The sequence below is a fragment of the Danio rerio genome, chromosome 1 (genome assembly GCF_052040795.2).
Source record: "Danio rerio strain M-AB ecotype USA chromosome 1, GRCz13ab, whole genome shotgun sequence".
NCBI classification, from domain to species: domain Eukaryota; kingdom Metazoa; phylum Chordata; class Actinopteri; order Cypriniformes; family Danionidae; genus Danio; species Danio rerio.
The window spans coordinates 58659331-58720388 of NC_141021.1; the positions used below are offsets into that span (position 1 = coordinate 58659331).

At 37.0% G+C, this 61058-nt stretch overlaps 7 protein-coding genes across 12 annotated transcripts; all 7 read right to left on the reverse strand.

Moving 5' to 3' along the window:
- Nucleotides 1-5117: 5117 nt before the first annotated feature.
- On the reverse strand, nucleotides 5118-8069 carry LOC147847053 (C-type lectin domain family 4 member E-like). Its single transcript, XM_087238325.1, has 5 exons — nucleotides 7874-8069; nucleotides 7413-7652; nucleotides 7231-7334; nucleotides 7055-7158; nucleotides 5118-5612 (listed from the first exon to the last, which is right to left on the reverse strand). Exons 1-5 carry the CDS (start codon nucleotides 7965-7967, stop codon nucleotides 5474-5476), a joined length of 681 nt encoding a protein of 226 aa, XP_087094451.1. The 5' UTR covers nucleotides 7968-8069; the 3' UTR covers nucleotides 5118-5473.
- A 4008-nt stretch (nucleotides 8070-12077) lies between these two features.
- Nucleotides 12078-15555, reverse strand: dcsignlg (dcsign-like g). Its single transcript, XM_087238274.1, has 5 exons — nucleotides 15398-15555; nucleotides 14787-15125; nucleotides 14605-14708; nucleotides 14426-14532; nucleotides 12078-12517 (listed from the first exon to the last, which is right to left on the reverse strand). The coding sequence occupies exons 1-5, from the start codon at nucleotides 15498-15500 to the stop codon at nucleotides 12379-12381; spliced, it is 792 nt and encodes a 263-aa protein (XP_087094400.1). The 5' UTR covers nucleotides 15501-15555; the 3' UTR covers nucleotides 12078-12378.
- Nucleotides 15556-18477: 2922 nt separating this feature from the next.
- Nucleotides 18478-24322, reverse strand: LOC147847054 (uncharacterized). Its single transcript, XM_087238287.1, has 5 exons — nucleotides 23082-24322; nucleotides 21372-21668; nucleotides 21190-21293; nucleotides 21011-21117; nucleotides 18478-18867 (listed from the first exon to the last, which is right to left on the reverse strand). Exons 1-5 carry the CDS (start codon nucleotides 23503-23505, stop codon nucleotides 18732-18734), a joined length of 1068 nt encoding a protein of 355 aa, XP_087094413.1. The 5' UTR covers nucleotides 23506-24322; the 3' UTR covers nucleotides 18478-18731.
- A 1336-nt stretch (nucleotides 24323-25658) lies between these two features.
- LOC147847055 (uncharacterized) lies at nucleotides 25659-29476 on the reverse strand. Its single transcript, XM_087238243.1, has 5 exons — nucleotides 28620-29476; nucleotides 28107-28451; nucleotides 27579-27703; nucleotides 27403-27506; nucleotides 25659-25979 (listed from the first exon to the last, which is right to left on the reverse strand). Exons 1-5 carry the CDS (start codon nucleotides 28720-28722, stop codon nucleotides 25838-25840), a joined length of 819 nt encoding a protein of 272 aa, XP_087094369.1. The 5' UTR covers nucleotides 28723-29476; the 3' UTR covers nucleotides 25659-25837.
- Nucleotides 29438-42813, reverse strand: LOC147847056 (uncharacterized). 5 transcript variants are annotated; one of them, XM_087238061.1, is made up of 6 exons: nucleotides 42471-42813; nucleotides 35238-35331; nucleotides 33164-34345; nucleotides 32985-33082; nucleotides 32803-32906; nucleotides 29438-29964 (listed from the first exon to the last, which is right to left on the reverse strand). In XM_087238061.1, the coding sequence occupies exons 3-6, from the start codon at nucleotides 34329-34331 to the stop codon at nucleotides 29829-29831; spliced, it is 1506 nt and encodes a 501-aa protein (XP_087094187.1). In that variant the 5' UTR covers nucleotides 34332-34345; nucleotides 35238-35331; nucleotides 42471-42813; the 3' UTR covers nucleotides 29438-29828. The 5 variants fall into 5 exon arrangements, with proteins under 5 accessions (XP_087094187.1, XP_087094186.1, XP_087094184.1 ...); XM_087238060.1 differs by lacking the exon at nucleotides 42471-42813 and adding an exon at nucleotides 35945-35992 and having other exon boundaries at nucleotides 35238-35819; XM_087238058.1 differs by lacking the exon at nucleotides 35238-35331.
- A 2217-nt stretch (nucleotides 42814-45030) lies between these two features.
- LOC147847057 (uncharacterized) lies at nucleotides 45031-51162 on the reverse strand. Of its 2 annotated transcripts, none has more exons than XM_087238279.1 (5): nucleotides 50832-51162; nucleotides 47113-47451; nucleotides 46938-47035; nucleotides 46762-46865; nucleotides 45031-45492 (listed from the first exon to the last, which is right to left on the reverse strand). In XM_087238279.1, the coding sequence occupies exons 1-5, from the start codon at nucleotides 50932-50934 to the stop codon at nucleotides 45357-45359; spliced, it is 780 nt and encodes a 259-aa protein (XP_087094405.1). In that variant the 5' UTR covers nucleotides 50935-51162; the 3' UTR covers nucleotides 45031-45356. The 2 variants fall into 2 exon arrangements, with proteins under 2 accessions (XP_087094405.1, XP_087094406.1); XM_087238280.1 differs by lacking the exon at nucleotides 50832-51162 and adding an exon at nucleotides 48627-48695.
- Nucleotides 51163-53824: 2662 nt separating this feature from the next.
- On the reverse strand, nucleotides 53825-60260 carry LOC147847058 (CD209 antigen-like protein D). Its single transcript, XM_087238322.1, has 4 exons — nucleotides 59889-60260; nucleotides 59684-59805; nucleotides 56208-56311; nucleotides 53825-54646 (listed from the first exon to the last, which is right to left on the reverse strand). The coding sequence occupies exons 1-4, from the start codon at nucleotides 60235-60237 to the stop codon at nucleotides 54511-54513; spliced, it is 711 nt and encodes a 236-aa protein (XP_087094448.1). The 5' UTR covers nucleotides 60238-60260; the 3' UTR covers nucleotides 53825-54510.
- Nucleotides 60261-61058: the final 798 nt, after the last annotated feature.

The following is a 61058-nucleotide window of genomic DNA, read 5'->3' on the forward strand; positions in this document are numbered from 1 at the left end:
CTTTTCTTTTGAATGATGTGCAGGGCCGGAGCAAGCTGAACTGCCACTCTAGGCAGAGAACGATCACGTCGTACTCAACCCCAATGTGCAAACGAAAGTAACTGGTTATGAAAATGAAGTGAGGTGTCACGGACTTCTATTCTGCCGCCCTATGAGCGGATAACTGAGGACACGCGGGTGCTGAGGGAGGTGTTGTGGACACCGCCTTCTTTATTCTTTATCCCTATGCATGGATATAACTGAGGACGAGTGGGTGGGGTGAGTGAGGTGACCTCTATTCTGCCGCCCTATGCGCGGATATAACTAAGGATGTGCAGGTGCTGAGCAGGGCTGCAGTGGGACTCCTTTTCAGCCCTGGAGTTTCAAGCCTTAGACCGGCCCACCTCAGTTCACCACTGACTATATTAAAATAAGGTCATTTCCAATTCAGTTTCTAATGACACTATCACGTCTTTTTCAAGTAAAACAGCTGCTTTAGAACTTCAAATCTTCAACAACCCTTACAGTATTATATGACTTAACAATATGAAAAAATGAAAAATCAAAATGAAAAATCAAAATAAAAAAAAATAAAAAAGAATTACTCAGGTGAGGTTAGAACACGGATCAACAGTGTCATAACTCAATATGCTGACCGCTGGACCACAATGGCGCTGTTACATTTATGTGGCCGGAATAATAGTTACATCATCATTACCCTGCGAGCTGCATTTTGCTCATGGGGTCTTGAGACAATAAATAAGAAGAGCGAAGCTGCAACAAAATAATGAAAAAAAAATTAGGCTATGGACAACTAAATAAATAAATGGAAAAAAAAAAGCGCAACTGCTGAGAGTGCAAGCAGGTAGGAACACCGGCCCTCGCGGCCCAAAAAACAGACCGGCCCACTGGGAATTATCCCGGTTCTCCCGACCTCCAGGCCAATCCGGGCCTGGCACTGAGGGAGGTGTCGTGGGCGCCGCCCTCTATATTCTGTCTCCTATGTGCAAATATAACTGAGGACGCAGGTGGTGAGGGAGGTGTCGCTGACATAACTGAGAACACGGGTGGTAAGGGAGGTGTCGCGGACGCCGCCCTCTCTATTCTGCCACCCTAGGCAGCCGCCTAGGTCGCCTCTATGGACGCGCCGGCCCTGATGATGTGAGCTGAGAGTGAGAACAGTCTCTCACAAGCAGGATCACTAAATCAGCATATGCATTTCAGTGCCTAATTTTGGTGGCACTGGTGCTGCGACAAGGACGTAAGAAGCATCAAGGGGTATATCAAAGGCAGATTCTGACTCAACAACATGATGCAGACGCTTTACAAAAGTTGCGTTTAAGGGGGAAACATGTCAAACTTAATAAAACATTGGAGGGCACATGCTGAAAGGCAGAGGAATGGTCTTTGACAGCTCGCGAATTCATATGACACTTTCACAGAGTAAATTTACATGGACACCAATACTCTGATTTTATTATGATGAAGATAATACTCTTATTAAGAGTCTCACATGTAAACAGCGATTTTTGATTACCTTAAGGACCACTGAGTCACGAAATGCAGAGGTTTTTCTTTCCCTTCTGCATGTGGTATTAAATGCATTAAAACAAAAGTTGAAAGATTAAAAATGCATCACAAAATTAGATGAAACTCTGGAGGAAACTCTGGAGAGCCTGGTGATGCGACATTACACTTTTTCTCAGTGGCTTTGGTGCATTTCTCACAACACTATTTACACATTTGCACAACAGTTAATGCATTTCTCAAAATAATTAGTCATTTGTGCACATCCTAGCAGCAGTTTCTCATTCCTTCCAACAAATTGCAAATGCTTTTGGAGATGCATCAATTGCTTTCATACAACTCTCTGCTGTTTACAACATTATCATTCGCTTACAGTATGTCATGTCAGTCAAAATTAACTACTCTTGTGAATGCTGAATAGTCATTCCATATAAAACTAATAGTCATTTCGTTACTTGAGTGATTACATGCAAAAATGTTGTCAAAATCTGTCAAGGAAATTTTATAAAACAAATTTATCTTTATTAAATTAATCTTTATTTTTCTGAAAATGTCTTCTAAATTCATCAATTTCATGAATGATTTACAGACCTGTGTTGTAGGTTCAGTTCTAATGTTCTGCAATATAGTTTACAGTTGTGCACAGCCCTATCCAAAGGAAGCTTATGCTTGTTGTAAGCATTTTCAGGAAGTGTCACCAAAATTTGCATTGAAAAAAAATGTCCAGAGTAAACTGACATAATGAAAACATGACAAAGCCATTTGACTATCTTGTTCATAAACAATGGTGTCAGGACTTTTCATTTTGATGATACTGACATTTGATTGACATGAATACTTGCTTTTGAGGAATGAACTATCCATTTTGAGCATGTGACGCGCTTTTGCAGGTTATCAGCTAGGTTTTGCAGTTTGTACTAATTGTTTTGAGAAATGCATTAACTGTTGTGCAGAAATGCACTGGTGTTGTGCGAAACGCACCAAAGCGACTGAGAAAAAAACTGTAATTGTTTTATAGTGAAACTTTTCTTCTAAAAGTGCTTCCTTGGTCTTACCCATATTTTTTGCATGTTGAACACACGTCGGCCACAACAGGATAAAACTACAACTAAATTTTTTTTTTAACTCGTTAAATATTTCAAATTAATTGCATACGTTAACACACTAATTTTGACAGCTCTAATATTTACCAACAATATTTCTATATGGAAATCCAAACAAGAGTTTGTATAAAGACAACACAAATACAACAGGATAATACAATAATACATTTAACATTAGTGTAGTTCTAAATTTCTCATTTCATCATCTGCAACATCGTTTCTGTTCTCAGTTAATTTCTGCTTACTGTGTTTTCTATTGTTTTCTTCATCCTGGTTGTGATTCTGTGTTTGAGGTCCAGTCGAGTCCTGAAAATCTCTGCACTGAATATTTTCATAAATGTCCTCTGAATCCATAATTTTCTTGAATGTCGTGGTCTTGGATGACAGATGCCGTCAATGTAGTTGTGGTCTTACATGGCAGATGCTGTTCTTAAATACTGTTAACTCGAACAAGGAAGTTTAATTTCACACTCGCCAACCAATAACATCGACACGAAACCTTCTACAGACTCATGTGAGACTCATGTTTGTGTACTGTACAATCAACTTATTATCACCTTCAAAAGCCAAGAAGAATCATTGAAACTTAAATAGGCTCTGTCACAAGTCCTTTCGGGTTATTTGAAAACTACAGTAAAGTGTGCAGCAGCAGGCCTGGAAATAAACTCTGTGTTCCAGAGCTAAGTCTGGCTGGTACAGCATGAATGAGGAAGTCATCATAGTGTGAATTTTCTCATGGTATTTTCATAGCCAATATAAGTTGAGATATCTGATCTAAAATGTTGCTGCACACACAAATGTCTGAACAAAATGCACATTTTCCATGTTGATCATTCAGAGAATTAAAGGCTGGAGGAGCTTAAATTTGAGCAGTTTTCATTTCCTGATGATGCCTCATATTCAGCTTTTTGCTTCTTCATCATCTCTGATGTCCAGTTGTGTCCTTAAAATACATGCATTTAGACATGTCATATAAGTCCCCTAAATGCTTCATTTTATTCTTCATTTTATTTGTAATAATTTTAGCATTAATAAGTTAAAGCAGGAAGTGAAGCGGGCCTTCAGGCTCATTACAGACTTTACCCTACTTACCCTACTATGGTAATGGTACCCTTACCATATTCTCACCACAAACAAACCGCTCCAGGGTTCGTTTGAAAGCGTAACGAGACCACCTTTTCAAGTAGGTTTCGGTATGCTTTTTTGGTCCACTTTTAGTGCACACTCGAATGCAATTGCTACATTCACATGCCGTCAAACGAATCAGGAAAACCAACTGTAGTGCGACTCAACCGGACTAAATAAGGCAGGTGAGAAAACACCCTTAAACAAGCTTAATCAGGCCCTGCCTCAATCCTTTAGGCAGTTTTGAAAACTACAGTGAAGTGTGCTGCTGCAGTACTGGAAATAAACTTTGTGGCTCAAGAGTGGAGTTTGACCGCTGGTAGGTACACAGTGACTGAGAAAGTGATCATAGTGGGAAGTTTCTCATGGTATTTTCAGAGTAGAAAAATAATTTTAAAATAAGTCTGATCTAAAATGTTCCACGTCTGAATAAAATGCATATTTTTCATAAAGAGCATTTAGAAAATTAATGGCTGGAGGAGCTTGAACTGGAGCAGTTTTCATTTCCTAATGCAGCTCTGCTTCATAATAAGATTTCTGCACTTTCTGCCTCTTCCTTCATTCATCATCTCTAAGGTTCAGTTCATTCATTCATTTATTTTCTTTTCAGCGTAGTCCCTTTATTAATCTGGGGTCACCACAGCAGAATGAACCGCCAACTTATCCAGCATATGTTTTAGACAGCGGATGCCCTTCCAGCCACAACCCATCACTGGGAAACACCCATACACTTCCATTTGCACACATACACTACCGACAATTTAGCCTACCCAATTCACCTATACCACATGTCTTTTGGAAACCGGAGCACCCGGAGGAAACCCACTCCACCACGGTGAGAACATGCAAACTCCACACAGAAATGCCAACTGACCCAGCCGAGGCTCAAACCAGCAACCTTCTTGCTTTGAGGCAAAAGCGCTACCCACTGTGCCACTGTGTTGCCTTTAGGTCCAGTTGTGTCCTTAAAATCTATGCATGGACATTTCATGCAAGTCCTCTAAATACTTTAGCAGCAGTACATTAAAGCAGGAAGTGACTATTTGACGCGGTCTTCAGGCTCCTCACCCTCCTCAGACTGGTGTGTTTAACTGCACCTCCATGACACTAAGATTATGATGATATACATTTCTATACAATAAAAATGGTAATTAGAAAAACAAATATCTGATACACTGCTTTAATTCTCCACAAACTACATTTAACACCAATCTGAGAGATGAACAGGTTTATTAAGCTTTATTTCTGCAGTTTCTGCTGGTGTATTTACCCGTTCTTTGATGAACAGTCCAATTTGATAATAGTTTGGCCTTTTTAAAGAGTGTGTTTATACATAATGCAATGAAACAGAAATGCCTGAATGAAATGTTATACAAAAATACTCCAATTCACCAGTTTATTAAAACAGAAAGCAATTCAAATCAGACACAGTTTCACAGGATTTCAACATCAGCATTAAAGGTTCAATTAACACAATCTGAGAGACGTCAGACTTCTGCAGTTTACTGACCTCAACGCTTCAGACAGATAAGGCAAATAATAACACATTTACATCCTATTGATATGAATCTGCTTGTGCTGGAGAAAAACAAGTTTCCAGATCACTCCTTTATATGGAAATATTGTATGTTTAATGAAACAAGCAGTTTAAAAGACTGGAACCTTCAAAATTAATTACACAATCATGTTATGATTTGATAGGGTAATACAAATAAAAGCTTGACAAGACTGGATGAAGCTTATTTCTCACAAATCCCTTTTCTTCTATTTGAGCATGGGAGGTCATTCCAGTTATTCGGGATGCCTTGTGAAATTCTCACTTCAACACAGTCCTCGTTCAGACTAAGGTAGTTATTCGGCTCACCTCTAGCCCAAAACCTAAATAAAATGTGACAAGACTTAAAATGTTTCAATGTCAAAATCAAAGTTTTAATTAAAAAGCATTTCATAAGTTTTCACAATATGGCAGTCTTTGAAAACAGTGACAACATGTGTAGTAAACATGCCCAGTATGTGTCGATTTTAAAGGCAAGCGGTAAAAAATGTTTCGCTAAACAGATCCACAACTTTTGACGCTAATAAATTTTCATGAAATTCATCGTGCTGCACGTATTAAGAGCATTTATTATTACAGGTCATATTAATTGAAAAGTAAGAATGATTGCTGAATCTATATGAAACAGTCCCTTAACAGTGATGTCAAGTCTTCAGTTACTGCCAAAACCCAACCGAACTGTACTCTGGAACAACTCTTTCAACTGGGTCAGGGCCAAACAACCAAACTATGCCTCGGCGCAGCATGGAGCTCACACTTGTCAAACGAACAGGGAAATGGGGGGTCAAATGTGCCCAGGCATGGTCCGGATAGCCTAGTGTGAGTACATACACCCTCAGAGATAAGGTAAGGAGCACTGTCAAGAGGAGGCCCCGGGGAAGACCCAGGACAGTGGCGGATTTAGGCATGGACAATGTGGGCAATTTCCCAGGACGGCTTCTTGCTAGGGACAACATGGAGACCCATCCACCCGTTCTTCATGTTCATCCGCATATCTTCACTTTCGTCAGCAAAAGAGCGGCAGAAACAAAATAAATAATCAAAATTTTTGTAAACTGTGGTACCATCATTCAGGGCCGGAGTGGGACTCCTTTTCAGCCCTGGAGTTTCAAGCCTTAGACCGGCCCACCTCATTTCACCACTGACTATATTAAAATAAGGTCATTTCCAATTCAGTTTCTAATGACACTATCACGTCTTTTTTGAGAAAACAGCTGCTTTAGAACTTCAAATGTTCAACAACCCTTACAGTATTATATGACTTAACAGTAAAAATGAAAAAAACATATGTTACTCAGTCAAGGACCGAACCCAGGTTGGCTGCATCATAATCTAACGTACTAACCACTGTACCACAACAGCTGTACATTGAATGGTGACTAGTTATATCATCATTAACCTGCAGGCTGCATCTTGCTCACGAGGCTACGAGAAAATAGATAAAAAGAGCAGAGCTGTGGTAAAATAATGAATAAGAAGGCTGTGGTCAAGTAAATAAATAAATTATTTTTTAAAAGTGTGACTGCTGAGAGCAACAGATTCTGGAGCTAGCGGCCAAAAAACGGACCGGCCCACCGGGAATTCTCCCGGTCCTCCCGATTAGCCAATCTGGGCCTGCCATTATTGACTATGGAAGCCTAATTGTAATTGTGGTGCATGTGGAATTCAGGTGTTGACGTGTTTCCAGCAAATTATTAATTTAAGCTTAAAACAACTGGAAAACAAATCAGCATTAAAGCAATTTTCTGTGTTTTACACAACTTACCCTTGATCCAGTGTTGAATTATCCACCCACTGCATGGTGCCCTCGATCTTTGTGTCAGATAAACCAATCCATGTGTCCTCCTTGACTAATGAAGATATGAACCTCTGTGTGTAATTAAAAGCAGAATAAGTGTGATTCTTCTCATTCAATAACAAACTCTCAATAAACAAACTCACCTGCTTCTCTTCACTCCTAATAATGACCAGATCAGCTCCACGATCCCTGCAGAACTGCCTGCTCTCAGACCAGCTCATCGCCTCAGTGGACATGAACAACCAACCTAAAAAACACACACTTATATTGTTTATAATACTGTATGCTAATGATAAAGTAATTATTATATCAGATTAGCACTGACCTTGTTTTAAATAAGCCTGCTTGAGTTTATCGCTCAGTGACGTGACTGTGCTCTCCAGATCAGTGTTGTCGTGCTGTAAGCTGCTGATGGTGTGATTGAGCTCTTCAACTGTGTTCTTGTAAGTCTTGAACAGATCTCTCTCTGCTGTGATGCTGATGTGCTGCAGTGTGATGACGAGCAGCAGTAGAGCACAGATGAACCCCAGGAACACCAACAACACCAACATACATCTGCTGCCTTCTGAAAAACACACGACAGACACAAAAACACAAAAAATCAAATCAACCTTGTTTTGGTAACTGTCTTCACGGTCACACAATAGACACAATAGATTTTATAATTGAATAACACAAACATCACTATATGGTTGCAATGTTGCTATACAGTAAAGATCCAAACCAGAACATGCAGAGAAAAGCATCTGCGACACCAGTTCTGGATTAGTGTTCATTTCTACTTACTGCATTTTTTATATTTTCCTTTATCCTGGTTGTGATTCTGTGTTTGAGGTCCAGTGGAGTCCATAACATTTTCATAAATGTCCTCTGAATCCATCGTTTTCTTGTATGTCGAACAGTGCGTCTTCACAAATGAATGACAGGTGCTTTTCTAAATGTGAGCCAACTCTAAACAGGAAGTTTAATTTTACGCTGATCTTTTAACGAGAATAAAAACACAACAGGAAAACCCTCTGCAGATGGGCACGGCTTGTGTTTTTACACAGCCCATTCAATTTATTATCAGCTTCAAAAGCCAGTGAGAGGACTGTGTGACACTCAAATGGGCTCAAGCATGCTTAAACAGGCCAAACTGAACCTTGATGAAGCAGAATAACAGCAGTGGTGTACTGTAGTCTGACTGACGAAGTGGACATAATGAGATGCTTGCAGCAATATGTTCAGTTTTTCAATTTGAACTAAAATTTAAGTCAATAACTCTGAACTAAAATGCTGCGTTCATGTCTGAATAAAAAACAATTCCATGTTGATCATTCAGAGAATTAAAGTCTGACGGACTCGAGCAGTGTTCACTTCCTGATGCAGCTCTAAATACAAGTCCTCTAAATACATTGTTTGTGTCACTTAAGCAGTGCTAAAGTTAACAGGACGTGACTATTTGACACAAGCCCTCAGGCTGAATATAGTCTTTTCGTTTTAACATTCCTCAGACTGCTGTTTTTAACTGCACCACCAAATGATATCGTCATTTACAAGAAAACGGCCCTTAGAAACAAAAGCCTGATACACTGCTGTTGTACAAGACCTTTTCTTAATGAGCCCTGCTGAAAAATCCAGCTTAAACCAGCCTAGGATGGTTGGCTGGTTTTAGCTGGTTGACCAGTGGATTTAAAGGGGTTTAGAGGGGTTTTGGCCATTTCCAGGCTGGTTTCCAGCCATTTGCAGCCTGGTCTTAGCTGGTCAGTTTTTTCATACATAAAACACAAAACACTAGCGAAGAAACTCGACACAGAGGAACATTTACACCTCAATGCCAACTAGCGTTTCGGAAGTGTTAATGCAGACCAACAGAGACAGCGCACAGAAGTATATATGCACAGCTACGCACATTGCATGCGTCGTGGGTTACGCCGATCACTTGACGAAGAAGTATAAACCAGGCTTAAGGCTTAAATCTGAAAGCGGACAGTGTTTAAAACTATTGATTCATTTATAAAAGAGTCGACTCATGCTTTAAATTAATCAATTTGATAGTCTTTAGCAGTTTTGGCGTGACGTCTATATGAAACTTAAGCCCTGACCACATGTTGCGTGTGTAAACCCGGGAAAATTCAAACCTGCGGCCCCGCCCACAAACCCTGTAGCAGATCCCGGTTTAGCCAAGTCATGAAGACGCGGTGCTCAGCTGGATGTTATTGGAAGTGTGAGGGGAAAGTTAGTCTTACTTTCTCTACCCAAAGATGAAACTGAAGAGTCAGCGGTGGAGTTTTATTTTTGCAAAAATACCTCAGCATTATCAACCCAGCCTTGTGCTGTGTTCCCTTCAATCTACACTCTTACAATAGTGGATTCATCAGCCATTTGTTAAAGGAAGGATCAGAAAAGACTATTGTTGTGTGAGACTTTGTCAGAGCTTGACAGGAACTTTACAGTACACCAGGGGTGTCCAAACTCGGTCCTGGAGGGCCGGTGTCCTGCAGGTTTTAGTTCTAACTTGCCTCAACACACCTGCAAGGATGTTTCTAGAAAGCCTGGCAAGAGCTTAATTAGCTAACCCAGGTGTGTCTGATTGGGGTTGGAACTAAACTTTGGCTGCATCCGAAACCGCCTACTACTCAGTAGGTACTGCATTTGAAGTTAAACGTACTACTCGGCCGTTAGAAAAGTGCGTTCTATACAGTAAGAATGTGAAAAGTATGAATGGAATTCGGACGTACTACATCCGCCATTTTGTCATGGTCATGTGACCTACCTGTGTCAGTTGCGTCGCCTCACTTCCATTCATGAATTCTCTCACAGGGCATTATGGGATAGCGCAGCATGCATGGGATGGGCACTCCAGAATCTCGCCGGAAGTAGTTAGTCATCCGGGTACTTCTCGCCTACTGATTTTCAAATTCTATGAATTCAGACATACTACTCGGCTCGCATACTGATTTAAGTGTACTATATAGTATCGAAGTATGCGGTTTCGGACGCAGTCTTTGCAGAACACCCACCCTCCAGGATTGAGTTTGGACATGCCTGCATGGACCAGTTTCTTCCTCCATATCACAAGTGTAAGTGCGATTAAAATGGCCGCTCACTTGTTTTCTCTAGCTTGCAAATTCTGTATTTAATTGTGTTTTGTTAATTGTAACGGCTTGTACTGTATCAGGTTAACTCTTTATGTTCTCATATCGCGTCTAATGCCACATTGTAAACGCGATGTGTGCTGCTTTGTTTACGGATTTAAATGCATTTGTGAGCTTGCAATCCTCTACCGATTGTCGCTGCTATGACCACCGTCAGCTGTTCCTACACACGTGCAGCGGTCAAGGTTCAGAATAGGTCAGCTTTTGCCACTCTGTGGATTAATACTGAATGTATGTCATGGTTAGAAATAAAGTATATGCTGGTGTTTAGCTGCTTTAATGCACTCCTGCATTGGGCTCTAACACATAACTGCCAACATTTGTCCCTAAAAATCCAGGACACTGGGTGGGTTAGGTTCAGGGGTGAGGTGTCTGAATAACACTGTTTAGAACCAGGTACTCTGTGCTGTGGTGTTAATAACTACTATGAAGCATGTTTCCGGCTGCCGCTGCGATCAGATCCTATACCAATGTTGGCAACGCAGGGGTTTCACAGACCGTACCAAAACGCTGACGACCGGGGATGGGAGGTTGAAATTATGGAAGTTTTCAGGGATAAATTACAAAACGGGAGGGTGGCTGGAGATGGGTCTGAAATACGGGAGACTCCCAGGAAAAACAGGAGTGTTGGCAGGTATACTCACACATACACTCTGCACTTGGACTACTTCAATATTGTTGATAAGCCATGCTGGGCATTTCACTCTGTCTCGCACTAAACGCTGTTGCAACAGACTATCATCAGTCCAATCAGTGCAGATTAGTTTTGCGCTAAGGAGGGGTTGGGGAACAAATGAATCGGTGAACGGTTCATACAGGAGTCGCTGGGATAATTAGGTAAAAAAAAGTATATTATAAGACAATGAAAGTGTTTTTTGACCTAGCATGCAGATCAACCTGTTGTTGGAGACCCATAAAAACCAAAGTATGGCCCTTTTTAATGTATAATAGGGGCTCTTTAAACTTCAACACTGTTTGATTCTCTTAGATTTAACACTGATCTGAAATATGAACATATTAACCTCACCTAATAAGATGAGTGGCCACAGTGCCCATTTATACATTCATTCATTTTCTTTTTCGGCTTAGTCCCTTTATTAATCCGGGGTCATCACAGCGGAATGAACCGCCAACTTATCCAGCACGTTTTTACGCAGTGGATGCCCTTCCAGCCATAACTCCCTCTAGTATATGAATATGCTATTACTTTCTAACACACGAGGAGTTTCTCATTTCCTAAACTGAGTTTCCTCATTTCGTTTCCTGCTTCTGAGTACGTAAACATCAGGAAATAAAGCCTCTGAAGCTCTGAACTCTACACATTCTAGCAGGAAAGATTTTAATATTAAACAAGAGCGCCATCTGCTGGTGTGTTGTTTTCACACACATGCTGTCTGCAAGAATCGTGTTTTATTGTATTCCAACTCAAAATGTCCTTAAATAGCCGGACATTTTTGAGTAAGATTATTTTTTAAAGTAAGTAATTTTTGTTAAACCAAATAAAATAAAACTACAATTAATTATATTCTAGACTAGACTTTGGTCAGGCTTTTTAAAAAGAGTATGTGGTTTTATAATGACAAAAATCTGCGTATTGCTAATTGTTATATAATTATATAACATATATAAACAAGCAGATCTCATGTATGTGTAAAAGCAGAAAGTGCACCTTTTGAGCTGTTTCTTCATCCTGTAAGTGACGAAGCATTAAAGTTGAGCATTTTCATAAACCGTGGCTTATTAGTTTATCAATGACTTAAATTGATTGTTAATTAAGTCTAGCTTTTATGTCAAACCCAATCACACCACATTTCAGAAATGCATGAATGAAATATAAAAAACAATACAAAAATACTTTAATTCACCAATTTATTAAAAGAAAGCAATTCCATTCGAAGCTTTCTTACTTCTGCATTTTACCATAATCATTTCATACTTCTCAAACCATAACAGCTAGATTAATAAAATATATTATTACACATATTAAAATAAGTCTGCTTATGCAGGAGAAAAACAAGTTTTCAGATCAAATCAGAAAATATTGTATATTTAATGAACAGTTAAAGAACAGGAATCTTCAAAATGAATTACACACAATCATGTTAGGATTTGATAGAATATTACAGGAAAAATCTTGACAAGACTGGATGAAGCTTATTTCTCACAAACTGCTTTTCTTGAATCTGAGCATCGGCGATCATTCCAGTTATTTGGAGTGCCTTGTGAAATTCTCACTTCAACACAGTCCTCCTTCGCACCTTGATAGTTATTCGGCTCACCTTTAGCCCAAAACCTAAATAAAATGTCAGATTTTCAATTATTCAAGTCACAAAATCAAAGTTTAAACACACCAGTGCTGACAGCATGTCTAATCCTCACTGCTAAATAGGGGCCTGGCAAAGTAAAACAGCATTTTGGCTTTATTCATCCACGCATACTCATACCTGTCAACCCTTCCGTTTTTCACGGGATTCTCCCATATTTTATAGTTGTATCCCGCTATCATCCTGTAAAGGTATTTTCCCGTATTTCTCCCGTATTTTCAGTCTTTCTCTGAAGGGTGGAAAATAAACATTAAAGAGCCGAGCCCTTTCTATACGCAATCCATACCGCCGAACCACCAGGGGTCGCCCCTTGCTCTTAAATATGAGTTCGTTCTGTGCTTTCGATTTGTTTAGGCATGAAAACTCTTTAAAATAAATAAAAATAAAAAGAACGGCGGGAATCCCTTTTTTCATTACAGGTGGCGTCTCCCCTTCATATGCAATCCTCAAAACAGTCATATAGCAGTGCGTGACTGTCAGCTGACGAGTTCCATAGAGATCAATAGACGCTGTTTCCCAAACAGGTTGTGTACACGCGATTTGAAGCGGAGTGAAAGTCACGGTTTTGAGTGGCTGTTTGAACAGTCAAACACATTATTAATAATAATAATATCTAAAGATGTCGATCTTGGTGTTTTTTTTAAATACAAATAATTTCGTTATAAATGAGCATTAAAAGTTAGGAAAGCATTCAAATGCTTTCATAATAATGTTAGATTTGTGCATTTTTAAAGTGACACCTCTGTTATTTAATGTGATCAAATAAAAAAAAAATTAAATAAATAAGAGATTCATTCATTGGTCTTTAATCAGAATGTGTGGGTTATACAGTGAAGAAACGGCTAATGAGATTAGATAGCTTGATTCTATTTTATTATAATAGCTATTAATTTTAATAAGCTGAACTGTTTGCTAATTGGCGAGGCAGTGGCACAGTAGATAGTGCTGTCGCCTCACAGCAAGAAGGTCGCTGGTTCGAACCTCGGCTCAGTTGGTGTTTCTGTGTGGAGTTTGCATGTTCTCCCTGCCTTCGCGTGGGTTTCCTCCGGGTGCTCCGGTTTCCCCCACAGTCCAAAGACATGCGGTACAGGTGAATTGGGTAGGCTAAATTGTCCGTAGTGTATGAGTGTGTGTGTGAATGTGTGTGTGTGGATGTTTCCCAGAGATGGGTTGCGGCTGGCATCTGCTGCAGAAAAACTTGCTGGATAAGTTGGCGGTTCATTCCGCTGTGACGACCCCGGATTAATAAAGGCAAGACAAGAAAATGAATGAATGTTTGCTAAATTTTTTGCTGCTATTGTGTACTATTTATTTTTTCTTTTGTAAATAATAATAATAAAACCTATCACTGACCATTTAACTGTTTATTTACAATGAAACGGCTCCAGAAGAACAGATTTTGTTTAAAGGGGGGGTCGAGGGAATCCCTTATAGTGGGCATATGCTTTATTTTCACATCCCGATGTTGACAGGTATACATTCTGTATGTGTCAACACAAATCAATTTGAAAACATTGTTTATACAAAAAAGCCTTTTTTGGAGCATTGACTTTCATTGGTATAATCCCAGTTTTACTACAAAAACTATGGTTAAATTGTAGCTACCACTGTGTAAATGTAAGTTATGCATGCAGTATATATTATATGCTTGTTTTACCACTGTTTTTGTAGGAATCCGATGCATCAAAAATACTGGTTACAGTAGATTCACCAACAAAACATTGTGGTCATAAAGAAAAACATCACTGTTAAGCATGTGCTAATTGTGGCTAATTGTGATTGTGGGGCTTTTGGAAAACAAGTGTTGTCATCTGTTTTCAGAACATTTTAAAATGGGCATACAATCTTAAGCAGTTTCTGTGTGCTTTATGACTTACCCTTGATTCAGTGGTGAATTATCCACCCACTTCCACTCATTGCCTCCAGTCTCTGTGACGGATAAACCAATCCATGTGTCCTCCTTGACTAATGAAGATATGAACCTCTGTGTGTGAATTAAAGCAGAATAAGTGTGATTCCTCTCATTCATCAACAAACGCTCAATAAACAAACTCACCTGCTTCTCTTCACTCTTAATAATGACCAGATCAGCTCCACGATCCCTGCAGAACTGCCTGCTCTCAGACCAGCTCTTCGCCTCAGTGGACATGAAAAACCAACCTAAACAACACACATTTTCATACACTTAAAACTGTTTGCAAAGTATAAAGAAACTACTATAATCAGATCAGCACTGACCTGATTTAGAACGAGCCTCCTTCAGTTCAGCACTCAATGACGTGACTCTGTTCTCCAGCTGCTGTTTCCCCAGACTCAGAGAGTTGTATTTGGTCTCCAGTTGCTGTTTCTTCAGACTCAGAGAGTTGTATTTGTCCTCCAGCTGCTGTTTGTCAGTCTCCAGATCAGTGTTGTCGTGCTGTAAGCTAATGATGGTGTGATTGAGCTCTTCAACTGTGTTCTTGTAAGTCTTGAACAGGTCTCTCTCTGCTGTGATGCTGATGTGCTGCAGTGTGATGAAGAGCAGCAGAAGAGCACAGATGAGCCCCATGATCACCAACACCACACACCTCCATCTTCCTGACAAATACACACAGATACCAATGAAAAACACTTCAACTCAGCTTCAAATCTTGTATTCTTTCTTAGATTCTGTAGATAAAGATTATATGGTAGCAATGTTGCTGTATTGTTGAAAATCCAAACAAGGATGTAAAAATGCAAACGAATAAAAAAGCTAATAAAATAATAACACATTTAACATAAAAGCAGTTCTTAGGAAAATAGTTGAACTATTTCTGACATTCCTCTTTTTTTCTACCATTTCTGCTTTACAGTTCGCTTCTACTTACTGCGTTTTCGATCGTTTTCCTCATCCCGATTGTGATTCTGTGATTGAGGTCCAGTCGAGTTCTTAATATCTCTACACTCAACATTTTCATAAACAGCCTCCATTATTGTGTCGTTGAACAGTACGTCTCCACAAATGCTATGCTCTTGAATAAGATGTGCAATTTTTGGGATTGTTTTAACTCTAAAAAGGAAGTTTCATTACACAATGCTCTAACCACAAACATGAAGACATCGAGTCCAACACAAAATCCCCCTTTAGACCCATGTTAGGCTCATATCTGCATATCTTACATAAATCAGCTTCAAAAGCTAACAAGAGAGATCTGTGACACTCAAATAGGCTCAAACAGGCTTCAACAGGTCATACTAAACCTTTACATTGAGGATAGAGGAACAGCAGTGGTGAAGAGAAGCGTAACTTAGGAAGTCGACATACTGTACAGTCAGTGTAAAGCGAGATGAAAGACTGTTGTAACCACTGACGCCGCCAGTAGCAACAGGCTAGCGCAGAAATTCTATTGAAAATACTGGGGTAAAATAACTTTTTTAAACATAAACTTTAAGAATTCACACTTAGATATTGTTTGACAACTGTTAGCAGGTTTGGCATGCTGTCCCGGGAGAGAACCCTGAGCTCAGAGATAGTTGAGCCCAGGGCTCTTGCCTGGTCAATAGAGCATGTAAGGGAAGTATGAGATCAGATGGTTCTCGAGAGCTCCCCGTGGTAAAGAAGGAGAAGGGGGTGGATGGGGGGTTTCTTCGGAAAATGAAAGTAATGGAGTAGTTCTAGCTTGGCTACTTATAGTGAGTTTGGATTAATCTGATTGGCTAACTAATGATTGTAGATGGGTGGCCAGCTGCAGTCAATCATATCACATGCTCCTCTGCAAATTAGTTTGTGAAACTTCATATAAAACTTGCATTCAAACAATTAGACATTGTTTGTCTAATTGTAAAAAAAATATATAATAACAAAAAAAACAACAGCAACAACAAACGACAGTCATAAAAATAATAATTAAACAAAAATAATCATGCATTCCTCCAACTACCCACCCACCAGTGCTCTCCAACAATAAACGCAGGTACTAAAGGCATAGTAAACATATTAATCACAACTCACATAGCAAAATATCTCTGGGCCAGCTCAGGCCCACAATCAGCTTTTGCTTGGCCCACATGCCGCAGTCAATTACGGTACATGACTGGACCAAGGGCTAAACCTTGACCAAATCTAGGCCAAATCTCAGCCAAGCTATAACCCATTACTGAGCCTGAACTTGGCAAGATATGTTAGTGTGTTTTAACTACAATGAAACTGATAAACCCATGAACCATTGCACTTTAGGTGTGCTTTTTCTCAAAGTGACCCCAAGTGAGCATGGGCCCCTGGGCCATCAAACACACACCACCACCAGTGTGCAGCATCCACTTGGATGATGCGACGGCAGCCACAGGACAACGGCGCCAGTGCGCTCAGCACACACCAGCAATTGGTGGAGTGGAGAGACAGTGATAGAGCCAATTCGGTGGATAGGGATGATTGGGAGGCCATGATCGCAAGGGCCGATTGAGGGACTTTGGCCAGGACACCGGGGTTACACCCCTGCTCTTTACAAGAAGTGCCATGGGATTTTTAACGACCACTGAGAGTCAGGACTTGGTTTAACAACTCACCCGAAAGACGGTGCCCACTGACAGTGTAGTGTCCCCTCCACTATACTGGGGCATTAGGACTCACACAGACCACAGGTTGAGCGCCCCCTGCTGGCCTCACTAACACCACTTCCAACAGCAACCTAGTGTTCCCTAGTGGTCTCCCATCCAGGTACTGACCAGGCTCAGCCCTGCTTAGCTTCAGTTAGTAACCGGTCTTGGGCTGCAGGGTGATATGGCTGTACATACTAAGTATGAATACTCTTGTAAAGCATTTATTAATCCTAGTTCAACATTAACTAATGCATTATTAAAATCCAAAGTTTATGCTTTTTATTCAAAAAATTAGTTAATGCACCATGAGGTAACATGTACTAACGTTATTTAACGTACATAACATATCGAATATTAAATCGTGGGCCCTTATTAATATCTCTGGGGGGCCCCAAAATGTGTGGGCCCTTAGAATTGTCCTAATCATCATAGTAAATTCATTAACTACCATTAACTCATGGACCATTACTTTAAAGTGTGACCCATTTTTTAAGCACATTTTCAAAGTTTATGAGCATCTTGGCGTTTCATCAACCATTTTTATGCGCATATCCAAACTGAGCTATATAAATAGGTGAACGGAAACTTGTTGCATCCAAATGTTTTACACTAATGTTCTGCGTCTTACACTTTACACACGTGAAACTTGCCTACAGCACTTATTATTTGTTGCTCTTAGTTGTGTAAATTGCTTCCTTGTCCTCATTTGTAAGTCGCTTTGGATAAAAGTGTCTGCTAAATGACTAAACTTACAGTTGAAGTCAGAATTATTAGCCCCGCTGAATTATTAGACCGCTTGTTTATTTTTTCCCCAATTTCTGTTTAACGGAGAGCAAATTTTTAAAACACATTTCTAATCCTAATAGTTTTAATAAGTCTTATAATTATTTTTAATAACTGATTTATTTTTATCTTTGTCATGATGACAGTAAATATTATTTTACTAGATATTTTTCAAGACACTTCTATACAGCTTAAAGTGACATTTAAAGGTTTAACTAGGTTAATTAGGCAAGTTATTGTATAATGATGGTTTGTTCTGTAGACTATTAAGAAAAAAATATAGCTTAAAGGGGCTAATAATTTTGTCCCTAAAATTGTGTTTAAAAAATTAAAAACTGCTTTTTTTTCTTGCAAAAATACAACAAATACGACTTTCTCCAGAAGAAAAAACATTATCAGACATACAGTGAAAATGTTCTTGCTCTGTTAAACATCATTTGGGAAATATTTAAAAAAGAAGAAAAAAATTTGAAGTGGGGGCTAATAATTCTGACTTCAACTGTAAATGTAAATGTAAACAGTCAGTCAGATAAAGCTGCTCTGTACTGCATCCTGCTGGCTGGAGGAAAACTCATATAGACATCCATCAAGTGTATTAAATCAAAACTTTATTAAGATGATGATAAGCAGTTAATTTCAAATGCAGTCTCACACACTCGATATCAGAATACGATAGACTAGAAAACAGAGCAATAAATCTGGCTGTTAAAGAAAAGATGTTGGGTTCATTACAGCAAAGAGAAGATAATGAGTGCTCAATCATGTTTTTGATTTATTTATGTGAATTCACTCTTGATGTAGAAAATTTCGGAAAATGGTAAAACAGCACGATAAGCTGAACTATTTCTCACAAATCGCTTTTCTTTTTTCGAAGCATGGCCGGTCATTCCAGTTGTTCAGGACAGGTCGTGTAGACAACAGTTCAACACAGTCTTCTATTCCACCTGCATCGTTCGGCTCACCGTTTAGCCAAAACCTGAATAACGTATCAGATATTAAATCAGTCATAACACAGTTTAAACACAAGCAGCTCAACAGTGCAAAAATAATGATTTATTCTCAAATAATGAAATTTTTCACAGACCAATGATTAAAAGGCTTAAATGCTATAGATTTAGTACAGTGGGTCTAAACCTATAGGGGTTGCAAAGACGTAGGGGGGTCATGGGGAAACTTTTATTTTAAATGTATAACATGTGGGAGGCACGCTGGCTCAGCTTTAGCTCTGTGGCTTCACAGCAAGAAGGTTGCTGGTTCAAGTCCCTGGTCAGTTGCCATTTTTGTGTGGAGTTTGCATGTTCTCCCCGTGTTGCAGTGGGTTTCCTCCAGGTGCTCCGGTTTCCCCCACAGTCCAAACACATGCGCTGTAGGGGAATTGATAAACTAAATTGACCATAGTGTATGAGAGTGTATGTGAATCTGAGAGCATGTGGGTGTTTCCCAATACTGGGTTGCAGCTGGAAGGGAATCCGCTGCGTAAAAACATATGCTGGAATAGTTGGCAGTTCATTCCACTGTGGCGACCCCTGATAAGTCAGGGACTAAGCTGAAAAAAAAGAATGAACGAATGTATAATGTGTGCCTCATGCCACCAACTACCAGTGACAAAAAATTAGGTCTAGCGGCCGATTGGACCTCACATGGGCTTAATCAAGAATCAGTGCTACCTAATTTTTTTGATGAACATTATAGTTGGTTTTGACAAAAAAAAAAAGAAAAAGTGTTTAATATAAAAACAAAGCGAAAGAAGGAAAACAGAAAAAATAACAGTACTTGGAATAAGGCTTCACTCAGACCAATAACCATATGGTGTTAACAAAGGAGAGTCTTAAACTCTTAACACTCCAAAATGATTTAACATTTGACAACTAAACATGCGTCACTGCAGTCAAAACTTTTTCCAACCTTTTTTTTCTCTTAAAAAAAATAAAGATATATACAAAAGCTGCATGGCCAAAAATCTGAGCTTCATTATCTCTCATTGGAAACCAAAAAAACCCAAAAACAACTGGGACTTTTTTTTTTTTTTTACCATTCTCAGATGAGTTAGCATTATAAGCATTAATTCCAATGTCAGATGTCACAGTGGCTAATTGTATTGTGCAAATGGCAATGGATGTAGAGCAAAAGATTACGTAAAATAACATCGAGTTTATTTCTTCCTCTTTAACTTGACGGGAGCACTGATATTGCTGGAGAAGCTCAGTTTGCTGGTTTACAGCAGATTAGTTGGTGATGGACACGTTTCTTTTCTGTCGCCCTTTTCCTGAATATGCAACCTGTGAGTAGCATTCGAAATATTGGATTCATTCAGTGGTCAATGGCAGGTAGAAACAGTGGAATGGTGTAAAGTACAGGCTTTTGCTCCATACACTCTGACATTCGCTCCTTAATTGGAAGCTGATGTGAAGTAAGTGATGGAAGAAGCCATTTACATAGTAATAAACGGAAAAACAGTGAGTGCAACAAGCACAGGACTTTTCAAAGTTTTCTGTCAAGAGATGAACAGATGCAGTTGCAGTTTCATAGAGAAGTGGGTGGTCTTTCCAGAGAAAAAAGTCCTCAGTTGACTGTATGAGCTCAGAGAATTGGTTAGAATTTGTGTTGTGCTCTAGCTCTGAAGTTTACTTTGAGTTTACTTTACTACAAGAGTGAAATGGCTTTGAAAAAAATTCTCCGTTTAGCATCAAACTATGATCTCTGTGAGGATGTTTTTTAGAGCTGGTGTACAACTAGAGCCAGACTCATGGTTGACGAAAGTTAGTGTTAGTGTCAGGGCAACTATTGTGCAACAACACTAAAGGTTTTTAATGTTAATATTATGAGAAAATGTGAAAGAGAGATAACAGACTCGCTACTTTTATACATTTTCAAACACATAAACGATGTGAGCAGTCTTCTGCATTGATTAATGTCAGCTTTTAAAGAAGTGTGAAACAAATGCACAGCTACACCAAACAGATCTTCACGATTTAAGTGCCGTAAATTCACCAATATACCACCAAGACAGTTTAAATTTGTTCCTTGCATATAATCGCATATGAAAAATTTACAATCTAGTAAATGAACAATGGCAACAATAGAAAATAAGTGCAGATTCTGAGTGTTTTCTGACTTACCCTTGATTATTCAGTGGTGAATTATCCACCCACTTCATGGTGCCTTCAGTCTCGATGTCAGACAAACCAATCCACGTGTCCACCTTGATGAATGAAGATAGGAACCTCTGTGTGTAATTAAAAGCAGAATAAGTGTGATTTCTCTAATTCAGTAACAAACGCTCAATAAACAAACTCACCTGCTTCTCTTCACTCTTAATAATGACCAGATCAGCTCCACGATGCCTGCAGAACTGCCTGCTGTCAGACCAGCTCATCACCTCAGTGGACAAGAAAAACCAACCTAAACAACACACATTCATATTCTTTTCAAATCTGTATGCAAATGATAAAGTAGATATTATTTTAGATCAGCACTGACCTGGTTTAGAATGAGCCTTCGTCAGTTCATCACTCAGTGATGTGATATTGTTTTCTAACTCCAGTATCTTCTGATTCAGAGAGTTGTATTCGTCCTCCAGCTGGTGTTTGTCAGTCTTCAGATCAGTGTTGTCGTGCTGTAAGCTGCTGATGGTGTGATTGAGCTCTTCAACTGTGTTCTTGTAAGTCTTGAACAGGTCTCTCTCTGCTGTGATGCTGATGTGCTGCAGTGTGATGAAGAGCAGCAGAAGAGCACAGATGAGCCCCAGGATCACCAACACCACACACCTGCATCTTCCTGACAAACATAAACAGATATTAATGAAAAACAGTTTGGGCTCCATTTTTAAGATGTAAGTGCAAAGTCTAAAGCTCATGGTGCAAAAAACAATAAGGACGTATCCGAATCCAATTTTGCTATTTTAAGGACGGATAAATAAGCTTTGCACCGCGGTGCATGGTCTAATGTTGTGTTCACACCAGATGAGGAAAAAGCTTCAAGCATGAGTGATTTACATGTTAAGTTAATGCAAATGCGCGAATAGACATCCAGCGCGAATGTCGCAATTTGCGCAGCCCGAATTGCTTGAATTCGAAAATCAGAACTTCAGCAGACATTTGCTCTGCGTTAACCTATTAGGAGCCTGTTGTTGGTGTCAAAAGGGAAAATTTGCAAGTGTAAAAACTGTACCCTTCACTAAGGAGAAAACAGTTAAACAGAGCATCTGAAGACCGATGATAAAGAACGAGCCTCCTTCATTCAGCCTCTTTACTTTCTCTTTTTCGTGGACAAGGACACAGTGTTGTTGGCTATGCACAGACATCCATTGGCCTACATAATTAATTTCATTTGTTAAGCGCAAAGATTTGTTTCAAAACTATTTTTTAAATTCAGTTCTAATTTCCAGCAAACGAATAAATGAACAATAATAACAAAGTGTGCTCAAAAACCTGAGTTATATCCTAAAACACATGCTGTGCCCCATATGGTCTAAAACCCAACAGGTGGGCAAATCTAAGCTGGTTTTAAATCAAAAAACATAAATATGGATATAATAAACAATACTGCAAATGATGATAACATTATACAAAAGCAAATTGTCACGAATAAACTCAAAAGCCCTCGAGATGAAGAAGGCATAAAGGCAATGTGTAAGTGTTTTAACCAATATATAAGGGAGGCGCACAACTGACGCGCTCTGCCCTTTTCTCTCAGTTGGTCTATTGCGCAGTCAATTTTAGTTTCTCAAAATAGCAACGCACCAACAATGTGCCTTAAAACACCTCTTTTCTAGACTGTAACACCCATGAGTCCACAAAGTGGCGCAAATGGATTTGCTATTTAAACAACATGGAGGAAAACAGGGAAAAAAGGTTGCTGTGGTCTGAAAAAAGCAACATGTCGTGGAAACTAATCTTGTGTCTTATTGCACCTGGTGTATGATAGGGTCCTTAAATTCAGTTTCAAATCTGGTATTCCTTCTTAGGTTCTATCTTTTTATATATGGTAGCAATGTTGCTTTACTGTTAAAAATCCAAACAAGAATGTAAAAATGCAAGCTAATAAAAGGATAATAAAACAAAAACTCTATGGTAACACATTTAACATAAAAGCAGTTCATACTGTAGGAAAATATTTGAAACTCATTCTGACATTCCTCTTTTTATGATCTGCGGCATCATTTCGGCTTTACAGTTCGCTTCTACTTACTGCGTTTTCGATCGATTTCTTCATCCCGATTGTGATTCTGTGTTTGAGGTCCAGTCGAGTCCTTAATATCTTTGCACTGATCATTTATATAAACAGCCTCCATAATTGTGTTGTATGTTGAACAGTACGTCTCCACAAATGCTAAGATCTTGAATGAGATGTGCAATTTTTGGGATTGTTCTAACCCTAAAAAGGAAGTTTCATTTCGCACTAACCACAAAAATGAAGACATTGAGTCCAACACAAAATCCCCCTTCAGACCCACGTTAGCCTCATATGCGTATTGTACTTTAACATAAATTTCAGTTTCAAAAGCCAACAAGAGAGATCTGTGACACTCAAATGGGCTCAAAGAGGCTGAACTGGACCTTTGCATTGATAATGCAGGAAAACAGCAGTGTTGCTCGACTGAGGAAGTGGACATAATGTACGGTTAGGCACATTATCTTCAGTTTAGTGAGACCACTTCTTTTAAGCTTAAATTAGAAATTAAGCTTAAAAATTGTTCATTGTTCATAATGTTTCACACAAGTCCAATAAATGCATTGTTCATAATTTTTAGTTAAGCTTGAAGTGACTGTTTTGATACAGGCTTTCAGTCTGAGTATAGACTTCAGGCCTTAAAGTGCTGTATGTAAGTTTTTAATTCTTCTAAAGTATAAAAACACCATAACATGTTTACAGATATTAAAGAAACATGCTCAGTGAACATTCTTGCTTATCTGAAAAACAATGCTGAAGTCACATATTCTAAACGCTGTCTTTGTTTTGGTCCCTTTAATCCGCCCAATGCCAGTTTAGCCAATTAATTAAACGTTTTGTGGCGTTTGTAGTCGTGAGGCACTGACACTCTTGTCTATTCTGGAGGTCATTAATAATATAACAACACAGAAATGATGAAGGCATTTTAGAATGACCATAACAACAATTCAGATGTTTTAAGTGTGCTCAGCCTGCTGGTTTGTCCATTCACACACATTTTCATCATCAAATGATATAACAAAATCCCATGACTTTTTAATGCACATACGTGAAAGTGTTTCCATCATAGTTTATGCGTTATATAGTTTATCCTTTCTTATCCAATAAAACGTTTATCCTACTCGGCTATCCTTTTTTCTTAATGCGCATTTTCAACATTTATGTGGATCTTCCACCAACCATTTTATACGCAGATCCAAAATGTTCATAAAAATAGGTGGATGAAACACAGGCTGTTTCTCAATATGCGTTCTTCAGCGGTCTTGCATCCTCGTGTTCTCATGTAACGTCATCATCAGCTGCTAAATTTCAGTTCCAATACTCAAGATTGCAAGAACAGAGGATGGGTGAAACTTCCCGGATGTGTTCTTGAAATCGAGGACGCACCGATGCAGACTTGAGCACCGAACTCGCTCTAGAAGTCCCAGAAGTCATTGCGACTTCAATTGAACACTGAAACCTACAGGTAAATAACAAACTGGCCAGCACATAAAGCTTTCCTCATTTACTAACAGTTAATAAATGAAAAACAGCTGCAACTTTAGAATAACGTCCCAATAACATATATACACTATTAACTGATATTTAACTAGTCTTTATTAAGTAATTTACTAACAGCTTGTTCATGATTTCTTTATAATTTATTAGGTATAGTTATAAATAATTAAAATACAGTTAAGAAGTCATTTACAACTTGTCAACTAAAAGCTTGTAAGTTATCCATCTATAAGGCACAAGTATAAATAATTAACAAACTATTAACTTTTGTTTAACAAGTCATTTATAACTTGTTAACTAATAGTTTATTAATGGTCTATTAACTAGTTATAACGGATAGTTATTCTAAAATGTTACCTTTAAGTCTTTTGTGTCTCCAGAATGTTTCTGTAAAGTTTACATTTACATTTTACATTTAGTCATTTAGCAGACGCTTTTATCCAAAGCGACTTACAAATGAGGACAAGGAAGCAATTTACACAACTAAGAGCAACAATGAATAAGTACTAAAGGCAAGTTTCAGGTCTGTAAAGTCTAAGAAGGGAAGTATTAGTAGTTTTTTTTTTTTTTTTGTACAGTTAGTGTGATATTAAGTTTCAGCTCAAAACTCACATCACAACTTTCAGAATGTTGGATTTTTCTGCTCTGAACACACTGTGACTGTTTTTGTGGCCTGTGCCTTTAATGCTGGTTCTCCCCACCCACCGTTCCCATGTACCTGTCAGAGTGTGTCTCATTCTCCGCCTCGGCTGCTTTAGATAAACAGCAGGGTGACGGACATGACAGACATAATGTTTGTGGGAAATATTACAGACTAAGAACTTTACCAATGATTATTTGATGTATTTGTTGTGGAGTTGCAATGAGTCACACACAATGTTGTTCACACACACACACACACATGGTGCGAGGTATTTAGCTTTGTACTGATTTTGCACAGCAAATGTGATAGGAGACAGGTTAATGTCCACTGTTGTTTGCATATTCATTATGTTAATCTAGTTTTAGATTAAAGACACATATTCATTTAGACGAAAGGAGTTTGGGGCCCCAGATCTAGAGTAAAACATAATAAAAATCATGAGAAACTGAATATTTTAGTTGACAAATTTGTTTTATTGGTAAAACTATTAGCACATTTAAAAAATATACATTAATATACATTGAACACTCCTAATTTTATACAATATGACAAAAGTTACAGTATAAAATGAGAATTAAAGACAGAAACATTTACAAAGTTGATTCTGTAAAATTATTAAGGTCAGAGGTGAACGTTATTTCTCACAAATCGCCTTTCGCTTTTGTGAGCATGGCAGATCGTTCCAGTTGCTCAGGGCGGAAAATCCACGAGAAGCCATTATTTCTACACAGTCTTCATTTCCATGTTTATCATTTGGCTCACCCTCACTCCAGAACCTAAAATAACACACTTCAGATTTTCAGTCTAATCCAAATGTTCTCATTCACAGACAACAAAACACACAGACTCTTTCATTCAAGTGAGAATCGTCAGTTTATTCTCACAAAAAAAAAAATTGCTGGTCAACCGCTGGAATCCTCCTCATACCATGGACAGACTAACCTGGACTGTGTATTTGTTGGACATTCTCTCGATGGAGCGCTCAACTTCCTGTAAAACTGTCAGTATATGGCATTTAGCTATTATTGTTGTGTCATGTTTTTTAAAGCAACCCAAGCTCATTCTGAAAACGTAGCCCCGCGGATGTTTCTGGAGAGCGCGATTTACGTGGCTGGAGGTACGTATGGCCGCATTTCGGTTTTTCAAGCGAACGCTACAGGGCGGTGTGACACCGCTCCTCTTTGCGCTTCACCAGCTGGGCTGACGGCTCACCTCCTCCGTGTGGAGGGCTTTCTCGCCGCAACCAGTTTATCCGGTTAGCTCGTCGTGTTACTTTGGCGAAGTGGAGGCCCGGAGGAGGAGCCGGCAGGGTTTGAGAAACGGGTTTGAGTCCGGGGGAAGAGCGGTTCCAGAAATCAGGTAAGACAAAAAACAGAATCCAGAAAAATTCGTAACGGAGCAAGAATACAGTGAAATCCGAAAACGCAGTCAAAATCAGACAAGGGCTTTTCTTTTTCTGCACTGCTTTCGTAAATCATCGCTTGGGTTTAGGGAAGAAGGAGGAGGAGGGTAGCCGGGTTGGCCAATTAGTCGGCCGCCCAGTCAATGGTTCAGTCATTCAGTCAGTTGGTCAGTCGGACAGACAGTCGCTCGACAGCGGCTTTTTACGCGAGAACAGTGCGCTCACGAGAGGCGTTCGAGACACGGATTCGCGAAAATAAATACTGCACAGATACGTATCTCCCAGGACGTATTTCGCTGTCTCCAGAAATGTCCGCAGGGCTACATTTCCAAAATGGGCCTGGGTTGTTTTAAAGTCTTTGTAGAATTTCTTTGTAAAATTATTTGCTTGATTGATTTATTTATTTATTTAAAATGTTTTTTTTATTCGTCTTTTGAAGTCTATCAGGGGTGGGATGGACAGACGTGGGTTTGAAATTTGCACTTGTTTTTTATTGTTTTTTTGTTTTTATATTGTTTCCTGAACAACTCAATAAACTGTTGTTAACAACAACAAAAAAGAGAGAGAATCATCAGTTTATGATCCACTGCAACTCAATTCACCGCATCACAACAGCAATTTTTAAGAAGTTTTACAGAAGTGAAAATGCAGAAAAATAAAAGAGAGAAGTATTTCAAAGAATGTATTTAGTTCCAATTTTTAGTTCCTAAAATTGTGACTGTTGTGTGTTTTCTGAAAGTCCCAAGGGTCTCATTTATATATTGACAAAAGGCTTAATATATCCAGTTATGTCTTACCCTTGATTCAGAGGTGAATTATCCACCCATGTCAAATTTCCCTCGCTCTCTATGTCAGACAAACCGATCCACACTCTCTCATTGGCTAATGATGATACAAGTTTCTGTGTGTGAATAAGAGCAGAATAAGTGCGATTCCTCACAATAATTAGCAAACACTCAATAAACAAACTCACCTGTTTTTTTTCACTTCTAATAATGACCAGATCAGCTCCACGATCCCTGCAGAACTGCCTGCTCTTAGACCAGCTCTTCGCCTCATTAGAGAAAAACAATCGATCCAGACCACACAGTTGAGTTTCTGAAAGAAAGACAGACTTTTTTTTATTTGTTTATTAAAGTTTTAAAGATATAACAAAGTATTTTTACAGAGAAATTTCAACAAATATTATTCCCACCCGTACCCTCTACACAAGTTGAAATTATATTTATCCAACAGAGAAAAGAAAAAAAAATACTAATGATAATAACAAAAAATAAATAAATAAATTAAATTAAATTAAGTAAACAAAATGAATAAATTATAAAAAAGGAATAAAATAAGAAAATAATAATAATAAAAAATTATAAAAAATAAATAATAAAATAAAATAAAATAGAAAAATAAAACATCCGTACAGAATTTTTATACTTTGTAGAAAGACAGACTTTTTAAATATATACATATACTATCAAGAAAATCAAAAATAAAGATTGGACCTGACCGTTTTTAGAAGCCTCCATCAGTTCATCATTCAGTGACGTGACTCTGTTTTCTAACTCCAGTTTCTTCTGATTCAGAGAGTTGACGTTGTTCTGTAACTGGTTTTTCTGAGCACTAAGATCATTGACTCTGGTCTCCAGCTGGTGTTTGTCAGTCTTCAGATCAGTGTTGTTGTGCTGTAAGCTGCTGATGGTGTGATTGAGCTCTTCAACTGTGTTCTTGTAAGTCTTGAACAGGTCTCTCTCTGCTGTGATGCTGATGTGCTGCAGTGTGATGAAGAGCAGCAGTAGAGCACAGACGAACCCCAGGATTACCAACAACACGAGCAACACACATCTGTGTCTTCCTGACAAACACACACAACACACAGATATCAGTTTCATATAAAAGACTTTTGGTAATCATTGAGACAGACAAACATAAAAATTACATATTTTTCTTAATAAGGTATGATTTTTATAACATTTATGTAAATTATGTAACATTATCAACTCCATTTCTGCTTTTTACTTACTGAGCTTCTCAAGTTTTCCTTCGCCTCTGCAGTGACTTTGTGTTTGAGGTCCAGACACTTCAGAATCATACTCATCACTTTCGTAAATGGCCTCTAATTCCATTATGTGTTCTTGCGTCTTGCAGGACGTCTTGAATCAGATGAAACGAATGAGATGTGGTCTCCAGAAAGAGGACAGCTTTTAATAATTCATTCATTAGTCATGCCAAAACTTCACAGGAAATTATTGCATTTGCCAGTGGTGTTTAAGAGAAATAGACTTCCAGATTGAAACTTCCCTGATGATAAAAATATCCTCATGTGAAGAAGTACAAAACCAACTTCGAAAACCAACAAGAAGAATCTCCACATTTGTGATCTCTGACTAAAACAATTAATTCATTATGCTACTATATAGGTCTGTATAATAAGCAGGGCTCGACTTTAACTTTTTTGATCACCAGCCACTGTGGCTAGTAGTTTTCCAACATTACTAGCCACTTTGCATTTTTACTAGCCATAATTTTGTTGTTGGGAAAATATATTTATTATGCATAAATATGACTCTGATATGCTAAAGTACTTAGATTTTGTGTTATGTGCTCATGCCGCCTCATTCATTTAACTTTTTGTGTGTCGCGTAGGAGCTTGCTCATAGCGTTAGCATGTCATGAATGAGAGTGTATGCATGTTTATGTCAACTGTCATTAAGTGTCATGACAGAAATGAGTGCACTTGATGGCGCTTTAAATTCTTCTCCCTCTCTGTTTCCTTCAGTCAGCTAAAGCTGCTCTCTACTGCGTCCTGCTGGCTGGAGGAAAACTCTCATAGACATCCATCATGTGCAACAAATCAAAACTTTATTGTGATGATGATGATAATAAGCAGTTAAAACTCCAAAGCATCTTACATACTCAATATCTGAATACAACAATAGTAGAAAACTGAAAAATATATCAGGTTGTAAGAGAAAGGATTTTGGGTTATTACAGCAGAGAATATATTCAATTCAATTCAATATAATGAATTAATGATAGCTCAGTATATATATCTGATAAACCTGATGAGGCATATTACAGAAAAAAATAGAAATGAAAGAATGAAAGCATGTGAAATTAAAGTTGCAAACTGTTTTAATGGGTCACCAATCTTGTCCACATGTCACTCTTACTTTCAGAATGATTAGAGAAAAATACATTGGCAGTAAAACCACAACCAGACGGGATGAATCTATTTCTCACAGATCCCTTTTCTATACTCTGTGCATAACAGATCATTCCAGTTGTTCAGGACAGGCTGTGTAGGCATCAGTTCAATACAGTCTTCATTTCCACCTTGATTATTCGGCTCACCATTCAGCCAAAACCTGAAAGACATATATCAGATTTATGTATCAGTCAAACCACAGTGTAAAAACAACATCAGCAACAGCACAACCATGTTTAATGAGGATTCAGTGAGTGATGAAACAAAGTTTTGCTAAGTTATTCACAGACCACTCATCAAAAGGCTCGTTGTGGGGAAATTTGTATTTTGAAATCTACACTTCACTGATAAAGGTCCAGAATGTGTCCCAAACATGAGCTCATTTGTCCTATTTTGACTGCTATGCTATCATAAATGATGAAAATAATCCATCAAAAAATACTTTAAGATCAAACGGATCCTCTGTCGGCTGTTGCTTCGGTGGGACTATAATCTGATGTAAGAGAAGTCTTCTGTCACTACTGTATTGTTTTTAAACAGAGAAAACATTTTACAGGTAACCTTTATTCTAAATCTTGGACCTTATTTCTGAAATAACAACGACCAATAAAAAGGTGTGAAGCACCAGAAGTGGACCATGTTGAATTAATTTGAATATATTTTGGCTATTGTTTATATCCAGAAAATTTCTAATGTTTTTTTTTTTACCGAAGAGGCTAGAAAAAAATCTGAATAATTAATTATTATTGTATTATTATTGTTATTATTATGTTTTAATTATTATTTTTTAGTGAAATGGTTAAATAGTGACTGAGGACAGTTTGTTTCTGTCTAATAAATGACAGTAGGCTACAGTTTTTTTTAACTTTAAAACTTTAACAGATTGCTGTTTTTTAATGATATATGATGCAATAAATTTGTATTTTAAAAATTAGTCTTGTTTTAATTTTTGTTATTGCAATTTTTAAGAAAAACTTTTAGTACATCAAGAAAGTGTGGTTATGATGACATTTGACTAGCTAATCCAGCAAAAAAAAAAAAAGAAGTCACTAAAATGCAGTATTTCAATCTCATAGTTAAATAGAAGCTGAGGCGTATAACTGCAAAAAAGGTTTACTTTTTCAGAACCACCACTTTCACCAGGCTGGCTATGGGCCTGAATAAAGTCATCGTGGGCCAGTTTGCATTGGCAATAGAGCAAGGTACAGTAGGGCCCCTAAATTGTTTTGCTTTTGGCCTCCAATTGTACAGGGGCGTCCCTGCACTCAATGCATCATTTCGGTATGATGCAATAAAGTACTCCATGCATGTGAATGGGCTTGACAAGCCACCAGTGGGACACACTCCTCCTGTTTCAATACACCAGGCACTTTAATAGAAATACATGCTTTATATGTTTGTTTCTATGTTTGTGTATGTAACTGCTACTTTCATTTATAGCACTTCATTTACACATTGACATTTAATATCTTCAAAAACATTATAAACAGCAGCTACGCTAATTGTTTTCTTTGCTCTCTATTTCCACCTAGGGATGCACATGACAAGGCCTCTAGAGATTGTGCAGCACCATTGATAAGATCAAGGACCTGTAAAGAGATGAAGCCAGCCTTCAAGGACAATACATACATTTAATAACACATTTACACAGGGGCGGAATTAACCAGCAAGCAAGGCTTGAATTTGTCGTAAATTCGACGTCTTATCAATTAGAAATTATCAGACCAGAGGTTTTGAATATCAGAAAATAGACTTTATTCTCCATAATAAAGCCGAGAAAGAGCAGAGCAGACCCCAGAGCATTCTGAAGTCTCTCCTGGACACCTTCCTAAAGTCTCTCCTGCACCTTCTCCTTTATTTATGTTTTTGACACACCCCTATGTGTCTCTTTTTAACTTTTGACCATTTTTGAATAGGTTTTCTAGTCTAAGGGGTCCTGCTATTCTTGGCTCTCAGCCCACTAGCTCATGTCAACAGAGATGTTACAGGTCTATGTCAGCAAAGTATATAGATGCAACTTATGCAAAGGAACTAAGTGTTTACATACATTGTTATGATAGGATAATAACTTGATAATATGTTACTCATTCTAACTTCTGACACATATAGCTTCATAGAAGTATTTAACATATATAATCAGTGCTTTACATATTCAGTTATTCTACACAATCAGTCATTCAGCCTTCTCCTAGTGTTGCTCCTGTGCAGGCATACTCATCTTACACAGACATATCACTGCATTTTTAACACACGCTGGCATGTTTGCTGCAAACACTACATACATTTTGAGAAGAGAAAATTAACTGCTTTACACTTAGAAAATACTTCATACAGAGAGAATAGAAATCTTCTTCAAATTCAGCTAATCAGTTTTGGCTAAAGCAAACTATTATTTTTCACAAGTCTAACTTCCAGCTGTGCGAGAAAACACACACTCTGAAATAAGTGAAGTCATCTTTCACTACTATATGGTTGTTAAATAGAGAAAAAAAATTACAAGTAACGTTTATTCTAAGACTTGAACCTCATTGTTGATAGAATAAAACACCAATTAAAAGGTGTGAAGCCAATATTAAAGTTAATTTTCAATACTAATTAGGCTATTGTTATCCATGAATTTTTAAACTGACTTTTTTTACAAGAGAGGCTAGAAAAATCTTAACACATCATTAATTTTTATACGCAGTGAAGCTTTATCCACCAGTGGACACCTTCATTGGACCAACTGAGTGGACTTTACAATTCGGCAATCAGTCGATTACAGACAAGATTCACAAATTCAGATTCAACTATATAATCCAGATTTGAGGCATCCCTAATATATAAATATATAAATCTCAGATTGGATTTGACTGAAAAAGGAAATCATAGGGTGAGTAAATCATGACCTATTTTTCATTTCTGGTTAAACTAACCCTTAAGGCTTGAAGTCAAAAGTTCTAGTAAACATAATGACTACAATAGTAAATAATTGCAGTTTCTGTCTTTTAAGACTTACGCTTGATTGAGTGCTGAATTATCCACCCACTTCATGGAGCCCTCAGTGATGATATCATTCAGACCAATCCACGTTCTGTCCTTGACTAATGAAGATATGAACCTCTGTGTTTGAATAAAAAGAGGAAAATGTGGGATTCCTCATTCAGTAACAAACTCTTAAACAAACAAAAACAATCTCACCTGCTTCACTTCACTTTTAATAATAACCAGATCAGCTCCACGATCCCTGCAGTACTGCCTGCTGTCAGACCAGCTCATCGGCTCAGTGAAAAACAAAACTAAACACACATATTTTCATACACTTTTAAAAATTGTAGGAAAATGACAAATTAAACTACTATAATCAGATTAGCACTGACCTTGTTTAGAATAAGTCTTGGTCAGTTCATCACTCAATGATCTGATTTTGATTTCTAACTCCAGATTCTTCTGATTCAGAGAGTCGAAGTTGTTCTGTAACTGGTTTTTCGCAGCATTGAGATTATTGACTTTGGTCTCCAGCTGCAGTTTTTCCTGATTCAGAGAGTTGGAGTTGTTCTGTAACTGGATGTTCTGAGCATTGAGATTATTGACTTTGGTTTCCAGCTGCAATTTCGTCTGATTCAGAGAGTTGGAGTTGTTCTGTAACTGGTTAATCTGAGCATTCAGAACATTGACTTTAGTCTCCAGCTGCAGTCTTGTCTGATTCAAGGAGTTGGAGTTGTTCTGTAACTGGTTGTTCTGAGCATTGAGAACATTGACTTTGGTCTCCAACTGCAGTTTCGTCTGATTCAGAGAGTTAGAGATGTTCTGTAACTGGTTGTTCTGAGCATTGAGATCATTGACTCTGGCATCCAGCTCCTGATTCTTTTGATTCAGAGAGTTGGAGTTGTTCTGTAACTGGATGTTCTGAGCATTGAGATTGCTGACTTTGGTCTCCAGCTGCAGTTTCGTCTGATTCAGAGAGTTGGAGTTGTTCTGTAACTGGTTGATCTGAGCATTCAGAACATTGACTCTAGTCTCCAGCTGCAGTCTTGTCTGATTCAGAGAGTTGGAGTTGTTCTGTAACTGGTTGTTCTGAGCATTGAGCTCATTGACTCTGGTCTCCAGCTCCTGATTCTTCTGATTCAGAAAGTTGAAGTTGTTTGTTAACTGGTTGTTTTGAGCATTGAGATCACTGACTCTGGTCTCCAGCTCCAGATTTTTCTGATTCAGAGAGTTGGAGTTGTTTTTTAGCTGGTTGTTCTCAGCATTGAGATCATTGACTCTGGTCTCCAGCTGCAGTTTTGTCTGATTCAAAAAGTTAAAGTCGTTCTGTAACTGGTCGTTCTGACTATTGAGATCATTGACTCTGGGTCGCATCTGCAGTTTCGTCTGATTCAGTGAGTTGGAGTTGTTCTGCAGCTGGTTTTTCTCAGCATTGAAATTACTCACTTTGGTCTCCAGACTCAGGGAGTTTCTCTCTGCTGTGATGCTGATGTGCTGCAGTATGATGAAGAGCAGCAGAAGAGCACAAATGAACCCCAGGATAATCAACACCAACAACATACATCTGCCGCCTCCTGACAAACAGGAAGAAACACATGAATATCAGTCAAGCACAATTCAATCAAATGTGAAATTAATTACATACAAAGTCTATGCAAATGAGGCAATAGTGGCAAAATACAGTCACATGGCGTGAATGACAAGTTATGCGTGATGCTTTTGCAGCAATTATGCGGATGTTGGCTCAATTTTGTCTTCCAAGCAAGTCCAAATACTGAACCTGAGTGTAAATTTCTGTCAGATGAAAAAATCCTGCAGGTACACTAGAGTGAGTGATGCGGTGCTCTGCCGTTGGTGTGAACATCTACAGCAGGGGTGCTCAAACCCTGTCCTGGAGGGCCGGTGTCCTGCATATTTTAGTTCCAACCCCAATTAAACACACCTGAACCAGCTAATCAAGCTCTTTTTAGGTAAACAAAAACTTCCAGGCAGGTGTGTTGAAGGACGTTGGAGCTAAACTATGCCGGACACCGACCGGCCCTCCGCATAGGCGAGCAAACCCAATTCTTGGAGGGCCTTTGCAAAGTTTTGCTCCCACCCTAATCAAACACAGCTGATCCAACTAATTAAAATTCTTTTGATGACTTCTTAAGATGACTAATCACACACTAAAGCAAAATTCATGCATGAAATCAGTTCAATTTGGTTTGTTTAGTATTGTGGAATGTTGAGATCTCAGGACCATGTGGTCATTTTGATTGGATCCACCTGTGGACAGCGTATGATGAGACTCTGAAAGAGGTATGTGGGATAGAGACGCGAGCTCTGAGGTGGTGGGTTGTGGGTTACATTGGCTGTTTCTCAGGGGCAATATGCCCTCCGGAGGTAAAGATAGACAGTCAGACAGGGCTTTATATGTGGGATAGTTGAGTTAGGGGGGATAATTAATGCTTAGTTGATCACTACCTGGGCAGTGGTGGTGCAGTTGGTAGCGCTGACTCTTCAAAGCAAGAAGGTCGTTGGTTCGAGCCTAGGCTGGGTCAGCAAACTTGATTGAGGCCTGTGCATATATATTAAACCATATATATTAAATTTGACAATGGGTAATTTTCTAATTTATTCCGGTGGCAGGATTGCCACACAGCAAGGAGGTCGCTGGTTCGTGCCCCGGCTAGGTCAGTTGACATTTCTGTGTGGAGTTTGCATGTTCTCCCCATGTTGCCGTGGGTTTCCTCCATGTGCTCCGGTTTCCCCCACATATCTAACAACATGTGGTAAAGGTCAATTGGGTAAGCTAAATAGTCCACAGTGTATATGTTTGAATAAGAGTGTAAGGGTGTTTCCCAGTGATGGGTTTCAGCTGGAAGTAAAATGCTGGGTAAAACATGCTGGATAAGTTGGTGGTTTGTTCTGCTGTGGCGACCACTAATTATTAAAGGGACTAAGCCGTAGAGAAAGTCAATGAATGAATTATGAATACCTCAGACTAAACCTCATGACATACAGAGTCATTTGTAGGGGTGGGTTGTGGAATTTCTGTCCCGCTTTCTGTCCAAATTTTATGAATGGACTGAGTTACTTGGTCCCGCCTCTGGAAAGCAGATGAACGAAATTCTATAGTGAGCCCTGTGTGATTTACTCTGCATGATAACGCCGATGCCTTTCTTCTTGGCTTGGTCTCAAAGGTTGTGAGGTGGGAAGTCTTATAAAACCTTTATTTGTGTCTGTTGTATGTTGAGTGTGAAAGGTGATTAGTGAGGGTGGTGAGTGAGGGGGAGAACTGATTACAGGGGATGCCCCTTAATTTTGTGTGCAGTGTAGATTGAGGTGTTAGGTGTTATTCGAAACACTGATGTAGTAATGTGTTTAACTCACTGTGTGTAAAGGAATGGGCGTGATACAGTAAATGCGTGTGGCCCTTAATGTCTATATTTCTCGCTCTTGTACCCACATTTAAGTTGTCCCCTCTCTTAATTTAAAAGTAAATGAAGCATTTATTTATTTATTTTGTCTGTTACTTTGTGTGTTGTGTTTATTCTGTCAGACATAAATGTCAATTCAAGAGTTCACACTTAGCTGATAATCAATAAAGCGTATTTGGCATGCTGTCCCGGGAGAGAGCCCAGAGCTCGTAATATCCTCGAGCCCGGGGCTCCCTCCCGTTAGAAGGGCGAGAGGGGAATTCGAGGTCAGGTAGGTCTCGAGAACTCCCCTGCTTGTCGCCGTGAGTAGTGTAAACTCAGGTTGTATTAGGTGATAATTTGTTTTAGTCGATTGGCTATGGTTTATGTTTTTGGACGGTGGGAGGAAACCGGGGAACCCGGGGAAAACCCACGCGAACACGGGGAGATCATGCAAACTCCACACAGAAACACCAACCGGCCCGATGGGTTGGACTGGCGGTGTTCTTGCTGTGAGGCAACAGTGCTAGCCACTGGGCCACCGTGTCGCCCGATCAGAAAAAGTGGGAGGATGTAGGGGTAGAAAGGGGGGGAGCTTCAAGACGAAGATAACTGGAGTGAAAAACTCAGGTTATTTATAATGCTTCCCTAATCATCTAATAGGGCTGATTACGGAGCTAACAAGGAGCCAGCCGTGTTGATTATAAGCATGTGATCCTCTCGAAATTAGTTTATGAATAAACCACACTAAGGTTCATTACAGTGTCTTAGTCTTTCGCCATTATCACTTTGCAATAGTATGTCATTTGTTTAAAACCCTGAATACTCATTTCAAACACATTTTACTCTTTGTACTCTTTCATCCAAACAACGTAGCCATGCTTTAAAAATGTGTTTAAAGTGTGTTTTACCTGGGAGCATTTAACTGATTAATCCTAAAAGTGATTTCTTGATGCAAACAATACTTAAAAACAGGGCTTGACATTAATTACCCAAATGATGTTTAACAGAGCAAGGAAATTTTCACAGTATGTCTGATAATATTTTTTTTTCGGGAGAAAGTCTTATTTGTTTTATTTCGGCTAGAATAAAATCAGCTTAAAAATGTTTAAACACCATTTTAATGCCAATATTATTAGCCCCTTTAAGCAATTTTTCTTTTCTCGATAGTCTACAGAACAACCCATCCTTATACAATAACTTGCCTAATTACCCTAACCTGCCTAGTTACCCCAATTAACCTATAGTTAAGCCTTTAAATGTCACTTTAAGCTGTATAGAAGTGTCTTGAAGAATATCTAGTCTAATTTGATTTACTGTCATCATGGCAAAGATTAAATAAATCAGTGATTAGAGATGAGATATTAAAACTATCATGTTTCTCTCCGTTAAACAGAAATTGGGGAAAAAAAAATAAACAGGAGGCTAATCATTCAGGGGGGTTAATAATTCTGACTACAACTGCAACACAAAATCTAAATCAAGCCATTTTAGCATGCCAAAGTCAATTTACGCATATAAAATATCTTTTCCCAACGACAAAATTGTGGCTAGTCAAAATGGCGAGTAGCTAGTAATAAAACTACTGGCTACAGTGGCTGGTGATCAAAAAAAGTTAATTTCAACTGGTTGTGAGATGCAATGAGCTTCATACATTTGAAAATAATTATGATAAATTTACAATAAACGACAATTCTAGGGCTTTTTTAAATCATGGGACCCGTTTAGAATAATTGTTCGGGCATGTGAGTATGTCTACAGAGTGCAGAGTGAATTTATTTAAGCATATTGTAAACGTATCTGTGGATTAAGTTCACAATTGTAGTTTGTTGATGTACATGTGTAATTTACACATGGGTTATTTCTAAATGTAAATGATAAAATATACACTAGTTTGGGGTCGTTTTTGTCATGTTCTTTTTTGTAAATAATTCTGTTCATCAAGGCACATTTATGAAATGTTAAATTGTTAATTAATAAAACTTATGTGAATAATTAATTCTTATTTATTAAATATTTGTATTACTTATTGTATGCAGTTTCAAATTAAATTTAGTTAAGCCAATATTGCTTTTATTACTATTACTGTTAATGATAATAATAATAACAATAATAATAATAATAATAATTCAATAAAAATTATTATTAGAGTGATTTCTGAAGGATCATGTGACTCTGAAGACGAGTAACTAAGCCTAAAATTAATTTTTAAAATCACTTGAACAAAGGATTAAATTAGATCATAAACTATTTTTGAGTAGTTATTTTATAGTGCAATAACATTTTACAATTTTACAATTTTTACTGTATTTTTGATTCAATTAATGCAGCCTTGGTAAGTAGGAGAAGCTTATTTTTAACATTAATACTGACCCCAAACTTTTGACTGGAAGTGTATGTTATTTACATATTTGACACTAACTTTTTTAGCTGTTATTTGCTTAATGTATTTGACAATTTTTTATTTTGTAAGTGTGGGAATAATATTTATTGAAATATTTCTGTAAAACTGCTATCCTGCTATTTCTGTAAGTTAATAAACAGAATAAAAAAAAGAAAGTGAATGTCTAGCCCTGCTCAAGTATACAAGGAACAGGTAACCTAACACAACACGGAGACCTCAATTCTTGGCACACAACAAACACTCCAGGTGTCATAACTGTAAATGCAACTGAAAATGCCCCAGTGCAGTGATGGCAACACAGGTATCATAAAGTTGAGATGGTTTTATTTAATCTCACTACTTTGAAATTGCCTTAAACTAAAAAAATAAATAAATAATAATAATTACAAGTATAAAACACCTGTAAATTTAATAATTCATTCTACATAATCATGAAGATTAAATTGAGTTGAGTACTAATATAGATTTTATTTGTATTCTTGCATAAACAAAATTATTTAAATAGAGAATTTATGTACTTTTGTTTCCCCTGTAACATTTACTTTATCACAAAATCCCATAATCAGCGCATGCTTGAAAGTAAATAGAAAATTTGTTAATACACTTATACAATCAGACATTCAACCATGCCTGGAGTTGTTTATAAAATCTGATTTTAAAGAAAGGTTTTTGTTCTTACTGCTTTGTGGAGCTTTTCTTTCATCCTGACTTTGATTCGGTATTTGAAGTCCAAGTGCGTCCTTGCTGCTGTGCATATAATTGTCATAAATGGCTGCTATCTCCATTTTGTTTGCTGTGTCCGACAGTCTTTGCAGATTTGCTATGTTCAAAATGTGAATTGTTTTTAAATAGTCCAAATATAAAGAAGGGGTGGCTTAATTTCTCTGTCAAATGACGTACAATATCATAGAATGAAGGTGTGGTAAAGCTCCCAATAATGATTTAATGACTAATTTCATATAACATTTATTTTTTGACAATCAGCATGCATATTTGCAAAATTGTACTTATAGGTCAGTGTCAGAAAAAGAGCATCAAACTCTTGTTAGTTTACCCGAAAGTTAAGATTAGGCGATGGTTAGACCTGTTTAGCAAAGCCTAACTAAAAAACAAAGCCTTAAAGTTTGATTCAAGAGCATATTTAATGATGTTAGATGATTGACTCTTTTATAGGTCATACTTTAAATGTTTGCAATATGTTTGATAAAGTTATTTTTAATGCTTGATCTCTGCTCTGTAGACTTTTGAAGTAAAAAATACAGCTGCAGATTTAACCCTTGTGTGCTGTTGGGTATATTTTCATCCACTCTGGGCTGCTTTTGAGAGTTAATTTGACCTTTTTCTGTGTTTCAGCAAGTGGAATAATTTTTGATGGCAAATCTTTTTTGACACATATTTTGGAACATTTTCTTTAAAACTCAACAATACACTCTGGGCAAATTGACTACACTTTAATTATGTTGGGGGCTGTTTTTGCTTCATTGACTTCCATTATATTGACATGTGTTGATTGCAAAGCCATGGCAGAATATTCTCATGCAGTCTTGATTGTTGTTGGTTTTCGGTACTGGGAAGAGGTCACATTGGTCACACTTCTGGCTTTTAAATGGAGTGTAGTGGGGTGTTTGTGTATGAAGGACCTTTGTACACTTACCTTGATATGCCTGAGAAAATCTAAATAAGCCCCTCAGCTCTCAGAACACAGTAAACATACATTAGTAAGTGTATTTTTGCATGCACACTATAATCTGCTGTTTTATTCCCCTGAACTCCATATTAAACTCAGAAACTCTTTAACACAGACCTATCTAAAGGGTTAATGCTGCCAACTGATAATCAACAGTAAAAATGACCTATTTGACATCTTCCAAAGAGGGAAAACTGGCAAAAATCAAGATTGCATGATTATATGCTGTCAAAAAAAATTTGATTATAATGAAAGTCATTGAAGCAAAAACAGCCCCCAACATAACGAAAGGGTGGTGCATTTGATCAATACACAAGGATTAAGAAAAGTGACTTTAATTGACATTTTAGTAGTTTGAAACAATGTTTTGTATAAGAAATAACATAATATACAGTTGAAGTCAGAATTATTCACCCCCCTTTTAATTTTTGTTTTCTTTTTTTGAATATTTCCCAAATGATGTTTAACAGAGCAATTACATTTTTACAGTATGTCTGATAATATTTTTTATTCTGGAGAAGGTCTTATTTGTTTTAGTTCGGAGTTAAAGCAGTTTGTAATTTTTTAAACAGCCTTTTAAAAGGCAAAATTATTAACCCCTTTAAGCTATATTGTTTCCTAATAGTCTACAGAACAAACCATGGATATGCAATAACTTGCCTAATATTATTTAACATCTAATATTATTTACTGTCATCATGGGAAAGATAAAATAAATAAAATAAAATAAATAAATAAAAGTGATTATAAGTGAGTTATTAAAACGATTATGTTTAGAAATGTGTTGAAAAAAAATCTGCTCTCCGTTAAACAGAAATTGGGGGAAAAAATAAGTAGGGGGGGCTAATAATATATATATATATATATATATATATATATATATATATATATATATATATATATATATATATATATATATATATATATATATATATATATACATATATATATATATATATATATAGAGAGAGAGAGAGAGAGAGAGAATTAAGTTTGTAAAATAACACAATAAGACAATATATTTTTATATACTTTCAAACAACAAAAGACCAAAGGCCCCAATACAACTTAAAAGCATAAATAATGAAGGGAAAATCCTGAATCGCAAAAATAACGGTTAAATTACGGATATTATTTACAGTGCTGTTTTTCGGGACTTTGATATTTCCCCATTTTAAGAGGTAGTAAACTGAATATCTGAAAGAGCCGTTTGAGAGGCGTTTGATATTTTACCGTTAAATGAAAAGACGTTCCTCAAAGGGACTTTGATAAACAGCTTAAATAACAGCAGGTATTGATCTTATCCTGCAATGCAGAAGTCTGCTCTTTTCTGCGATTGTTTTAGGACTTCTGATTCATTTGCATATAGGGGAAATGACTAGGAATAACAAACAACAGTAAACGAATCGCTCCATAAACAAGTGTGGTTTTGACGATACTTAAAATTAAAAATTATTTAAGTACTAGTTTGCAACATCAAGCAGCACAACAAGTTGGTTTATTATGGCTAACCATCAATAGAAGTGAATGAGAGTGGATGAATGTGGCGTGATTTCCTTATTCTGGAAATGAAGAATAAGGTATATTGATGTCTACAATGCACTGGGAGTTGTGAAACAGTTTTTTTAAATTGTTTTATGTTCAATTCACTTAAATATGCAAAAACTAATAAGTTAACTTATTTCCTCAGTGTTGCCCCCAACATAAATCGATTGTATGTTTTTTTTTTACAGTGTACGGGATCCAACTTTGGCCAGTAAATACAGCAATATGTATTATGCACTGTAAAAAATGCTGAGTTCCACATTATTCCTTCATTCCCAAACCATCTCAAGAATAAGGTTGTTTCAGCTCATTTTACCTAAGTATTTTGAACAATTGAATTAATGTAACATTTTTTGAAAAATACTAAATTAGACTATTATTGTCGTAAATATATCACCACATCTGCTTTATTCATCAGTTGTAGAGGTGACATGATTTATGGTGACATTTCGAGACAATGTCAAACACATGGTTTTAATTGGCATGTGTCAGTGGAAAGTGCCATTTAAATTCTAGATAATTTGGCAGCCATGATGCTGTGGGTCACAAACTCCTTTATAACGTCAACTCAACATATGTACAAGTCTGTAAATACCAGTGCTATTGTATGTTGCCGAATCATGCTAGTGGATATAGAGGGTCCGAGTGAGAGCCTCACCCACCTCCCTACTGCTGAGGGTGAGCTGCTTCTGGAAAAAGAGATCCTACTCATTGATTTCTGGAGTGAAGTCAACCCATCCCCGCTGTTCCCATACAGCAAACTCTTTTCATGGTCTGGTTTTCCATAGACAGCATAGACAGAGTTATGGCTTGCTATTCCCAAACAACAGTAACTGTCATGAGTTGCATCCCTCTCAATCCTCCATCTCCGGTAAGGAGGTCCGTCACCACCCTTGGTTCCATCTTTCATCCTTGCCTCCAACCTCAAACTGCAGACTTCACCTTTGGCCTCCGACTCTGAGGCTCCATGTTTGCTCACTCCTCCCTTGTGTCCTCCGTGGATCTTCATCCCACCAGCTTTGCCAGGCCTTGATCAGTCGTTGCCCTTCCTTCACCTCTCAACTTTACTTCTCTGGCTGCACCTATCCCTCCGTCCTGCCATCTGCATTGAGTTCCTTCCCTCCAGCTCCACCGTGAGATTCCTGATCCACGTCTCCACCTAGGTCAAGTGAGCCGTCTGCTCCACTTTGGCCCTCCGGAACCTCAGCATTACTCTCACCCTGCGGCTCTCCATCTCCTCCTTGGGCTCTACCTCCCTCCCTCAGTTGGCCCCCTGGATTAGTCAGCCACTCCTCCTCCATGGTTCCTCCCTAACTTGAGTCCACCTGGAGCATCCTCCTGGATGCGTGCTGGGGTCATACTGAATAGCTCCTGCTCCAGCTTTCTTCCTGGTTCCTTTCTCCGTTTACTCCTCCCTGGCTACTGCCCTTCCCTGCTGTTCTCCAGTTTCCCCTAATGGCTCCTACCTCCAGTGACTCCTCCCTGGCTGCCCCCTCCTGCCCTCCCTTTTGTATATGTTGTTTTTTCAGTTTTCCATTCGTTCCATTATTTCCACCTGAGTTACATCCGTGTTTGTAATCAGTTATAACCCTGAGTTCAGTCCTTTGTACGGCTGTTCCTTCATGTGTTCCTGCATAAGTTTTTATAAATATAAGTTTTTGGATAATTCCTGTGACCCGTGCTTTTGTAAGGCAAACTGTGATAATCTGCTCGCCCTATGAACGCTCAATAAATTGTAAAATCTTTGTTTAAGTAGATTAATGGAATGAAAACAAAGAAGATCTGCTATTTTAAGCCTTTTATGAACAGCTACGTTTGCAAATCACACAACACTTTGTCTAGAAAGAAGTAGTGATGTGACATTGTGCATTGAGGCTTCAAAGCATGTATATAAAAAAAAAGATAAATCTCGCAGTGAAGCAGTTTACCGGACTTTGATTAATTTTGCCATCATCACGTGATCAGTGACGTCCGAAGCTTCATTTTCGCCTATACCCACGTGACTGTTTCGAATTTTGATTCAAAGGTTTAAACACCCCCATGGGTTAGTAAAGTTTATAACAAGAGATTAGGCATCGATTACATATATTTCTACTTTTTCAAAGCACTGCACCGGTCCCACACACCAGTAATTAAACTAAAATACAATAGTAGTTTATAGTAAAAAGGTTTTGAACCATACTAAAGTGTATAAGCGTATTTTTTACAACTATCTTTAAAGAAAATCATTGCATATCGTAGTATTGTGTTTAACGGAGACCAGCTGGCGAGTGCAGCGCGAAAGCATCACTCACATAAACTTCTCCTTAGAGCATTCGCCTCCCATGCAGGAATTGCCAGTTTGATCCCCGCTTGAAACGGGACAAGTTGGAATATAATAAATGTAAATACTTTTGAATATCTTGGATTTTACTACAGTCATTCATTCATTCATTTTCTTGTCGGCTTTGTCCCTTTATTAATCCGGGGTCGCCACAGCAGAATGAACCGCCAACTTATCCAGCAAGTTTTTACGCAGCGGATGCCCTTCCAGCCGCAACCCATCTCTGGAAAACATCCACACACGTTCAAACACACACTCATACACTACGGACAATTTAGCCTACCCAAATCACCTGAATCGCATGTCCGAAAACCGGAGCACCCGGAGGAAACCCACGCAAAGGCAGGGAGAGCATGCAAACTCCACACAGAAACACCAACTGAGCCAAGGTTCGAACCAGCGACCTTCTTGCCTTGAGGCGACAGCACTACCTACTGCGCCACTGCCTCGCCCTACTACAGTCATCAGTGGTGAAATGTAACATACCTGTAATGTAATTGAGTAATTTGTTTATATTACTGTTGTTGTATTACTACATGATTGAGTTGGTCAGTTTGGAACATTTAACATTATTGCAACACAGTGCTTTCCCACACTTTAACCAGAAGAGGTTCTCATTGAGTTCTGATTTAGAAAGCTTCGAGTAACGAACCTTTTTCCGATACAATTGAGTCGAGCGCTTCACTGGTTCAGAAAGCTTCATTTCACCATCACTAGAAAGAAGGATATATTTGTGTTGTTTGCAAAGAAGAGTTTACATATACAATTTCACAAATAATGACAGAAACAAGTGCACATGATTTTGAGTTTCTCTTCCTCTCTGTTTCCTTCAGTCAGATGAAGCTGCTCTCTACTGCGTCCTGCTGGCTGGAGGAAAACTCTCATAGACATCCATCATGTGCAACAAATCAAAACTTTATTAGCAGTTAAACTCAAAAGCATCTTACATACTCAATATCTGAATAATGCAACAGAGTAGAAAACAAAAATAAATCAAGTTGTAAGAAAAAGGAGAATATAATGACAGTTCAGTATATATCTGATAAACCTGATGTGACATACTACAGAAAAAGATGAAACATAAATGATACAGTGAAAGCGGGTTATGTCAAATCAAAGTTACAAGGATAAACGGATGATCATTCTTGGTCACATGCCACTCTCACTTTTAGAATGATTATAGAAAAATACAATGACAGTAAAACCACAACCAGACGGGATGAATCTATTTCTCACAGATCCCTTTTATATTCTCTGAGCATGGCATATCATTCCAATTGTTCAGGGCAGGTTCTGTAGGTATTAGTTCAATACAGTCTTCAATTCCACGGTAATTGTTTGGCTCACCATTCAGCCAAAACCTGAATAACATATATCAGATTTACGTATCAGTCAAACCACAGTGTAAAAACAACATCAGCAACTCAACAGCACAAACATGTTTAATGATGATTCAGTGAGTGATGAAACCTCAAATGAAGAAGTTATTCACAGACCACTCATTAAAGGCTTCGGTGCTACAGATCTAGTACAGTGGTTCTTTACCTGGGGGTTGGAAAGTCATAGTAAAGAGGTTGTGGGAATTTATTATTATTTTTATTTAAAATGCGTGCCTAATACCACCAAAAATTAGGTGAAACTGCTGACTGGAACTCACATGGACTTAGTGATTAGTACAATAATCAGCTGACAAAATAGTAAAAAGTTGACACTAAAAAGTGTTTAATAGTTAATCAAAGCAAAATAAGGACAAAAGCAGCAAATATAACAGTAGTACTTGGAATATGGCTTCCCTTAGACCAGGGGTGCGAAAAGTTTTTCATACGAAGGACCAAAAACCAAACATCATTGAAAGCCGTGGGCCTAAAATAAATATATCAAACCATTTTACATTAAAGTTGCCATGGGTAAATTCCTAATTTATTTAATATAAAAATATATTAAATATATAAATAAATAAATAAAAAACATTACTTTATATCATATTAACCAATGCAGTTTAACTTTAAATGATAAGTTATCGCAATAAAAACAATCACATTTATGGCACAGTGGAGGTCAAAGCTGAATACACTAGTCAAGCAGAATCAGCCTTTCACTTGAGTTGCTCACCAAAGATAATCTGATTAATTCACACCATTTAATTGAAACATTATTAAAAACTATTATGTTATCTCTAATAACTGATTTATTTTATCTTCGCCATGATGACAGTAAATCAAATTTGACTAGATATTTTTCAGGAAACTTCTATACAGCTTAAAGTGACACGTAAAGGCTTAACTAGGTTAATTAGGGTAACTAGGCTGGTTAGGGTAATTAGGCAAGTTGTTGTATAATGATGGTTTGTTCTGTAGATTATAAAAAATATATAGCTTAAATGGGTGAATAATTTTGACCATAAAATGATTTTAAAAAAATTAAAAACTGCTTTTCTTCTAGTCGAAATAAAACAAATAAGACTTTCTCCAGAAGAAAAAAATATTATCAGACAAACTGTGAAAATTTTGTGATTTTTTAAAAATATTATATTACATTTTATAACTGTGCATGAAAAAAATTCTGATCTAGTATCTGCACAATGACTACAACAGCAAATAAATGCAGTTTCTGAGTGTTTATTCACTTACCCTTGATTCAGTGGTGAATTGTCCACCCACTTCATGGTGCCTTCAGTTTCAATGTCAGACAAACCAATCCATGTGTCCTCCTTAACAAATGAAGCAATGAACCTCTGTGTGTGAATAAAAGCAGAATAAGTGCGATATCTCTCAGTCAGTAACAAACAGTCAATAAATAAACTCACCTGCTTCTCTTCACTCTTAATAATGACCAGATCAGCTCCATGATCCCTGCAGAACTGCCTGCTCTCAGACCAGTTCTTCGCCTCAGTGAAAAACCAACCTAAACACATTTTCAGACAGTTTTTAAATATGGGATGCAAATGATAAAGTAAGTAATAGTATCAGATCAGCCCTGACCTTGTTTAGAATAAGCCTTCTGCAGTTCAGCACTCAAAGACACAACTTTGTTTTCTAACTCCAGTTTCTTCTGATTCAGAGAGCTGAAGTTGTTCTGTAACTGGTTTTTCTTAGCACTGAGATCATTGAATTTGGTCCCTAGCTGCTGTTTGTCAGTCTTCAGATCAGTGTTGTCGTGCTGTAAGCTGCTGATGGTGTGATTGAGCTCTTCAACTGTGTTCTTGTAAGTCTTGAACAGGTCTCTCTCTGCTGTGATGCTGATGTGCTGCAGTGTGATGAAGAGCAGCAGAAGAGCACAGATGAACCCCACAATCACTAACAACACACATCTGCGTCTTCCTGACAAATAGGAACAAAACACACAAGTGTTATTAACTATTTACTGCACATTTTTAAGATATGATCAAGCATATTCATTAGGCATATATTTGCAATCCTGGTCCACAAACCAGTAATATACATTAAATGGGATCTATTATAGCCCCTTTTACAAGATGTAAAGTGTGTGTGTGTGTGTGTGTGTGTTTCAGCTTCAGCTTCAGCTCAAAACACCACAGAAAATAATGTTCTCTCACTCTCTAAAACTGACCCTTTTAGACTTTGATTCTAATTGTGGCGTTTTAGTGACTGTTGCTTTAAATTAAAATGAGATTGTGCTCTTTTCATAAGAGGGCGGAGCTACAAAGGCCTGTGTGTCAGCACAGTGGCAGATTCAGGAACAAGACTAATGTTCTATGCTAATGAGGGAGGGATGGCCACTAGTGGGAGGGGCTTTCCCCCTCTGATGACACGTACAAAGAGAGAATGTTTCTGCAGACTGTTTTAATCAAGTCTGATTATTGAAAAATTCAATTAATAAATGTTTACCATTAGAGGCTGGTTATTCACAGAATGCTGCCACACAACTTTGCTTAAACACCTCATAAATGTGATTTTTGCATAATATCTTCCCCTTAAATTCAAGTTTATGTTTTGCGCTTTACAAAATAATTATCATTTCAAAGCAGCTTTAGAAAAAGTGCACGTTCTTACATTACAATCAAAATGAGAAAGAATTAAGGAGTTGTTTGGTAAGAGTATATGAAGGGTTTAGATGCAAAAACCTCTAAATGCCGTCTGAAATTTTCCTCTAAAATGAGCATTTTTAAGAGGCGCCTGTGTGTATGTTCAGTATGGTTAATGGTTCACTTTTATGGTAAAGAATAACTCCTTTTCCTGCTCTTTAAAGCTAAATATCTCAACATAAACAAAGGAGGCTGAAAAAAAATGTTCATTTTCGATGGAAATTTCAGACGGCACTTAGAGATTTTATCATCTGAACTCTTCATATATACTTAACCTGCAGTACAATTTATGTAGTGTACTTTTTCAAAAAGATAATGGCTCCGTCTGAAACCGCATACTTCAATACTATACAGTACGCTAAAATCAGTATGTGAGCCGATTAGTTTGTCCGAATTAATTTAATTATCAAAAAATCAGTATGCGAGAAGAAATCAGTATGCGAGAATTACCCGGATGACTTTCCCGGATGATAGTATGATGACCCGGATTCTGGAGTGTGCATCCCATGCATGCTGCGCTATCCCAAGATGCCTTTCAATGGAATTCATGAATGGGAGTGAAGCAACTGACGCAGGTAGGTCACATGACCATGACAAAATGGCGGATGTAGTTTGTCCGAATTCCATTCATACTGTATAGAACATACTTTTCTAACGGCCGAGTAGTATGTTTAAATTTAAATGCAGTACCTACTGAGTAGGCGGTTTCGGACGCAGCCAGTGTGTATGTGTATAATATATTTTAAAAGCGTAAAATATAAGTGTACATTTTTGGACATTGATAATTATACATCAGCTGACAGCTGGAAAAATACAATTGTGTTTGATGCATATTTTGTTATGCTAGGATAATATTTAGTGAAAACTATTTTAAAGTCTGGAGTTTAAGGGGTAAATCTTAAAGAATGTCTGTGTAAGAGGCTAAATTATCATATGCATTTGTTTATATGACAAAACATGCTTTTTGACTCAAGAAGGTCCATACTGACTACAAAGGCAGATACTGATAAGCAGGGACGGACTGGGACAAAAATTCAGCCCTGGCACCATAGCCACACCAGCCCACATTACCATACGTACTGTTTGTTTGACATTCTTGCCAGATTTTGATTATGTCCGCGTAACCTTTGATTGAGTCGGCAACTCTCGAAACTATCACCGATTGGGCCAAATGCTTAACATTTACTATTATTATTACTATTATTACCATCATCAACGTCATCATAATATTCACATGTTGCACAAGATAAAAGCTGCCTGCATGTAAAAACAGTACATATAAAAAATAATAATAAAATAAAAAATAAAAATAAAAAACTGACCGGCCCACATTTAAAAAAAATGGTCCGGCCCTTCTGGCATTTGCCAGAATTGCCAGATGGCCAGTCCGCCCCTGCTGATAAGATCAGGGCCTGTTGTGTGGACTTTGGGGGTTTTTATGGTGTGGTCACATGTTGATTGGTCAGTTTGAATGTCTTTAGTCACATGGTCAAGAAATATACAAAATAGTTGAAAACTCGAGCTCTGTCTCTTTTCTTGCCCTCTCTTTTCTTGGCCTGCTTCTCTCCTGCTCTGCTCCTCTCCTCCTCTGGAGTCTATCTTCTCTGACTCTACTGCAATCAGGCTAACTTCTGGGTCTGCTATCTTTGTCTCTCCCTCCCCCTGTGTCTCTCCTTCTACCTCTGGTAACTTTAATTTTGCATTTAAGCTGGGTACAATTCATATCATATGTTTTGCCATTTCATATTTTATCATTTTATACAGTATTTTGTTATTAATTCAGTTGTAACCACAGAGAATTATTGTCATTAAATCATTTCGTTTTCAAGTATTTGTGAATTACTTTTGATTTAACATCAACATTTAATTGTTCCATATTGCAATACAATACAATCACATAAAATCAACGCTCTCCCACATTTATAGCTATTAATACTGCCCTTATTTCTATTTTTGGTATGAGATTGCAGAAGAATGGTTTGACCAGAAATGTACAGTTTTTTACCATCATGCTGATCACTTTTTAGTCACTCGGCAGAACTACAGTTCGAACCGCTGTGGTTTAAAGACCGTTCTTACATCTGTACAGCGGGGAAAGTAAGTATTGAACACGTCACCATGCAGTTTTAGAGTCCCTAGAGAGATTATTAGGGAACCATGAACTTTCTATCTCAACACTACGCCACCAACCCAAAATCTGCTTCAATAACAGCTTTCGTAACAGCTCTTTTAGAAATATTATTCCCTGGAAAGAACAGGACACATTCAATAATTATTTTCCCCGTTGTATGTACTAATCTATCTTACTAATTAAAAACATGATTTCTGATGTATTCAGAGTAGGAAATTGACAAAAAATATCTTCATGCAACATTATCATTACATAAAATCTTTGTCAGAAAAGTAAAATCAATGGTTTTGACCCATACGGTGTATTTTTTGACTCTTGCCACCAATATAAAAGCACAACATAAGACTCCAGTGTCACATTTTATCCCTCATGAGAAACATATAGAAAGTAAATATGACTAAATATATTTAAAAGTCATCAAGTCCTATTCTGTCAATATATTACATTTGAAAACATAAACATTTCTGTATTATTTCTATAAAAACACTGTTAGCCACCCCATCGATGATTCAAGTTAAACTTACGTTGATTTCCGTCTTTTTCTTCATCTTCGCGGCGACTCTGTGTTCGAGCTACTGATGGCTGGTTAATATTACTGCGTTGAACATAAATAGTCCCTGATGACATTGTTTTCTACTACTTAGTCTTACTGTAAAGTTCAGTGTGTGTGCACAGATGAGCTTTTATTTTAATAACGTGTACCGTGTCTTTAAATAGTACCAGCCCTGCACAGGAAGTGGTTTCATTAACTCAGATGCCGAGAAATCTAGATTTCCTTTCCCACTTTAATATTCTCACGCTTTGGATGAAGACTTATTATACATTTAATCTCACATAGTCAAAGCAAAATAAGTCAGCCACACTTTAACAGGCTTAAATACTGTAGATGTTTATATTATTGTCAAATAACTGGAAAGAAAATAGACAGGTTGGTGACAGTAGGAAATACTGACTTAGATGATTTCCTGTTTATAGCTATTAAACAAGATGCCATCATATGCTCAGTATCTCCACACACTACTGTTAGTTTACTGTGAATCTATTTGTTGGGCACAATGCAGAGATTAGCTGTTGTACATTATAAAATAGTCATCCAATAGACTTTTAATAGTTCCATAGACTACTTAAATAGTCTCTTTGGCTCGGTACTGATAGTGGAATGGTTTGCCAGGCAACAGTCACAGGTGCATGTTTGTAGGTCATAGAAACACAGCTTGACTAATCAGAATCAAGGACCAGAACAATCTTAACACAGAACTATTGTAAAACAGGTTCAGTTCTGGTACTTGATTCTGATTGGCTGTCTGAAAGCATTATGCACCTGTGAACTCCTTATATCAGCATTACTGTGCCACTGTGTTTGTGTGTGGTTGTGGTTCTATGCATTAAAGTGGACCCATTATGCTCCCTTTTAACAGATGTAAAATAAGTCTCTGATGTCCCTAGAATGTGTGCGTAAAGTTTTTGTTAAAAATATCAGTAACACTTTATAATAACTACACACTATGAATCATTTACTAAGCATTAGCATCTAGTCAATTCATTATCCGTTAAGCATTAACTCTACATTAATAAGCGTTAGTAGGCGGTTTATAACTGCAGGTACAAATGCTCCATTCTTGACTTATATGCACCTATATAATGTGCTTAATAATTGTATTTTTTTACTTAGTTAATGATTTATTTTTCATTACTAAATTAAGAATCACATTATTTACAAACCAGTTGTATTTAAGAGTTTTTAGGATCACTAAGAATGAGTTAGTAAATGATTAATAAACTATTGAAATCAACATTTAAATGTCTTATTATTCAGGCATATACTAATAGTCAACTAATATGTTAATAAATGCTTTATTAACTCAACTTCATGCAGTTTTGTGAGCTAATCTAAAGTGAGGACTGTTTATGCTTTATTAATCCCTTATAAATGACAAATAAAGGCTCAGAATCAAATGAACAATAATCTTTGCAATCTTTTCTAAAAAGTGAAATTACTGTAAAGTTTAAACATTGCTGAAAACAGGAGTGTCAAAATACAACATAAAACTGGATAAAACAACAAAAATATAAATAATTAACAATATAATAAGATGCAATGTTTAAACTACAGTGATTTTATTTTAGATAAGGTTGAAAATTTTATTTTTTATTTGAAGTACAGTTTCCAGAATGAGCCTGGGTTGCACCTATGAGTCCACAAAGTGGTGCAAATGGATTTGCTATTTAAACAACATAGCGCAAAATGGGAAAATTATTATTGTTCTGGTTTAACAAATCACGCCAAACATGTCTTGCGCCTTATTGCGCTGGGTGTATGATAGGGCCCAGTATCTGAATAACAGCAAGGTACAAATCTTGTATGGTCTCCTTAACACTTTATATCACTGTCCCAGATTACCCAATTCACCCATATTGTACACTGTAAGAAAAAAAATCGTAAAAAAAGGTCAAATGACTGGCAGCTACGGCTGCCAAACAAAAACCATAAAATTACGGTAAAATGTCTTTGTTGAAATAAAGTGCAAAAAATAATAAATCTACAGATATTTTCATTAAAATGTTTACAGAAAAGCATTGTTATTTTACAGAGTTTTTCAAAGAAACACTGTTATTATACAGACTTCTCCTAGATTATTATGATCAAACATCATCAATAAAGTGACTGCACTAAAAGTTCAAGAGAAAACAATGTTATTTAAAAGAATTTTCCCTAAATCATTACGATTAAACACCTTTAATAACATGCCAAGACATGCTCATGATCGTAATTTAACAGTTTTATTTTGGATCAAAAAATTTTGGAAAAAACAACAAACGAGATACGACTGATTAAAATTCTCACAACTTTAAAATTACAGTTGTCACATTTTATTGAATAGCATTTATGTAAAACATGTAGAGGTTTAAGTTATATGGAATGATTCAGTTACAGATCTTATATGAAATGGAACTGTAACATGAAGGGGACACTGACAAATGAGTGCAGATCCAAAGGCAAGCAACAGTCAACACAGGGGCAAACAGATGTAACATTTTGCAGGAAATCCAGAGTCATGGTCAAATAACAGGCAAATGGTCAGTCCCGGCAGCAAACAACGTAAACAATTAACAAACAAAGCAAGGCAAAAGAAGAGAAACGCGTCATAATGTTCACAGTAGCAGTATAACAAGACTAAGCAATTGGCGTGTGCGTCTGTGCTGCTTTTAAAGTGCATGTAATCAGTTCATAACGATCCTCCGACTGTGTGTGTGCAATCAGCGGAATCCGGAACAGGTGTATGTGAGCACTCTTAGTGTGTTACTTTATTAAATTGATTTGATATTAATAATCTAGAAAAACTCTGTAAAATAACAGTGTTTCTCTGTAAACATTTTAATGAAAATATCTGTAGATTTATTATTTTTTGCACTTTTTTTCCAACAAAGAAATTTTACCCTAATTTTATGGTTTTTGTTTGGCAGCCATAGCTGCCAGTCATTTGACCTTTTTTTATGATTTTTTAAATTTTTTTTTACAGAGCAAGTAATTACAATTTATTACTTTAATTTTACGTAATTTTAAATGTACTTAAAAACAGGAAAAAACACTGTAAATAATGTCATTTTTTTTGTAAAAAACAGACACATTGCTGTAATTTGTCATTAATTATATAGTACATAAAACAACAGTCAAGCCGTTAATTTACAGATATTGTTTGTAATTTTTACGAACTTTTGAATATAATTTAAAATAACTGAAAAAATACTGTATAAATAATACTGTAATTTCCCTGTATAAAAAACACAAATGTCAGTAATTTGTCTTTAATAATAAAGTACCTAAAATGAAAGTAAAATGGTTAATTTAGAGAGATTGGTTGTCATTTTACTAAGTTTTGAATATAATGTGAAATGACAAAAAATTACTGTAAAAAATCTAAGGATATTTTCTGTAAAATTATTTTTTTTTTTTACAGTGTAAATTTATTATAGCAATGCATTTTCTTTTGAGCATTTTTCATTATTCTTGCATATATATTTCTATTCATGACTTTGTATGCCACAAAATATTATACATTTTTTTGTATAATATTTTATATCTATAAAATGATCATGAAAATGTTTTAAAATGAAAGTAGGCTGTTTTAAAGACAGATACCTCGATCATAAATAAGCCAATCGCTGTAAGATTTAAAAACATGGTGTCACGCGCAATGAAGCCTATTTCTCACCAATCCCTTTCCTCAATTCTGAACATTTCAGATCATTCCAGTTCATGATGGTGTGTGATGGCTGTAACAGCTCGACGCAATCCTCATTTCCATCTGCATTATTCGGCTCCCATTCCATCCAAAACCTGAATGAAATAAAAGTAGATTTGAAGCTAAAAGTGCCAAAGCTACAAACCTTTGGTACTGCAAAAAATAAAACTAATGATAAGCCATGACAGCATATGCTTTTATGATACTTATAAAAGGTAACCCTATTTCAGCTTTATGTTTCATAAGTTATACAATATTTAAAGGCACAGTGTGTTATTTTTTTCTACTAGAGGGCGTGTTTTTACAACAAATAAAGGCCTATTTTAAAAACATCATGGCTGAGTGTGGATTTATGGGAGTTGTAGTCTTCATGCGTCATGGACTTCTGCAGAAATCAGATTGATGCATGAGTAAAGTATTCAACGCTTATTATTATAATGGTAGTATAAAGCAGAGTAAGGCAGTAAGTTGTGAAAAGAAAGAATATCTCTGCATTCTTACAAACATTTAGGATAATGTAAGTACATTCATTCATTTTCTATCACAAACTGATAGGTGTGAACTAAATGACCCTTTTACAATCTCAATGGGTATTAGCAAAACAACAGCTGAAACATCTGAAGAGGGTCCTGCTGAGCCTCGTAAACAGAATGGTTTGTTTGATGCTAATATAAAGTACTGTCTCACAGACAGTACTTTAAGTTAAGTTACTTGAAGACCGACGGGTTAACATCACTGCTGAGGAACTGCACTATTGATTGTCTTCAATAAAGTCTTTTCTCCGTAAGAACTTTGGTCAGCTTACTTATTTTATGTATTAGAGTAATCCAATACATTGGCGAGCCACCCAAGAACGGTTAAGCCAAATACAGCAAAATCTAACATGGGTCACCAAGTGGAATGAACCACCAATTCTAGCTCATGTTTTACACAGCGGATACCCTTTTAACTGCAACCCAGTACTGAGAAAATAATAAGCTCATGAATCTGCAAAAATATATAACACTGATCTAGTGGGTTTTTGATATTGTAATTAAAATTTCATTTAACTTGATGTTTAGAGTGAGTTTAATGTAAGTTCACATGATTTGTAATCTTTAAGCGACATCTATTAAGTAAATAATATGTAAATAAGTCTCAGATAATCTTCTCTAACTCTCTGAAACTGACCCTTTTAGGCTTTGATCCTAATTGTGGCATTTTGGTGACTGTCACTTTAAATTCAAATGAGATTGTGCTCTTTTTAAAAGAGGGCGGAGCTACAAATTCCTGTGCATTAGCATAGTGGCAGATTCAAAAAACAAGACTTACATCCTATGCTAATGAGGGAGAGATGGGCACCAGTGGGCGGGGCTTTTCACGTCTGATGACACGTACAAAGGGAGAATGTCAAAGTGTTTCTGCAGACTGTTTTTATCAAGTCTGATTATTAAAAATTAAGTTAATATATTTTTACCATTAGAATCTGATTATATCCACACTGCTGACACACAACTGTGCTTAAAACCTTTATAAAAATATTTTTGTATAATAGGTATCTTTTTAAAGCGACAAGTCACTTTTTCATGGGGTTCGTGGAAGAGTTCAGCTGTTATTCTAGTTTGAGATGGTCTCAATTTCTAATATAATGTAAAATCCATAGTGTTTTTGACTTACCCTTGATTCAGTGGTGAATTATCCACCCATGTCATGTTGCCCTCATACTCTGTATCTGACAAACCGATCCACACTCTCTCATCAATAGACGACATTATGAGTTTCTGTGTGTAAATCAAAATATGATTAAGCAAAATACTACCTTATGTTATACAAATTACTATAGTAATTTTTAGTAAATACTATAGTGTTTTTAAACTATGCTATTGTTAAATACTTTTACATTAATCTGGTGTGGTGATACTACAGTTGCTATGGTAACACAAGAATCTAAACAAATGACTCAGCGCTGTAGTTTTAACTACAGGGTATATTACACTACAATACACCACAATTTACTGTGGTAAAAACTAAAGTGTACTATAGCATTTACAGTGCTCAGCATAATGGAGTGCAGCCCAAATTAATATTTGTATCCATTTATCAGTGAATATAAACAAAACAGATTTGCTAAACAGGGGTGCGTTTACCAAACAACGGGTAACTTGTGGCTGAACTATCATACGATGCATCATTTGAGAAAAGAACGATGTGGTGACGAGTGTTTCCCAAAACCCAAAGTTTCTCTGCCGCAGATCTATTATTTGAATCATGTTAGTCATAACGTAAAACGCCCAAAATGATGCTATAAACTGGGTGTAATAACAACTTCTTTAGAGAGGAACCCCAATCATTTCTTTGTGCAAATTATATTGTTTTACACGCATTAAAAATAATCCAATATTAGTTTTGGTAAAAACATGCACTCGCTCTCCATATTAACTGAAATATATGTAAACGGAACATATTCCATAATCTGTTCTAAAATATAAAATCACTTATAGAAACTAACATGTATTCTAATATATATATATATATTTGATATAAATCATATACATAAATGAATAATGAGGCAATTTACTAAGAAACAAAATCTAATATTTATTATTTATTAGGAAATGAAAATAAATCTAATATATTTATAATAATAATAATAATAATAATAATAATAATGATTATTATTAATATTATTATTATTAAGTAGTAAATTGTTCATTTATTTTTTGAAAAGTCTTCTTTTACAATTTGACATATGCAAACTACTGCAGAAATCTTCTAACCAACATGCCCATGTCATATACAGTACAGATACAGTACCTAATAATGAACCTAAATTAAAAACATTAACGTATGCTGGATATTTCTGTTTTTACAAGCTTTGGAGAGGTAACGTAAATTCCGCTTTTAAATAATATGCCACCTATAGCTTTTGTCATGAGCAACGGCTGCGTTCAAAATGACATAAATGTTTTCAAAGTGCACTATGAAGGCAACACAATTGTCAACATAAAGATCGCTTAAACTGAACTGTAAAAATACTTTGCAAATTACAAATTACACCTGAGAGATGACTTGAATTTTTTTTTTTTAATCATTCCAAGTTTAAATATTGGAACGTTCTAAATGAATAGGGCATAGTGGGGATAATTGGGAATAGAACACAACCAGGAGCTATGTTTCTAACTACAGCTCTGGAGGTGTAGTTGCAAGCGTACAAGTTGGTGATGCAGTTTGCAAATGTTTGCTGGAACGATGGTTTTCGGAAACGCACCCCAGATATATTTATTAAAATAATATTTTAGTCAGCAAACATATTGAGAAACTGAAAGATCATACAATTAAATTCAAGCAAAATAAAAAACCTACAAAATTTCTTAAAAGTTCTATAACATAAATTTGGCTGTACTAGATTTTGGACCGTTATCGTAGGTTATTTTGTTAGATAAACTCCAGATTTGGCCTCAGTGCTGACTATTCTAATGTATATGCATACATATAATTTTGTATAGCTTCCTATTACATTTATTTATTTTTGATTGCTTTGATGCAGCCGTCAACTGAAACTCCACATTTCCAAAACAGTTAACACACAGGCCTAAACAGCGGCTCTCATGGTCAAAATGACACATTTTGCTTGCAAAACGCACATACCGTGTCAAAAAAATTAAAATATGCAACAAAAGCTAGTTTTACTTTCAAACAACACAACTTGCAAACAAGTAGATGAGCTCTTTCAATTAATCATTAATCAATGGACAACAAAATACAGAACTCGATGTGAATCAGTGCACCATTGCTTGTCATTGTAGCCTATTGCCAATGCCATGTGTTGTCTTTCGATCAAATTTGCCTTTTTGCAAAGAATTGAATCCAGAATAAGAAATGCTTTGATTACATTTATATTGAATTCATGACAATTTTCAAACTGTGGCTGAAAACTGAAATACTGTAAAAACAGACAAAAGTAATAAAATTCTGTAAATATTAGAGAAAACACATGTAAATTAATATACAGTCAAATCTATTGGGAGTATAAGACATAGCCACTATTGACCTCCTTCATCCATGCTGTCACAGAACAACACAGACCTTCCACCGTTTTATAAGGTTTACAGACTGATTGCTAATTGAAGATTTGTGTGAAGGAGTGTCAAACCGGTGCTTCAATGAATTCATATTGATGTTGGTAGTTTCTAATAGTTAGGAATAGATGGTTTCTATTTGGTTACCATAACTAAAACAATGGAGTTTGCACTGCTTGAATGGCATCCGTGTTAGCTGTTTGGAAAAATGGTGGGGAAATGTGCCAACTCAATGAGAAAGAGTTTACACATTTGCAAGACCGGTCTTTTGCTCTGCTGGGATAGTGATAATGAAAATGAAGTGGAACCTAGTTTCTTTAACCAGGTCAAAGCAAACAAGAAAAACTGTAATCTGTGGCTGAAAACTGAAATAAAAAAAAAACAGACAAAAGTAATAAAATACTGTAAATATTAGAGAAAACACACGTAAACCAATATACAGTCAAATCTATTGGGAGTATAAGACATACTGTATTTACCTTCTCCATCCATGCTGGCGGAGAACAACACAGACCTTCCACTATTTTTAAAAGGTTTACAGACTGATTGATAAATGAAGATTTGTGTGAGGGAATGTCAAACTGGTGCTTCAGTGAATTCAAACTTCTCATGGTAGTTTCTAATGGTTAGGAATAGATGGTTTCTGTTTGGTTACCATAACTAAAACAATAGAGTTTGGACTGCTTGAATGACATCTGTGTTAACTGTTTTGAAAAATGGTGGGGAAAATGTGTCAACCCAACGAGAAAGGGTTTACACATTTGCAAGACCTGTCTTCTGCTCTGCTAGGATAGTGATGAGAAAAATTAAGTGGAACCTAGTTTAGTTACCGAGGTCAAAGCAAACAAGAAAAACTGTAAAAAATATTAATTTAAAAGAAAGATTTGTGAGTGGTGTACTTATACAGTATATGCTGAGCACTGTATTACAGTTTATCAGTTCACTACAGTTAATACTACACTATGCTGGGGCATTTATTAACAAAGACACTATTCATTAAAAAACACTATTGACTATTAAAGTTTTTCATGTCTTTTTCTGTCCATGACACACCAAATTATACACACAGCTCACCTGCTTCTCTTCAGTGTTAATAATGACCAGATCAGCTCCGTGATCCCTGCAGAACTGCCTGCTGTCAGACCAGCTCTTTGCTTTATTCGATTTGAAAAAACAAACTGGACCGCACAGATTTCCTAACAGAAATGCAGCATTTTACTTTAACTATGCACAAACAAAAGCAGGAACCTAAATGGAATGATGAAACGATTAGACTGACCTTGTTTAGTTTTTTCTTTCAGTTCATTAGTCAATGACGTGACTCTGTTTTCTAACTCCTGTTTCTCCAGACTCAGAGAGTTAGAGTTGTTCTGTAACTGGTAGTTCTGAGCACTGAGATCACTGATTCTGGTCTCCAGCTGGTGTTTCTCCAGACTCAGAGAGTTGTATTCGTCCTCCAGCTGGTGTTTGTCAGTCTTCAGATCAGTGTTGTCGTGCTGTAAGCTGCTGATGGTGTGATTGAGCTCTTCAACTGTGTTCTTGTAAGTCTTGAACAGGTCTCTCTCTGCTGTGATGCTGATGTGCTGCAGTGTGATGAAGAGCAGCAGAAGAGCACAGATGAACCCCATGATCACCAACAGAACACATCCACGTCTTCCTAAAAAAATAGCAACAAAACACAAACGTTAATATTAACCATGGGCGTCACTAGTCCACTTTTAGAGTAATAGCCCCCCTATATTACTAACCAGCCTCCCTAAAACTTTGGTGATTTGCTTATGAACTGTACACTACTAAATTATTGCCTCAGTCCCCTTTAAATTAATTTGAAATAGCGGCAGACTTCTGCTCCTCCGGTTTCAACTAGTTTACTATTTAATCCATAAACTGCAGCTGTGCAGAGCGAGAGAACAAGTTGTGTGTTTATCAATAATATTGTAATCATAGATTAGATAATAGAGTTCTGATATAGTCACAGTAGAAGATTGACACAAATATCTTTATACAACATTATCATTACTTAATTTTTTTGTCACGAAAGTAAAATCAACTGTACAGTGTATTGGTTGACTATTGCCACAAATATAACAGTACAACTTAAGATTTTATCCCTCACGGGAAGCGAATGGAATTTCTAAACAGTAAAATATGTTTAAAAAGTAAACAAAATTTGTTCTGTCAATATATTACGTTTGAAAACATAAACATTTCTGTATTATTTCTATAAAAAACACTGTTAGCCACCCCATCGATGATTCAAGTAAACTTACGTTGATTTCCGTCTTTTTCTTCATCTTCGCGGCGACTCTGTGTTCGAGCTACTGATGGCTGGTTAATATTACTGCGTTGAACATAAATAGTCCCTGATGACATTGTTTTCTCCTACTTAGAGTCTTACTGTAAAGTTCAGTGTGTGTGCACAGATGAGCTTTTATTTTAATAACGTGTA

Coding starts and splice junctions, on each gene's coding strand:
- LOC147847053 (XM_087238325.1), bottom strand. CDS start 7,967: ATGGATTCAGAGGACATTTATGAAAATGTTATGGACTCCACTGGACCT. Junction 7,653..7,873: donor AGGAAAATATAAAAAATGCA/GTAAGTAGAAAT, acceptor TGTGTTTTTCAG/AAGGCAGCAGATGTATGTTG. Junction 7,159..7,230: donor TTAGGAGTGAAGAGAAGCAG/GTGAGTTTGTTT, acceptor AATTACACACAG/AGGTTCATATCTTCATTAGT.
- dcsignlg (XM_087238274.1), bottom strand. CDS start 15,500: ATGGAGGCTGTTTATGAAAATGTTGAGTGTAGAGATATTAAGAACTCG. Junction 15,126..15,397: donor GGAAAACGATCGAAAACGCA/GTAAGTAGAAGC, acceptor TGTATTTGTCAG/GAAGATGGAGGTGTGTGGTG. Junction 14,709..14,786: donor GGAGGCTCGTTCTAAATCAG/GTCAGTGCTGAT, acceptor TGTGTTGTTTAG/GTTGGTTTTTCATGTCCACT.
- LOC147847054 (XM_087238287.1), bottom strand. CDS start 23,505: ATGTCCACTTCCTCAGTCGAGCAACACTGCTGTTTTCCTGCATTATCA. Junction 21,669..23,081: donor AGAAATCGATCGAAAACGCA/GTAAGTAGAAGC, acceptor TATGTTTGTCAG/GAAGATGCAGGTGTGTGGTG. Junction 21,294..21,371: donor GAAGGCTCATTCTAAACCAG/GTCAGTGCTGAT, acceptor TGTGTTGTTTAG/GTTGGTTTTTCTTGTCCACT.
- LOC147847055 (XM_087238243.1), bottom strand. CDS start 28,722: ATGGAATTAGAGGCCATTTACGAAAGTGATGAGTATGATTCTGAAGTG. Junction 27,704..28,106: donor GATGGAGGCTTCTAAAAACG/GTCAGGTCCAAT, acceptor TCTTTCTTTCAG/AAACTCAACTGTGTGGTCTG. Junction 25,980..27,402: donor AATTCACCTCTGAATCAAGG/GTAAGACATAAC, acceptor GTGTTATTTTAG/GTTCTGGAGTGAGGGTGAGC.
- LOC147847056 (XM_087238057.1), bottom strand. CDS start 39,361: ATGGAGATAGCAGCCATTTATGACAATTATATGCACAGCAGCAAGGAC. Junction 34,346..39,255: donor AAGAAAAGCTCCACAAAGCA/GTAAGAACAAAA, acceptor CCTGTTTGTCAG/GAGGCGGCAGATGTATGTTG. Junction 32,907..32,984: donor TTAAAAGTGAAGTGAAGCAG/GTGAGATTGTTT, acceptor ATTCAAACACAG/AGGTTCATATCTTCATTAGT.
- LOC147847057 (XM_087238279.1), bottom strand. CDS start 50,934: ATGTCATCAGGGACTATTTATGTTCAACGCAGTAATATTAACCAGCCA. Junction 46,866..46,937: donor TTAAGAGTGAAGAGAAGCAG/GTGAGTTTATTT, acceptor ATTCACACACAG/AGGTTCATTGCTTCATTTGT. Junction 45,493..46,761: donor AATTCACCACTGAATCAAGG/GTAAGTGAATAA, acceptor TATGTTATTCAG/GTTTTGGCTGAATGGTGAGC.
- LOC147847058 (XM_087238322.1), bottom strand. CDS start 60,237: ATGGGGTTCATCTGTGCTCTTCTGCTGCTCTTCATCACACTGCAGCAC. Junction 59,806..59,888: donor GAAAGAAAAAACTAAACAAG/GTCAGTCTAATC, acceptor CATTTCTGTTAG/GAAATCTGTGCGGTCCAGTT. Junction 54,647..56,207: donor AATTCACCACTGAATCAAGG/GTAAGTCAAAAA, acceptor TATTTCATTCAG/GTTTTGGATGGAATGGGAGC.